This window comes from Eublepharis macularius, chromosome 9 (genome assembly GCF_028583425.1).
Source record: "Eublepharis macularius isolate TG4126 chromosome 9, MPM_Emac_v1.0, whole genome shotgun sequence".
Taxonomy (NCBI): Eukaryota; Metazoa; Chordata; class Lepidosauria; order Squamata; family Eublepharidae; genus Eublepharis; species Eublepharis macularius.
Window position 1 is genome coordinate 37298875 of NC_072798.1, and position 72089 is coordinate 37370963.

The 72089-nt window shown below is 44.2% G+C and overlaps 1 protein-coding gene across 1 annotated transcript; it reads right to left on the reverse strand.

The window, feature by feature from the left end:
* Nucleotides 1–2892: 2892 nt before the first annotated feature.
* On the reverse strand, nt 2893–47695 carry CSNK1E (casein kinase 1 epsilon). The gene is made up of 11 exons (XM_054988208.1): nt 47518–47695; nt 43471–43558; nt 25857–25967; nt 25460–25608; nt 24202–24430; nt 11495–11665; nt 9805–9953; nt 8092–8284; nt 7790–7929; nt 5969–6034; nt 2893–4367 (listed from the first exon to the last, which is right to left on the reverse strand). Exons 2-10 carry the CDS (start codon nt 43544–43546, stop codon nt 6002–6004), a joined length of 1251 nt encoding a protein of 416 aa, XP_054844183.1. The 5' UTR covers nt 43547–43558; nt 47518–47695; the 3' UTR covers nt 2893–4367; nt 5969–6001.
* Between the last annotated feature and the right edge of the window lie 24394 nt (nt 47696–72089).

Here is a 72089-nt window from a genome sequence, read left to right on the forward strand (position 1 = left end):
CATCACTGAATGCCCATCAAGCTACTAGTAGAAAAATTAGGATATGAAAACAGCACTCCAGACAAGACAACTTCATTTTGGTATATTTATACAAGCAAACAATTCTCAGGCATACAACCAATGAGACCCTTGTACCCAATGGTCATTACTCAATTCCTGCTTAATGTGTCAATTTTTAAAGGGCCAAATTTATCCTCAGGACAAGATAAACTTTTGACTCATAAAAGCGTATACCCTGAAAATCTTGTTGGTCTCTAACATGCCACTGGACTCAAATCCTGCTGTTCTGTTGCAGATCAACAGAGCTATCTACCTGAAACTGTATCACCTCATAGCTAGTTATCCTAAGACAACTGTCAACATTTTAATGAACTCAGGAAGATTCCCTTGCTTTGGTACCAGAAAAGTTAAAGGAGCACAAATGGTTACGTAAACTTTCTACTACCTATGGATGGTATTACTGCAGCAGAGTCTGTTTATATAGCCACCTAGAAGCAATACCTCCTGAGGTATTTGTGTACACAGATCCTGAATGATTACAAAACTTATAAGCAAAATATATGGTTTTATTCTATCAGCAGATGGCATTTGTAGATAAAGGCCCTAAAAAACAAAGCCAGAAAAAAACAAACAGAAGAGGATCTTACTACCACCGCATCTGTTTTGTGCAGCCTTCCAAACTGGGGGCCACCAAACAACCCTGCCACAATCAGATCCACAAACCTGCCACTCACTGTTACCTCGGACCCAAAATACAAGCTGTTGACATCTATTTGGCCTACCTGGAAATAAGAAAGCAACCCCCAAAGTATGTGTGTCAAGGAAAATGAAACTTTTATATGTGGACATAAATCGGTATGCAGATTTAGCAGTTCTCCCTCAGCTCAGAGTCCTGTTGTGACAGAGCTCTTTAAGCTATTTTGAACATGCTATGAAGGGAACACACACAACCTATATTTTTGTTGTTGTTAAAGCCCTCTGAATATTTTGCTAGTACTTACTGAAAAGCTTTAATATTCAGCTTCGATAAGGTTGTGGGCAATAAAATCAGGGTGTGATCATTCCTCTCTCATTTTCTAGTTTGCCAGAAATAACATGAATGGAAGTTTATTAAGTACTCAGTGTAGTCCTGGGTGCTGTAAAATGAATTCAGGGGACTTATCCTACCAAAACCGTATGACCTAGTAACAGAAGGCACAAGAAACAGGACAGGGCAGGGAGAGAACACATTGGTTTGTACTGTGCTAGCCAAGTAGAACTACCTTTAACTCTGCCTCGTCTGGAGACAACCTGTCCAAGGCTACCAGATTCAGGTAAGGGAGAAGGCAGCCATACAGAAGAGATAACTTTCAGCTAGTGTTGCTTCAATCATAGTACCGTAGTGATGGAAAAATAATACCTGCTGAAAATCCCTCTCCTGTACATTGCCTAGTTACTGGAGTTCTCTCCCATACTGAACCTGGCAACTCAGCTAGCGTCTTTCTCCAAGTAGATTGACAGGAGCAATTACAAGCTAGCAACAACTTAACAGCATTCTCACCAATACTCTTTTAAGTAGCACACGGTGCTTTCTTTTATTAACAAGGTGACATCTTCAGACGCACAATCCAAAAATCTAAATTCGTTTGCTAGCCAGAGAGAGCACTCCATCTAAGACACTGCACTCAGCTGTCAGCTGCTCCCATTAAGTGCATTTTCCATCCAGGCACTGCAAGACTGCGGGCCCCCAGCTGAGCAGCATTCACAATGTATTTTCAACACGGCTTCTGAGGCTGAAGAAGATCCCTGCTGGGTCCATCATTTCTACAGCACGTCTCAGTACACAAAGGCCTGTAGAATTCTCCTCTCTCTATACTTTTCACAGCTATGTATAGGAACTCTCTCAAGGCTACCCAAAAAGATTCAAGCTTTGAGAATTAGAATTCCAATCAATTATCCAAAGAGTCACACTTTCTCATCACAGAAAATTCTCTTTGGTGGGAGAAAAAGAGAATGGATCATCGCAGAAGGGACTCATGCCCCCGTAAAGGAACAGTGCAACATACCTGCTGCCAGTGATTTTTTAAAAGTTTATTTCAGACTTATGTCAGCTTTAAGAGTCTAATCCATACAAAGGTGCCCAAAATTGAAGACAGTAGGAAACACATCAGAGGGAGTCTTACAGATAGTTCCCCTTACTCCCAACACATCCAATTCCTTCCTTCTCCTGTTCCTCTATTCATTCTCTTTTATGCTGTTTTTTGCCCTCAATGCCTGTGCATGCTCAGCTTCTCGGCAAGTTTTCATACGTTTCTGCAAACCTGGAGACTGACTACCCAGGTTTTATCCCAGGTTTGCAGTAAAAAATGCTTGCCGATTCCTTCTGGTATGGGTATTTTTTAATCTGTATGGAAGGGCAAATTACTGTCTTTAGGTTTTAATGGAATAATAAATTTTTTAGAAAAAATGTTACATTATTAAACACCATAAAGTCAATGAGAGTCTAATAAAATCTGTTCCTGCTGTCTACTGGCCTAAATATCAACTCCAAACCTAGGAAGCAACATAAAGTTGAGACCTCTACAAAAACTGGAAATTCATATATGCCCACCCCCATTCTTTTCTGGAATGCAAACTACAGGCTGCACGTTTTGAAGGATGTTGCCTTTCTTCCCATGCCCCCTCAGTTATCATACTAACATCAATCATGAATCCGAAGGCCAGATCAGCTTTATTTTTAGGCGTTCAAGTGGCGTACATTCTCTTCCCAGTCCATCTTTTTCCTGGAACCTGGAACGGAGTAAGGCTGCATGTCTGTGTGCCAGATGATACTTCCTGTCTAATATGACATCACTGAAGCCAGGTCAGCAGCAAGGGGGGGATGTGGGGGAAAAAAAGACAACAGATGCTTCCAACACTTTATCATTTTCTACTTTATTACTTCAAATTAACAACCACGATAAAGCTCAAAAAAGTCCAATATTTACACAGGAAAAAAGTACAAAATCCCCCCCTCCCAAAGTTCAAGGTTTTTTTTTCTGTTTTTTTAAAATTACAAAGTAATAAAAAGTTTTTTTTACTTTAATTAAAAAAAAGGAGAGTGAGAGACACAGTAAGTGGGGTAAATAAATTAGGGGGAAAATAAAGAAGAGCCGCATGTTAAATAAAAAGATTAAGAACCGAAATGCCACGTTTCCCACCTTCCCCTCCAATGGTTCCACACTGTCCAAGGTCAAAAGTGGGCCAAGGTATGGAGGCTGGAGGGCACTGCGATGACAGCTGCAATTCAAGCCCAAGAGGGGTCGGTTCTCTTGAGTCAAGCCTAAAAATTCATGAAGAACAGGGCAAAAAAGGAAGGTGGGAGAGGCCTTTGACTGGGAGGAGGCCGTCTGTCTAAGCTGGGTAGTCCTTTTCCTATGCGGTGGAGGGAGCAACCTCTACAACAAAGCCAGCTTTACTCCCCTCTCCACTTCACTTTCACAACCCCCTCCCCTTTTCTTCAATACCCTCCCTATCTTCTGGGCAAGTAAAAACAATTAAAAAGAAATAACTAAACACACGCAAACAGATTTTAAAAAAAAAGACCCCCACTGCCTGCGTGAGAAGTGGGTCACATTTCTACATCCTTCACATTTGCTCATGCCTCACAATCTCCAGCCATGTGCACATCCTTCAACACACAGTTGCTGCCGTGCCGGTATTGTCTGCCTTACTGGTATACCTGTTGCATCTCCTGTTGCCCATCAACGCAAAGAGGGACAGTGGTGTCCCCCCCAGGGAAAGGACGCCTGAATGCAAAACAGCAGGTTTCTCTTGATTTCTGTCCCCTAAAAATGCAGTGCCAGCTTGCCACAGCAGTTCATTTTGAAATGAACATTAAAAGCCACCTACTGGCACCACCCAGGGCTAGAATTTTAAATCTCCTGCAAATGTCCTGCCCACCTCTTCCTACAAGAAAATCCCAAAGGAATTTTAGAATTCATGTTGGAAACCATCTCGATTTACACAAACCAAACTGTTTTTTTTAAAAAAGTAGTCCAGGAAGTTTTTTTTGTTTTAAAGATACCAACAGATTGAGAAGAAAAGAGTGGATAGCCTGCGATGGCTGGGCATGGCCTGCTGGCACGAGATGGGGGTGAGGCCTGGGGAGATCAAGCTGGGCGGTAGCAGCAGAGACGCTTCTGCAAGGCTCCTGCGTCGGCGACTTGTCAAAGGCAAATTGGGCTTGGGAACGCAGGTGGTGATCTCAGAAAGAAAGGACATGAATGCCAGCACAGGGCAGTTCCTCTCCTCCTTGCTGGCAAAGAAAGGTAGGGTTTTTTCGGCTTTTTTTTTCCTTTTTAAATTTTTGTTATTTTGTTTTTTAAAAGAAAAATACAGTGAAGACACTGTAAAGAAAAGAAAGAAAGAAAGGTTATATTTCCCCTACCAACAGCTTTCAATGTCAGCAGTAGTCTGTCTCCAACACTCATATGCCCTTTCCATTTGTTTTAAGCAGGGAAGAATGGAGGAAATTATTAGTGGACTGTGCCATTATTAAAATTTAGAATGGCGCACAGTATGTACTTCCCGATATTCCTTTGATTCTGCAAAATACACAAATACTGTTCCAATTTAATGTGTCAGAAAATATCCAAAAGTCTGCATTACAATGGAAAGGTAGCCCAGAGTTATATGCTACTCCCCTTCCCACCTCCCCGCCAATAGTTCATCTTTTCTTCATACACAGAATTAATCAGATTTTTTTCTCTTTGTAAAATTTCTTCTGGAAATCAAAGGGGAAGCTACAAATGTCTTTGACAGTCCCTCCTCCCTCACCTCCACAAAGGTGAGTGATTTCACCAATTTCCTAGAAGTTATCCTGTACTTGTTAGGATCTTAAGCAGACTTAAGTTTTTAAAAACAAGCAAATACATGAGAGAGTCCCAGGATGCTGAATTCTGCATTCAGCCACTGAAGTGGTGTAGTGATCTGCAGAGCTCTACCGATAATAAGTATACAAACTGTAGCTGTCATACAGTGCAATACAAAACAGTTTATAGTGTTCTAAGCCCACAGAAGTGAATGGGCTTAGAAGGGCAGAACTTTGTTTAGAATTAGTTAGGAACATAGAGAGATGCGTGTCTCAATATCATACCCAAATCTTTTGATACCAAAGACTTGCCCTTTTATGCATTTTATAGTGTGTCTGCCCACAGGATTTTCTTTTAAATGCAAAAAATGTAACAGCAGTAGATTTATGGCTGAGAAAAATACTTTACTGCATAAATTCAAACAGGTCATCCATGTTATCTGAGCTATGAACCAAAGCCAATAATGCAACAACTACAGAATCAATACATTTTTAAATACAGCAGCCATTCACTCCTGAATTGACATTTGGAGCAGAATGTTTTACTTGCACGCTGTTAAGAGAGGGAACTAAGCTACTGCTCTTTCCCTTTGTTATGCTACCCCCACAGACAAGTCATCACAACCTTCATGTATTAACTAAGGGACAATGGAGGATGCTGCTTTCAGAGAAAGGACTAGTCAAACTGCCCACACTCGAAAGGACAAAAGCAGTCCCGTCTACCGGAGAATCATCCACATTGCCTCATTCAAGAATCTATGTTAAAACAGCGGTGAATTACTGCTGGTCAAAAGCAAGACCAACAATGACTTGGGCAAATCCAGTGGTAGCTCCTATGGGAATACATCCCTTGGCAAGATCATCTTAACATGTCCAAAGTTGCATGTTTTGGATGGCTCTAAGTTGTATCCTTTGTTGTTTGATGCATTAACCAAAGCAGGGACAATCAAATCCCTAGACAGAAAAAGCACATATGAATATAGGGGAAGTGGCCATGTGGTATTGGGCAAGCTTACTGCCACTAACCGCAGCCTCAAAGCATAGTGCTGGGATGAAAAGGAGCAAGAAAGGGTGCGGACCCATGAAGATCCACTTTTTCAATCAACAGCAATCCTGGAGAGGTCAGAAGACACTCACCTAAGCAAACACTGGTCCGGTGGCATCCTCTCTTCACTTCCCCAGGTGATCAAATGGCACACTTGTCTAGGAAGAAAAACATCCAAGGAAGTTAGGAGGTGCCAGAAGAGGGCAGGAGGGAAGAGAAGAGACGGTGAGCAGGTGCAGAACTGGCACCAGCCAAGTACTTCTTCCCACCATTCTCTCAACTGATTGGCTTTCCCTTCAGTCCTCCATTGTCCACCTCTGCATAAAACCCCTCTTCAAACAGATTTTTACCCAGAACTGGTAACTGAGGATTTTCAAAGGAAGTAAGTATCTCACGTTTACAGCAGAACCTCTACTATGACACAATTGGAATAAGTGAATTCATTCCAGCAAACAGAAAGTAAAATACTTTTTAAATTAAACCTAAATTTTACTTTTTCAGCAGATTTGAGAACAGTTATTTCTGTTGTGAACCAGAAACAGAAGAAATGGCAGGGATGGAGATCAGCTTTTTCACTTGTGTGGGGAGGTCATATACTTCCAGTGTGTTTCTCCCAACCCTTGGAAGCTCGTAACAGCCACAAGCCATGGCCAAGAGCACTTTCCTACTGTTGTATCAACATTGTTCTTTTCTGTTAACAATCAGTCATGTTTTTTGTAACATCAAGAACAATTTACAGCACTTCATGGAGCTACTTTGAAAGTTACCTGGAAATTCCCATTAATACAACATTCAACAGCCTGCCTTCTATAGTAGTATGCTAACAGGAATACAGAAAACACACTGCAACAAAGGCACTGGCTACCTATCAGCTCCCATGTGAAAAACAAGGCGCCAGTATCAACCTACAAAGTTCTCAAGGGCGTGAGCACTGCGATCTCCACCCAGAATCCGCCTGTTCACCCAAGACTACTGGAGGAACTTTCCATGCACCATCAACAAATGTTGCAGTAGACATAACCAAAATATGAAATGGATCCTTTTCTACTCTAGCCCCAATTCCATGACCTCCCTCCTCCGGAAGATCTCCCATCCATACAGGCTTTTAGGAAATACTGTGCTGTTCAGAAAGGCCTCTTTGTGACTTACTTGGGAATTAATAGATAGGATAGTGGTCTTTGTAATTGGATTTGTTAAGTATTTTGGAACTGCCACAAGCCAATTTTCTGCCCGCCCTCCCTCCCAAAAAGGACCAACAGAGTTGTGTTTCTGAACACACACAATTCCCACACAAGCATCATGTTAACTGCCAGGGCAGTTTTATGTGTAGGCCTTGTACTGTTCTGAAGTCACCTACTCTCCTGGCCAGGTTTCCTGCCGCTCAGAAAATGATAGCTGTCAGCTCCTCACACAGCAGGAAGCTCACACATGAGAATTCAGACAAATGCATTCTTCTTATTCTGGCACCTAAACAGTATTGCAGCACAAGCATCACTATTCTACTTGTCATGCTGGGCTGACAGAATTTTAAAGTTCTCCACAGCTGGAGTTTGGTAACTGTTTCCCCTACTGCATGAAAAAACAACATCCAGGAAGAGAAAGAAAACAAAGGTGCAGTGGGTGAACTTATTTCATTTGTGACTGTAGATCCCTATGCATTTTGCACACAGCTTCATCAGGGGATCTGATCAAAAACAAAAAACAAAAAACAAAAAATGATATCAAGAATTTTAGAAGATAGAAACAGTTCTAACAAAACAAATTCTAGGACTAAAGATGCTTCCCCACCCCCTTTTATGGGCTTCATACAGGTTTTTTTAAATTAAATTACAACAAACATAAGGATTTCTTCTTAAGACAATAACTAAGATATAACTGTTTTTAAAGTGCCAGAGTCACCAGAAGGAACTCACCTGTGATGCTGAAATCCGCGACACCTCTTGCCGCCCTGTGAGGTCAGATGAGGAGATGTTGGCAGGGGCTCCTCGGTGTAACCTCATGCTGACTTTCCGCTCCCTGTCCACCCGTGAGATTGCTCTGGGGGATGTATTTCCTGATTCATTGTGGGGTGAGAGAAGGAATTAATGATAACTGAAGATTTACATAGCAATATTAATATTTTGGTTGAGAACGAGGCTAGGAGGTGTGAAATTCCTGTGGCAGACCTTGCCCTCACTGCTGTTTAGAGAAATGGGTATGATCACCCTCTACTCACCAGACTGCTGGATGCGGGAGGTGGGCGTGGAGGCCATAGGCTCAGCAACATTACGGAGGCGGTTTGCAGCGGCTCCAGCAGGAGGGCCAGGGGGCAGTGCCCGCGTAGCAGAACCTCTGAGCTGCCCCATCCTCTCTTCTCGCTCATGTTCTCGCCTCTCCCGATCCATGTCCTCAGGATTCCGGGCTGCCCCCTGAAACACCAAGCATCCCACAACACACTCAGACTATAGTACCGGAAGGACAGTTGCTACCCATACTGACCTGCTTGGGTTTTGGAGGTCAACAGGCAAGCCCTTCCTGCTAGCTGAGATTCAGTTGGCTGAGACCTGTGGGAGAGCCTTTTCAGCTGCTGCCTCTGTGTTAGTCAACTCCCTGCCTCCTCAGAAGACGGTAACTCAACACCATCTTTAAAAGGACTTTTGGCTCAAGCTGAAGAAGCGCTTAGCCCCGAAGGCCTTTGAATGAAGCTGTTCTCTTGTGTAGTTTCAATATTTTGGAGAACTGGATCTCATAGCTTAACAGTACCGTCTATATTTTTATTACTGGCTGCCTTGAGCATTTTTTAAAACTAAAATAAGGAAGACTTCAAGAGCAGGCAAAAGGCACAGCCACTTTCCTCGCACCTCCCCATGGCACTAACTGCAATGAGCTGGTGTAACGCTGATCTGAAAGAGCAAAGTTCTGATTCATTCAGCAAGCAGATTAAACAATTTCCATACATCAATATGTTGCGCAGAGCGAACTATGTTTCTTGCTAGAAACCACAGGATTAATGTGGATGTAGGGACAGCCCAGGACACTTCCTTAATGAACAGCTTTCGTTTTTAAAAAGTGAAACTAGTCTTTTACACTTTAACTGTGCTAAGAGGGAAAGCAAGCAGGTAGTATTCTACACAACTGCCTAGTACAGAGTTTCTCTCTCTCTCCTGGTCTTCTACAATTTTGGCTGATGAGTGCCAAAGCACTAAGATAACTGATATGCATTTGACATTTTAACAGAACAGAAGTACGTTGCATTAAAGCATAAGTAAGTTTCAAGCATGAAAGGTTTTAGAGTTTCTGCACTTCTGCATTGAATGAGGCTTGATTTAAGCATGCTGTTGGAGAGGCAACACACACACCCTCCACACTCAGACTGTGGGAGTCTGTACAACAGCTGTGCAAGTACAAAATGGGCTGCTTCCTGCGCAAAGTCACTATGTAGTGGGTTCATCCTTTGCACAGGTAGCATCAGCTCAGGTTAAATGAGAGGCTATGTGAGTGCAAAGGCCCAAAGGGTACTTTTGCCTTGCTGGCACTATGGTTAAAATCCAGCTTTTCAATACACCCTTTCAGTGCACCTTTTGGTCCCTTTCACCACAATGTTACTGGCTATGGACTGGTAAGAAGCTACGCACAACACGGAGGCCTTATTCGTCTCCACATTGCCTTCCAAGACATCCCCAGGCTCTCTCATGGTTCTCGAGTTTACTTCCACAGCCAGTATGACTAGACACTAGCTTTTAAAATCTAAAAGTCAAAATTCTCAAGACCTAGCACCCAATGACGTATTAATATTTTCACATATGCACAGTGTGACTGCAGAAGTGTGAACAAACATCATCTGGGACTATGCTGACTGTAGCAACTGTGACTGTCCCTACCCCATGACTACCCCCTACTGTGCTTGCGGCTCACTAGCATGCAGACCCTCAAAGCTAGAATTACTCACAAATTTGAGCATGTTCCAGTCAAACACATAGTCATAGGAGAAGCCCTGACGGTGGAAGAGGTTGCGGAACAGCTGTCTCAGGTAAGAGTAGTCTGGTTTGTCGTCAAACCGCAACGAACGGCAGAAGTTGAGGTATGTAGAAAACTCAGCTGGAGAGGGAAGGAAAGGCAGTCATTACTTCTTGAGCACAAGTCCACCCTGGTGAGGCGCTTCTATTTTCCGTAAGTCACTCTTCATCTCACATTTTGGCTACTTTTCCAAACAGGAAGCAGCACGTCACAAAAGACAGAGCAGAAAGAATAACGGCCTATTACCTTGAATGTACATACAGGGCTGAGTGAAGAGAGGCAGCATTTCACACCAAAAACCCATACAGAAGAGTTTTGGAACAGAAGGATAAATTAAGCCAACCCCGATATCAGCATCCCACCCCAACCAGAGAATCTCACAAGCCCAGAAAATCCCCCCAGCCGCCACCACTCTCTGAAAAGCAAGGCAATGCAAATGGAAATGCCACCACTTCAGGATGCAAATGGAAATTCCACCCATCTGCTCAGAAGCCTCCCATGCAACGATAGCTGATACATGACTCTTCCCAATTCTCCTTCTTCTAGTCCAACACAACGAAACCTGGAACGTAGGTCTCACAACCCTCCCCATCCCACCATCCTGCTCAAGTTACAGCAAAAGTCTTGCAGGCATGCATACGTGCTGCCCCTCCAACAGCAATTCCCCAACTCCCATTTTTACTGAAAACTCCAGCCTCAACTCTAGCTTAGCTCTCCCTTTCTCTTAAGAACATAACAGAAGCCATGTTGGATCAGGCCAATGGCCCATCCAGTCCAACACTCTGTGTCACACAGTGGCCAAAAACCAGGTGTCCTCAGGAGGTCTGCCAGTGGGGACACTAGAAGCCCTCCCACTGATTGCCCCCCCCCCAAACACCAAGAATACAGAGCATCACTGCCCTAGACAGAGAGTTCCATCTATACCTTGTGGCACATATAGTTCAATAGACTTCTTATACTGGCCTGTGTGGGGCTCTAGCATTGATGCTGAAGGGCAAAACATATTTTTTCTGTAAAGCATCTGCCCATTACTAGTGAAGATAAGCATCTAGATAAGCACCATGGCTTGATAATATTCTTAGGTATATGCATACTTTAGGTTGTTTTCGGCTGATAAAAATGCCTTTATCAAAAGACACAATCTGAAGCTTCCCCCTCCACTACAGACCCCTTCATTCAGCCCCTCACATCCTGTTTGCACAGGCCCCCTGGTCCCCAGAAGCAGAATTTCAGCGGGGCATAGCAGGTTGCTGGGGGAAGTGGGAGAAGTCCCCGTTGAGCTTTTCACTGCTTGCAGTTCACTGGATACAAAGTCAGGTTTTCCATTATAGAGCATACAGACTTAAGAGTGTCTACCGTATGCACATGGGGGACCCTAAAATCAAGTGGCTTTGCCTCACTTATTTCTATAAACTGCTTCGCCAAGTCGGATAATTCTGCCAACTGCCCCTTGTTGAATTCCTGATTGTTCACCATTTTATTTGCATTCACAGAAAGGACAACATTCTTCTGACTTCTAGCCAGTAGCTGAGTATCACAATGATATTGGAGATTATGTCTGTGCAAGCTAAGCATGCTTATACACACACACACAACCCCCCCCCCCAATATAAAGAACTTACAAGGGTACCCTTTGCAGAGCACCTCAATAGGCGTTGACATCTTCTTCTCACTGATGCGCTCATATTTCTGGCGCTTTGTGGCAGCCTTCAGGCCTTGCCATGGCAACGAGCCGAGATTGAAGTACATCAGCACGTAGCCCAAGCTCTCCAAGTCATCACGGCGACTTTGCTCTGGAAAGAGTTGCACACATGAGTATGAGCAGAGTTGTTCCAGCAACAGCTTATACAATGTCAGGAAAACAAGATGGTGAAACTAGGGGATCTTCAGGGCTTACAATGAGGCTGAACCCAACACAAAATACTTGGCAGAACCTGTCAAATGCCAAGAATCCATGTATCCACATGTGTCTTAACACACACACACACACACACACACACACACACACAGATGCTTTTAGCTCTTATGGGAGGACAACAGGAAGACCCTGTTTAGTTCTCCTCTGGCTACAGTGGTTTCAGCAGATGTTGCCGCCCACACATTCATGAAGGCAGCATCTGCTGAAACCACTGTAGCCAGAGGAGAACAGGACTTCCTGTTGTCAAAGAAAGGGATGGAATGCGTTGATTTAGCATTGTAGCTCTTCCCCAGCCCTCTCTGTCTCCTCCACTGGTTCTCCTTTGCAACTACTCCAGTCTTTTTTTCCCACTTGATGACAGAATAGCAGAATTCTGTTGTAGAGGATGTCCTAATTTGGAACAAGAAGTCCTTAATATTTAAGCATGAGCCTGAAAAAAGAAAAGTAAATGCAGCATGGCTAAGCACACTTAAACCCAATTCCATCGGGCTTCAGCATGCTTAACCCTACTCGTGTGTGGCCCTAGTATTTGGCTTCTACCACCCCATCTTTGCAGTGGCTGACTTTCTATCCATTGGCTTGGATCCTGCCTATAATTCCCATGGATGAAAGGAAGGATAGCTGTCTGTGGAATTTCTTTGCCTTCCCCTCTCCAACTGCAGCCCCAAATTACCCCAGGAATGCTGCTCCTGAGAGACAGGGGGCCCCTAAGAAAAGAGGAAATTGGAGTTCTGTCACAGGAAGAAGGAATCAGTGCAAATCACACACACACACAGTGTGTGTGTGTGCTGGCAAATCCCGAGCTTTATGTCTACCATTTTCTTAGTGGGATCACATTATCAGGAAATGTTAGAAACCTCTCAAAACTTTAGACCAAGACTTGGGCTTCTTTACACGGAGGAAGGGCCTCCAGCCTGGGGGTAAGGGATGCCTGGTTCATCCTGCTTAAGCAATACTCATCCCTGCCAGTTTAAAAAGGAACACATGCACACATTCACACCCTGATGGAAGATGCCAGGAATTGAACCTGGGACATTCTGCAAGCCAAGCAGATGTTCTACCACTGTGGGCCAAACTACCACTGTGGGCCAAACATCATCATCATGTCTGCCACAAGCAGGCTGCAGCCATTTCAAAGTGATTTAGAAATGCTGAGAGGGACCAGACTTTATTGACCTCTTGCCCTCCACCCACCCCCCATGCCTTTTCCAGTGCTGAAACAGCCATGGACCAGCAGGAGGGGTTGCAGCTGAGAGAAGCAGAAGGATTAGAATTCAGAACGCTTCTCTCTCCCCGACCCTGTTTCTGTGCTGGAAATGGTCTCAGCACTTCACCACTGTTTGACAGTGATTTCATTTCCAAAGGCAGGCTGTTGTCATCAAATGTCAACACACCCATGTTCCCGTGCATGCCCCATTTCCCCCTAACATTTCGTGGGATGAGGCAAGGCAAGAAACAAAGGACAAAGAGATAACTCGTCACCAACATTTTTATTTACTTATTTCATTTATACACCCCACCCTTTCTCTCCCAAGAGGGATCCAAAACAGCTTACAACATTCTCCACTCACAACAACCATGTGAAGTAGACTGGGCTGCAAATGTGTGACTGGTGCAAAGTCACCCAGCAACCTTCCCTAGCAGAGTGGAGATTTTAATCTGGGTCTCCCAGACCTAGTCTGACACTCTAACCACACCATACTAATCAAAGGTAACAGCCGAATTCTGGGATTGTGCCGGCACTACCACTTTAAATTGTTTTGGTAGCTTTTAAAAAGAAGGGAGAGATTGGTGGTGTGTGTGTGTGTGTGTGTGGGGGATCACTATGTGTGTTTCTTATTTCAGCGTTCAGAGAGTCAATTTTGACTCCTGCTTGGAAGCAGAAAACTTTTACCTATACCGGAAATTAACACTACACCTACAGCTAGTTAAACCGAGCCATGCTGAATTTTACATTTCTTTCCCCCCACCCCCTTGCATTTAGTTATTACGAGGCATTCAACTTCATTCCGAGAGTGACCAATGCCTTTATTGTGGCATGAAATCTACTACTGGTACTACAGAGTAAAAGGATTAGGGACCCCGCTGTGTGCTTCCAGACAGTTTGGGGTCAAGGAATCACTTGCAAGCATGGGAGGAGGAATTGCTAGTATATATTTATGCCCTCCTCCAGCATTCAGACAGAATCTGTTACAGGCCCACTCTTGAACCCCTGGGGTATCTATTTCAGATCTCTCCAGGGTGCAGGATATGCTGGAAGTCATCTTTCGAGCATGTGAAAACTGTATGGAATGCATGAATCAAGGGGCTGCTTCTCCTCCCAGGGACCCCTTCCACAGGGTCCAGCTGAAGGGCCCCTCCCAGACTTCCTTTCATCTCCTCCCTGGCTTCTTTCATTTCAGGTTTGACTGAATACACATCCTGTATTTCCTCTAGACACGAACCCTTGCAATACATATTCAAATTGAAGGCTCTTCTGATTCAGGATACCGCAGTCAAATGCATTCAAAACCATGTTGCTCTTCTCCTCCTCGTCTCTAAAATTAAAGGCAAGAACTAAACAATGTAAGCCCAGACAGAAAACTGACTAACAAGGGATTAATTAATGTGAGAGTTAAAACTGGACAACTCAAGTGAAGCCAGCCAGCCAGCCAGGAGACCTGGGGGTTTCCTGATTGCAGAATGTGATATTTTAAGCACAGAACTCCAGACTCTGAATAATTGCAAACTTTTGTCAGCCAGCCAATTACAGGCTCTCATAGCTCTCCAGCTTCTAATTACAGCTCTTGCCTTGACTCCTCACCAGACAGTGGACGATCCACTTAGGCCTTGCCTACACCAAGCTGCTCAAACTATTTTTCTTTAAAAGGTTCCAGCAGTACAGGGTTGATGTCGAGAGCCTACAGTGCTAACTACCAGCCAACAATAGATGACTGGCCAGGGTTAAAAGCATGGTAAGTCTGTCCCAGGTGTTTTCCACTCAAAGACAGGCTTGTGAGGTTTCCCTGTTGCTGCTGCCAACACAGAGCAATGGCAATAGGGCTTCCGCATGGCAGGTTTCCCCACATTTCCCCTGCCTCAGTCTCCCTGCAGTGACCACCCCGCCCCCGCCACTGATACTTTTTCAGTTGGTTTGTTTTTTAAATCAGCAACTGAATACTGTAAAGCAATCTGTGTTATCAGGCTCTCTGAATTCTCAGTTCTCATTTAAAAAAAAACAGTAAAAGTGGGAGTTTAGTGACCCTGACACACAGATTTCTATAACCTTATAATGCCACTGCATTGCTGATTTTTTAAATGCAAAAGTCCTCTGGTGGCAGGGGGAAATGGCTGCTGCAGTGGACCAGGATTGGGAAAATGCTGCCAATGTGGGCAGGACTTTTCCATGCACATGGGTGTCACCAGAGCTTTCCTGCCATCCTTCCTTTTTTTTTTTGTATAACAATTTTTTATTGGGTAGGTCAACATATATATACATTAATACATTCCAATTTTTTCGTTCCTTTAAATATTTGTTATATGTCCCCACCCCCCTCCCCTTTCTTATATCGACTTCCAACAGCGCTAGAACCATTCTATTTCTTATCATTAACTCTAATTGTACTTCTCATCCCTATCATCAAAGGTAAAGTCTCTACATATCTATCTTTTTAAACAAATTATCAAAAATCAGCAATTTTCCTTTTACATCCAATTTATTTTCTAAATAATCTTTCAATTTCTGCCAGTCTTCTTGAAATTCTTTTAAGTTTTGCTCTCTCAATCCTGCCATCCTTCCTAAAACACTGCAGCAAAGCAGGCTTGGGAAATATCACAGAAAAGATGAGTACACAAGTGAACGCACAATACAGTAACCATGTGTCTTCCTACATCAGATGTGAAATTCTGATCATGAAGTTAAGATAATTCCCTTAAAAAGAAGAAGGAACACTTTAATTGTGTGTTAGTAGTTTTTAAATATCTGAGTGGGGAAAAGTGGCCAACAGTGAATGCTATTGTTTCATTGTATCTCACCTTTAACCACAAGGAGCCCATCAAGTAGTCCACATCACCATAAAATCAAGTCAAAGTACATTTCCAAATGTGGTATAGTTTGCATAATTTATTCAGTTTAGAGAATGAGCTGGCGTAATCTGACTTTCCTCATCACGGAAGTGTGTATGTGTAAACAATAAAAAGAATCAGGGCTTCTATCCGGTTAATCTTTAAGCATCTAGACAACCTCATCAGGTTTATAGCATTTGAGATTGCTCTGGGAAGAGCGATTGATGTCTAAACATCAATTACAACAGACAAGCCTCACTGCTGAAACTCAGCATCTGTCAATCAACATGCAAACGAACACCTGAGCTGCTTATTTGGCAAGCCCATAAGGTCCACTTAGTCACAAGCAGCATTGGGATTTATGCACAGATTGTACATGCCCAATTGGTATGGCTGAAGGAACCTTGACTAAGGGTCATTTCATCTGTAAGGAAATGCACTGAAGGAAGCAACACACAGCTTCTGAGATATCTGTGAATCCATTGCATTCCAACTGTCATGTGAAGATTCACATGCATTTGCTAAATCCAGAGATCAACTAGAGGACAGTTTACACTAACCACAGTTCACAATCCAAACCATGGTTTGGAACTTCCAAGCATGCAGGCAAGCCATGGTTTACAACTGCTAACATTTTCTGTATGCTCAGCACTCCTTTTTTTGGTGCAGATGAAGCAGTGACTAGACATGGGCATTAATCAAAACACGAATCAAATTTTATGATGAATTGTGCCGATTCATGTATAGCAAAAACGTTTAGTGGGGGTGCGTTTTTCACAAAATCCACGATATTGGGGGCCATTTGTTTGATTCCTGAATGCTTTGTGATGCCAGACAGGCTGATGCCAATCCATTGATTCCCTAGGCAACATAGGCCCAGAATGTCTGCAGACCTTTTGTTACCATGGAAACCTCAATCTTAGCCCACATAACTTTGATAGGCAGCTCTCCCTGACAACCTGAGAGCTCCTATTCTGTACTATGAGAGCAATGAGCAGAGGGGAGATAGACCTTCTGTAGCCATGGGAACACCAATCTCATCCCTCCAAACCCTGTTAGGCAGGTCTGTCTGTCAATCAGAGAGTTCCTATTCTGCTCTATGTGAGTGTTTCTTATATAAGGCACAGCTCTGTGCCTCCTGCTTTCAGTTCCAGTAGACAGGGAAAGGGAGGAACTGTTGCTGGGATTTGGAGTGAGAGAGAGTGGATTTGGGAGCTTCTGGCTGCTGCTTCAAAAGAGACTGAAAAGTCTCTTTCTTATTTTCTGCTCTTGTCCTTGCTGGGAAGGTTGTTGGGTGAAGGTGCCTTTTTTCCTCCACCCCACTCCAGTCTCAGGGCATTGCCTGGCTCTGGGGCCTGGCTTGACAGAGGCCACCCCCCACCCCCGTGGCACCCAGGGGGACAGAAGGGAGGAGGTCTCCTGGTCGTGATTCGTCAGATCTCCCCCGGGATCTGACGAATCACAAACCTAATGAATCGTTGGTTGTTGTGAGTTCTTTTGCATATGGATTGGTACTTGATGTGCTAATCTTCTCTGCAGGGCTATTGTCGGGGATAGAATGTTTTGTTAGCCTGGTGTTTTTCAGAACTGGAAACCATGCTCTGTTCATTCTTAAGGTTTCTTCTTTCCTTTTGAAGTTTTGCTTATGCTTGTGAATTTCAATGGCTTCCCTGTGCAGTCTGACAAAGTAGTTGGAAGTATTGTCCAGTATTTTGGTGTCCTGGAATAAGATACTGTGCCCTGTTTGAGTTAGGCTATGTTCAGCCACTGCTGATTTTTCAGGTTGTCCAAGTCTGCAGTGTCTTTCATGTTCTTTTATTCTTGTTTGGATGCTACGCTTTGTGGTCCCGATGTAAACTTGTCCACAGCTGCAGGGTATACGGTATACTCCTGCAGAGGTGAGGGGGTCTCTACTGTCTTTTGCTGATCGTAGCATCTGTTGTATTTTTCGGGTGGGTCTGAACACTGCTTGAAGGTTATGCTTTTTCATAAGCTTTCCCATCTGATCAGTAATTCCTTTGATCAGATGGGAAAGCTGATCAGATGGGAAAGCTAACAAAACATTCTATCCCCGACAATAGCCCTGCAGAGAAGATTAGCACATCAAGTACCAATCCATATGCAAAAGAACCTCCTCAGGATACAGTGAAGCCTCCCGCCATTAGCATTCCACACCCTGGGAAACCCTTACAGGATGACTCAGCTCAACCCCACCCCTCCTGAGTAGATACAAATGACCTACATCTTTTCCACATTGTGACACTGAGAGATCTCTGTCTTTTGGTGCTACACCTCTGAAGATGCCAGCCACAGCTGCTGGCAAAACGTCAGGAACTACAATGCCAAGACCACGGCAATACAGCCCGGAAAACCCACAACAACCATCGTTCTCCGGCCGTGAAAGCCTTCGACAATACATCTAATGAATCGTTTCGCGAAACGGAACAATTTTGTGAAAATATGTGGTTTGTGGAACACAACGAACCACAAAACTCAGGGTTTTTTCCCCCGTTTCGTGCCCATCTCTAGTAGTTACTGTAACTATGGTCACTGAACGTAAAAATAGCTGTGCTTGATCAGACAGGCGCTAAAGTGGCTTGTCTCCTTTCTCCACAGTTGGGGACAAAGGGTGGCACTTGCAGAGAAGTTAATCAGCACACCACCCGTTGGTGTGCAGCATCCTGTAAAAGGCAATACTCTCCCCTGTGTTGTGTATGTACCCCCTCGCCCAGCTGGTACAAAGTCTTGGACTGGGTTGTCACCATTATGCGGATGATACCCAGTTGTATCTGTTGATGGGCCGACAGCCTGACTCTGCATCAGATGTCCTAGTTAGAGCTTTGGAGGCCGTGTCTGGATGGGTGAAGCGGAATCAACTGAAGTTGAATCCCATGAAGACAGAGATTCTGTACTTAGGCCATGGGCCACTGGGTTCAGGGATCTGGCTCCCGACCTTCGATGGGGCATCATTTGTGCCTGTTTCATTGGTCAGGAGTCTAGGGGTGATGTTGGATGCCTCCTGATCAATGGAGGCCCAGGTCGTGGCAGTTGCCAGGTCTGCTTTTTTCCATCTTCAGCAGGTCAGGCAGCTTGCCCCATGACCTAACGACAGTGATCCAATCAATGGTCACCTCCAGCTTGGACTACTGTAACTCGCTCTACTCAGGGCTTCCCTTGGATCTGACCCAGAAATTACAGTAGGTCCAGAACGCTGCTGCGCATGTGCTTACGGGTATACTATACTGGGCACAAATTACTCCCATCTTGCAGCAGCTACACTGGCTCCCTGTGGAGTTCTGGATCAGGTTCAAGGTGTTGGTTTTGACCTATAAAGCCCTTAACGAACTGGGACCAGCATACCTGTGGGACTGCCTCTCGCCATACATACCCTGGAGAGTGCTTAAATCAGCAGATAAACGTCTACTCGTGGTCCCTTGCCCCAGGGAGGCTTGACTGGCTTCGGCCAGGGCCAGAGCCTTCTCAGTCCTGGCCCCAACCTGATGGAACTCTGTCTGTAGATACCTGGGCTCGCCAATATCTTCCTGGCGGGCTGGCAAGACAGATGTTCCACCAGGCATATGGTTGAGGCCAGTCTCACATCCTTCTCATAAGCCTCCCTACCAGTCTCTTGTTGGGGGGAGGCTGTATAGTCATCTTGCCCCTCCCCACACAAGAAGTTACAGTGTGACCAGAAAAGCTGTGACCCCACTGTTGCCTCCTGGCACTGATATTCAGAAGTTCACTGCCTTTGAATGTGGATGTTCCATTTAAGCACCATGGCTAGTAGCCACTGACAGGCCTATCCTTCATGAATTTGTCTAATCTCCTTTTAAAGCTATGCCTGTACTTCATTGTGTAAAGTAGTATTTCCTTTTGTCCATCCAGAATCTATTGCCCATCAACTTCATTGAATGACCTTGAGTTCTAGTATTTTGGGACGGAGAGAAAAAGTTCTTTATTTTCTCTCCCCTGCACGTAATTTTATAAAGCTGTATCTTATCCCCTCTTTGTCCCAGATGCTTCAGTCTCTCCTTGCAGGAAACGTGCTCCAATTCCCTAATCATCTTGATTGCCCTCTTCTGTACTTTCTCCAGCTCTGCAATGTCCATCTTGAGATACAGTAACCAGAACTGCACACAGTACTCCAAATGAGGCTGCAACATAGAGCTATATAGAGGAACTATAACACGATTTTATCTTTCAATTATTTTCATAATAATCCCCAGTATAGAGTTTGCATTTTCACTGCTGTGGCACACCAGGTTGACACTTTCATTAAGCATCCACTAACTCAATGACTTAATGGCTTGTTATCATTTATAATCTTTCCTACAGGGAGCACTGAAATCAGTCAGGGATGTACTCTTCCAACAGACCTGATTGGCACCATATGCAAACTGGTTTGGCACCTATAAATTTTATTTAGAGGTTCCTTGAGAAACAGATGGCAGAAAGACAAGAGGTTTAAGAATCACCAACTTAACCCACATGGGGAAAATGGATGAGAAAGAAAGATGGGTTTTAAAAGACATTTAAGAAAGATACTAGGCGAGTTTGTGAAACTAGGTAATAAGCTATGAAAAAGAGACTACATGCATAGCTAGCCTTAGAGGTGGTTGTTTGTCTCAAACAAGAACTATGAGCAAAACAGCTCATGGAAAGGACTTTCCTGTCTTCTGTCTGGCTATAAGCTCAGCACTGCTCCCAACTGTCCTTTGGTTCTCTGAACATCACTTGGAAACAGTGTTGGGACTTGTAGTGATGGGGGACAGAAGGAACAGGAAAAGTTGCCTATGCCCTGCTGGTAGGAGAGAACCATAAGACAAGCTGTGGTGGCCTAGCTACCTCTGTTCAACTGAGGAGCGTATGATAAAAACCACAACTAAAATTTCTGCAGACTGTAGTAGTAGTCAGCTTGCACAATTCAAGCAAGTAATCCCAAAGTGTTTTTTCCAACGCTTCCACATTTTTCCAATTTGTCAAGGAACAAACAAGATTCTACTTATGCTGTTGCTACAGAAAACCAGTCAGGCAGCTGCTAACCTGTTCAGGATTAGGTCAGCTTGGCTCTGTTGGTAGTTTTGTCAACAAAAACAACAAGAATATAATTATTCAAGGGCAAGAATGTGAAGTTTATCCTCCTCCTAACCCTTAAAAAAAAAGAGGCTCACTAAGGAAGAGAAAGAGGAAGAAGTATTTAGCAAGCTTCAAAATGCAGAACATGTGAGAACACCTCCTTTCTGTTGACTTAGGTGCAATACAGACCATGTCTACAGCATTAGGCTAAAAGAGATCTTTCAGTCTTCCATGCAGCAATACAATTGCTTTAACAGTTACAACAGCAAAAATGTCAGCCAAGATCTTCCTTGTAGCCTGGAGCTGCACAAATGATTTGCATGTAGCAAAGTCACAGGAGGCTATAACAGATACCTTGAGCCAGCTCATGCTTTTACAAAGGCACAGCTGAGAAGATGGAGTGGCCATTTTATGGAGTCATGACAGTCCCTCCTGACAGCCCACTAAGTATAAAAGGTTTGTGGAGCAAGAACATCAAAATAATTTGCTGCTCAAGATACCAATCATCCATTCAAAAGCTTAAGCTGGTGAAGGACCCTAAAAGCATTCCTTCAGATTCTGGCACGGGATCCTCATGACCTTCAGTTCAAAACAGTCTGGGTCCAACCTTGAGAGCAGCTCCAGCACATGGTGCATCCTGCTCTCAAAACCAAAGTCTTAAAATATTTTCCAGTAAGAGTCAGCTTATCCCATGCCATGTTTGGACAGTAAGGGCAGGCAAACGATGGTGCTGGAAGATTGCCAACTCCCTTGAGAATGTAGAAATTGTCTTACTGGGTCAAAACCCAAACCCAAGAGCCATTCTGCTCTGTGTCTTCAACAGCCATCACCCCTGTACCCTTGAGAATGGGACATAATGTTAAGAAGCCATCCGTTATTTGTTCCCAGCACCTGATTCCACTGTGTGTCCAATCCTTATAAAAGCCATGAAGGCAATGAATCTGAACAAGGTTAATTAGGCATTGATCTGCGTCCTTGTTTGTCCTGACCCTCTGGTCAGTCGATGCAATTGGAGGACCTAGAGTTTAGTATCTGAAAATACTGATCTTTTCCACACAATTTAAGATTCTATAAATCTTCAATGTCTTCCTTACTATTTTCGCTTCTAAACTAACGTATCATGGTTTTGAGCTTCTCTTTGTAGGCCAGGTCATTATTTTGATTCTCCACTCCTATGTGGTGGCAGAAAGTGCCATCAAGTCATACCCGACTTATGGCAACCCCTTCTGGGGTTTTCAAGGCAAAGAGATTAACTGAGGTGGTTTGCCATTGCCTGCCTCTGCATAACAGCTCTGGTCTTCTTTGGAGGTCTCCCATTCAAATACTATCCAAGACCCACCCTGGTTAGTTTCCACTTCTATACTTGCCCTACATTTCCTTTAAAGTTGGGGGTGAACATCACACGAGTCTACCTGGCTTCAAATGGCCGGGATTAAGGCTGAAAGCTTTGATTCATCAACATGATAAACAGAAAAATAATTTTAAACAGGTTAAAATTTGTCCCTAATTGGCATGACAAGTCTCCCGGGGACTCTGGAAGGGCCAGTCAACATGACCACATGATTGTCAGTTCATCCCAGGTCAAATGTGAAGGCTTAAAGATGGTGTTCCTTTCTTGTCTGGAGGAGACAATTCAACATTGCCATTTTACAGGTCAAACTGCTGTCCAAGCTCCTCAAAAAAGGCACATTTGAGGTTTTTTAATGTCACATTTAATCAATCTCTAGAAAGCCTGACAGTTAATCTACTTGAAGTTATTTAACTGTTGGGACAGTCACAACTCAAATTTGTTGTGTACAATTAATCTGGTCTGTGTTTTTGAATTTGTTTTGTAATTTTTATTAGCCAAGGATGGAGCAGGCTATGCATTCAAGTAAGTAATAAGCACCTCTTCTGTGAACACTTTTCTCCATGAAATGCTCTACACACATCTTTGAAATTTTGTAATTAGAGATGCAAGAATTCGAACTACAACTCTGAAATCTTGCATCTCTAATTACAAGAAATTTTGAAGGGGGGGATGTTTCCTGCACTTGGGAAAAAAGGAAGTTTAGGGAAACACCGAAATATAGGCAATACATTCATATCAAAACATTATACTGCTTTAACACAGAACATTTATAATTTGGCATATAAACCTCTACTTTTAATTTCAAAAAGTATACCAAAGGATAAATGTCTTATTTTTCTACAAACAAATCTGCACATATACCCAGCATTAGAGAGACAACTACAAGTTGCTGTACCCAGTGCTAGTGATGAAAATATATCTTAGTTTTAAAGGTTGCCAGAGGAAAACAAGCAGAAATCCACAAGAAAAGAGGACCCTGTGTAGTCTGGCAGCACTCTCTAGGTCCAAAAATGCATCCTGGATTTGATTGTTGTAATATGTACAGCATACTAAGGAATTATGCTCGAATGCTATAGATCATCTTGTATAAGAACGCTCAAATTACACATTATGAGCAAGCAAAACTCTCTCTTCAAAAGCATTTCACTCATTCCAAATGAGAAAATATTTCACAGGAGGTTTTTTAAAAAGTTATTTCCACAAGATTTTCAATTCTGGTAAAAGTAGGAGTTCCCATCTAGCAGCTCAGAAGAGCAAAAATGGCTTTATATACCATGTGTCCCTACCCCATGCCATTTGCTTGCTAGAGTCCTGGTTGTTAGATAACTAGTATAAAAACAACCCACAGCATCACAAAGGATTCTTTCTACCCGAAGGCAAAGGAGATGCGCCTATTGTTTGGACAGCCCTGAGCCAAAGATGAGCTTGTCTCTTCCGTGTCTCATGTCTTTGGGCACCAAACTAAGCATCAGAACTTAAACACACTTGCAGGTAATTACGAAGTCATGTAAAACCCTCAAAGGTATTCGTTCTGCCACGTTGTTTAAGCACACACTGTTAAAAAGTGTCATGACTTTGGTGCAACCAGGGCTTTTTTTTCAGCAGGAACGCGGTGGAACGGAGTTCTGGAACCTCTTGAAAATGGTCACATGGCTGGTGGCCCCGCCCTCTGATCTCCAGACAGAGGGGAGTTTAGATTGCCCTCCGCGCCACTGGCAGCGTGGAGGGCAATCCAAACTCCCCTCTGTCTGGAGATCAGGGGGCGGGGCCACCAGCCATGTGACCATTTTCTCCGAGGGCAACCTACTGAGTTCCACCACCTCTTTTCCCAGAAAAAAAAGGCCTGGGTGTAACATTTCTGAACTCGGGTTCAGGCATTAGGGCCTGAATGCAAAGTGTGTCTTTGTGAATCTATAATCATGTCCTCCCTACAAACTCACCAATTCCAAGATGGGTGTTTATAGAGGCATAGCGTGCTGTGCCGGTCAGGTTTTTGTTTTCCCGGTAGGGGATGTGTTGGTGGGTGCGGGCATCTCTGTATTTCTTGGCCAGGCCGAAGTCAATGATATACACTAGGTTGCCTTTCTTGCCGAGCCCCATAAGGAAGTTGTCCGGCTTCACATCTCGGTGGATGAAATTCTTGGAATGAATGTACTCGATACGGCTGATCTGAAAGAAGATAGGGAAGAGCAGAGAAATTAATACAAATGTTAAATCCTATTCACTGCCTATGCAACAAACTGCACAGCAAGAGGACACGCAGATAGAAGCGCTCAATAATAGTGAGAAATCAGGGAGCTAAAGCAATTATTCCAGTCCAGCTTCCTGCACTCCCAAAGCTAAAAGGCAAGGCTCATTTCACAAAGCCAATGAGATCCCAGCAGCGGAAGGAAGAGATTCTCAAGAACCACAGGGTGGGAAACGGCAAAAGCAGGATTCTCCACGGTTGCCGCTTTCCAACATGAGTATGATAAGCAGTATTCCAAGTCCTTTGAGGCCACCAGGTCACTATTTCCCAACTTTTCTTCCATGGAGGAACCCCTAAATTAATTTTTCAAATCCCGATAAGCCCTTACCTATGAAAACATTTTACAGGCCAGAAAAAGTTGATGGGTGGGGAGTGCGATTCAATTACCACTAAATTACTGCCAGTGCTCTATAACAATATGAAACAAGCACAGACACAAAGCAACTAAATAGAACAATAATCATGGTAATTTGAGGGATATTTGGAATTTTAAGATATTTCAAAATTTTTATTTTTTTATTCCACGATTTCTTGCAGAATCCTGGTTGGCAAACACTGTGCTAGATCCAAAAGTTTACAAACCATCGGCCCTCAGAAAGGAGAGCCCACTCTCCAGTCATCTTAAGAAACTTGGAATAAGATGAACTCCTTTCCTTCCCACAGCACGTTACTTAGAAACACAGAGCTGGAAAGGACACCAAGGGTCATCTAGTTCACCCCCCAAACAATGCAGGAGGGCCACAGCTCTCTCTTCCCCATCACTTCCCCCCCACTTGCTTTTTCTTCTGCACAATCATGTGCTTCTCTAGATTTTTCACACACCCTCTGGGAAGATTCCCTTTGGCCTCACTCAAACAGAGCAGCTGTGCACTATAATGCTCTAACTACTGCTGTGAAGAAGGAACACAAGGAAGTGGGGATAAGAACCAAAGCTGTTCAGGAGGACTCACCATCTGATCCGCCAGAAGCAGAACAGTCTTGAGACTGAATTTGCGGGAGCAGAAGTTGAAGAGGTCCTCCAAGCTGGGTCCCAAAAGCTCCATCACCATCACATTGTAATCTCCTTCTGCGCCACACCACTTAATGGAAGGGATGCCCACTAAAAAAAGGACAGATGGCAAGGATGGGAGAGAAACACACACACCCCTTAGGAATCAGAGAGAGACAGGCATTAGACACCGGGGCCCGACCACCCTGCTCCCCCTATTCCCAACTAGCTCTGACAAAAGGGACCACGGTGTTAAATGTAAGACAAACCACAATTACAACCCCCTACACCCAACAGCATTTAGAAACCGTTTCTGCTGTATCACTCCTCAACACAACATTGCTTTTCTATGAACCTACCTCCTCCCTGCATCATCTTGTAAAATTTGCTTTCGATATGGAGTTGCGGGTGCTTGGTTTTGACACATTCCAATTTTATGGCTACCTCTTCTCCTGTGGCAATATTGGCACCTGTGTAAGAACAGAGAACAAAAAAAAATGACATTCTTGAGTCAAGTAAGTTACCTTCTAGGAAACAAATCTTGCAAGAGCACAAGTCCCGAATTAAAAATTTTGATTTTGTAGAAATCTGAAAGTGCTGTCTTTTATAATTTCATGGAAATAAAATCACTTTGTGGATTCAAGCATGGAAACAAGAACCTTTAGCTAATGGAAGTGTTCCAGGATATTATGTTCAAAGCCACAGAGCAGCATAAAAATACACTTACCAATACACATTTGCCCAATAAAACTACTACTACTTTGCTCTCACACAGTCCCAAACTGCAAATTGCACTCAAACCACAAAAGTTACTTGGTGCAGCAAATGTTTTAGCATGTTGATTATCAGTCAAGGATCATTTGTAAGTAATTACGAGATAACAATAGGAGACATTTAAGTGCTAGTCCATGTAAAGAAGCCATTCCTAAGGATGCGTTAGAAGCCACAAGTGGAATTCAACCACATGGGTGCAGATCAATCTGCCAACGATACTCACAAGGAAAATGGAATATAAGTAACTATGTGATATATGCACTTGAACCAGGAACAACTGGGTTAAAATCCCAACATAATCATGAATTTATCAGCTACAACTGGACAAGTCAACCTCAATTTGTCATCTGTGAAAATGAAAAGTTCTCTTACAGGTTAAGGAAGCAGACTGCTACCTATATTTCACATCTTCCACTTTTCAGATGTATACCTAAGCCTTCTTAAGTATGAAAACAAAACATATGTTCAATGGACAAAATGTCTACTGAGAAGACAATCAGTAGCAACCCTAGTTGTGTGCAATGGATGGTGACCTTGGGATTGTAGCTACGCAATAGGCAAAACAGCACTTTGGAACAAGAAACCAACGTAAACACACAAGTAACTTCCATATAAGGGGGTTCAGATTTGCAATGGGACAAAAATCTTCTTTTGAGAAAGAAAATTTTAAATATTTGTAATCCATGCTCTCAATAAATATATTGAGGAAACATATATCCACCATGAAATACAGGCTAAATCTAAGAACCAGAAGAATTTTTTTAATCCATAAAATAGCAATTGAATAAAGCTCAATAAAAAAGAAATAAAAGCAGCAGTATTCCAATTTAAATCCAGCAATAAACATTGCAGAAAGAACAGCAGAGACATTAAGCAGGGTAGTAAATCACTGGGAACTACCACAGCCAGAGATTGGTTCCGGATTCTGAACACCATCCCGGAACAGTAAGGAACATGCATGCCCCCTCTCACTCCCCTTCCATGACCATGTGGCAAAAGCGTACCTGCTCTACAAATGCTATGAATCAGAATTCTACCAGCAGCAGCATCCTGCTGATTGAGCAGCTCCTATTCATGCACCTTACATATCAAGATCAAGACCGCAATGTTACTTCCAAACAATGTGGATATTGTTATGCAGTGAAATCATTCACAGACAAACAACTGCTTTTTTTTCCTTTTTGAAAGTCATACCATCTCATCTGCCCCATCTCTTTAGTGATAGTGTCTTCGAGAAGCCTTGCTCTAGATTTGTTCCTCATTGAACGGACTCAAATGGCTGCTGTTATCTTCAGTAGGGCGGCCAATCTCCAGGTGATGGCTGGAAATCACCCAGAATTACAATTGATCTCCAGGCCACAGAGATCAATTCCCCAAGAGAAAATGGCGCCTTTGGAGGGTGGACTCTGTGACATTACACTTTACTGAGGTCCCTCCCCTCCCCAAACCCCACCTTCTCTAGACTCCACCCCGCAAATCTCCAGGAATTTCCCAACCTGGAGCTAGCAACCCTAATCTTCAATGTGGCAATTATCACACTGTCCCCCAAATGGTGCAATCTTATTCCCCATGTTATTTAACCTCTACGTAAAGTCTTTAGGAGAAATCTTTTGTAGCTATGGAATTAGAAGTCTTCAATACACAGATGATACCCAGCTCTATATCTCAGTAGCCAAATCTCCTGGTGATGCAGTAGAGGTCCTGAATCGCTGCCTGACTGCTGTTGTCAAATGGCTGAAAGTGAACAAATGGAAAGTGAATCTGGACAAGATGGAAGTGATGCTGGTTTAGAAGGTGGAGATACTGAACGACATTGTGCTCCCCACTTCTGATGGGGTCCAAGTGACCCTTGCTAACTTAGTAAAGAGTCTAGACATTATACTGGATCCAACAGTGTTACTAGGGAAATTAACGCATTTGCCAATTTTTTTTTATCAATTCAGTCTAGCCCGAAAGATTGGGCCCTACCTAGATGCAGCTGATTTGGCCACCTGGACCCACATCCTGTAACATCAAGACTAGCCTACTGTAACACCCACTACAAAATTCTCCCCTCAAAATCAATTTGTAGACTCCAGTTGGTCCAGCTTGGTTATATCAAGAACTAGGCAGAATACGTATGTTACTCCCTTCTGCAGTCACTCCACTGGCTGCCCATCGGTTACTGGGCTCAATTCAAGGTATTGACTCTCTCATATAAAGCCCCTCACGGTCTTGGTCCCTCGAATTTGCAGGACTGCCTCTCCCCTTATACTCTGTCACAGCAGCTTTGCTCATCTGAACAGGTGTCACCCTAAACAGGCAAAATCAACAACTACCCTCAGTCTTGTAGCTTTCCGCACACCGTGCAAAACTGAATTATTCGAGAGGGTTTTCTTACGCAGTTAGAAAATAAAAAATATTATAAGAAAATAGTACAGACACCTGGGAAAGGGACAGGGACTGTGAACGATAGTACTGTTTACAAAGCAGTTCTGCATTGTTTAATATATTAAATTGCTTACGTTTTGTGACCTCCTATGTTGTTTAATATGTCATGTTAAATTGCTATGCTTTTTTCAACATGGTTTTTCCTGTTCTATATCTGATTCTGCTTGTATTCAAATTTCTCCAATCCATACTCTACTGCATTGTTTTTGAATGTTTGATCCTATTGACCCACACCTTGTAATCTGCTGAGTTTCAGTGAGAAATGCAAAGTGTAAATAAATAAATAAAATCAGCAGCTAAGTTGTCATTTGCAAAGAATGGAGACTTTGCAGTGGTGGCACCTTCCCAGTGGAACCCATGATTCGTTTTTGGATGGTATTTGAGAGAGTGATGGTTTTTAAAAGAAAATATTTAAAATACTTTACAAGATGAATTTTAGTTGATCGGCTGTTTAAAATGGTTTCCTGATATGGAGAGAAATTTAACTCAATATCTGGATAAAGAATTTGGGTTTGCCTGAAGCCTTACTTGGGAATTAGCGCTTGAACTCTGCCACAAAAATTGCTATGATCAGAACACTATGGATTCCGTGCAGCAAAAGTTGTTTCTACCTTGTTAGTGATTTAGACTAATGTGAAGATTTCAGTATGAGACACAGAGTGCATGTCAAGAACCTCAGGTTTCATATTCTCCCTCAGTCATGAGGGCTAGCAACTTGCTGAAAATGTGTGAGCAACGCACAGTAAAGCTCTCAGAAGTAGCACTTGTTGCGACCACAGTGGAAAGCCTCAGTGGGTCCTTACAACTCCGGAGTCATGCTTTTCATTTGTTTTGTGGCAAAACTCAGCTTTCTTGGTGACGGTCTTATTTGTAGCCAATATAGTGCATATTTTCAAATATTTAACAAAGTCAAAAATTAGGGCAGCACTGGATTACTTTGAAAGTAAGTAAGAGCTCCCAGAAGAAATTAAACACTTGTCGAAATTCTCACATCAACTTTCTTTGCTTCCCATGTGCAGCAGTTAGCAGCTTTCATTTCCTACTCCGCTGCTGCTACTTTGGAGTCTTGTTTGTTTTGATTTTTAATCCAAGCTTTCTTCTTCCCGGTGATCCTGGCCATCCAAGGATAATGTAGAAGACATGATGGGGTCACCAGCAACATAGCTGGATTTGGCTATGTAATGACAACACTGAAGGTTAAGGGAAAAAAGCCACAATGCTTTGCCTCCAATCTACACTGGTGCAAGGAGGAAAAGGTCCTTGTTGCCAAGGCAACCATGCTCACAGAGCATTGGCCCAGTTGCTTTGACAACATCTTACCCCACTCCTCTGGTGGTCTCATTACTGTGTGGCAAGATAGGAAGCACCACCTTATGTGTTGGCAGGATAAACATATGCCTCTCACTTTCCTCCAAGAGCAATTCCCCCATCAACATTACCTAAAGTAGCCTGAAAAATGCAGACCCCCGACGTCTACTGAAAGCATTCTGGTAGCCCAATTTAAAAAAAAAAAGTTCAGTACATGCATATATCCGCATGGTTTACAAGCACTTCTTCCAGTTTAAACTTCCCCTAAAGATTCTGCTAACAGTGTTTTTTACTCCCCTGGACAACATGTAATATTTGCTATTAAGTTATTTTGCAGGTTTTGTTTGCTATACTGCTGTAGCTGAGCAAACATATGGCAATCCTTGGGATCTAGCCCTTACTGCTGCATAAAAGCTAGGAAAAAGAAATATGACAAGGGCTTTCAATGACCAGGACGGACCAGGAAGGCCATTTTCCTTCTTCGCAGCCTTTCCCAGCTTCCCTACCTATTGCTCACAAGTACACCAGAAGATTCATTCATCTCCTTTCTGCTGTTCTGTTGCAAGTCAGTACAAGGTGTCAGGAGGCCAGATAGGCTATTATTTCTTCTGTAAATGCCAAGCAGAGCTGATCAGATGTGTCTGATCAGAAAACATATGCATACTTTATTTTGCTTGGGGTGGACTTGCAGCTTTCGGCTTTCCTGATTAGAGACTTTGTTTTAGTCTTGCCAAAAATGTGTCAGAGCTACATATGCTCTATGATTTTTTTAAAAAAAGTCAAAAGTGGAATTATGTAAATTGTGCATATTTGGAATAATTTATTCTGCTTCTACTAGGCATGGGAGAAGGTAAGAAGCTATAACAAATGTTAAAGCTCTACCCCTGGCCAATGAACATCTTCAGGATGTTTTGTATACATTATCTACCAATAGCCTACAGAACTACAAGTAAGCTGGGGGGGAACAGATTCTAGTGGTGATGCATAGTGTCTAGTATTATATTCCATATATGTGCAAAACCACTATGGAAAATAAACAGCCCCAGGGATCTTAAATAAGCCAATCTTTAGACAACCTTTGCCAGCCAGTATCACCATCCCCAACCTTGAATATAAAGCAGAATGTGGAGGTTATTGTTTTATGCCAATTACATTTTAAATGGTTGTATTATACACTGCTTTAGAGACCAAAAGGAAGAACATTGAATACACTCAATGTTTGAAGAACAGCTTGGTTTCAGATATTGGGAGGAGAAAAAGAATAGCAAGCAAAGAACATCCCACCAAACAAACAGCCTAACCAATCAATTCTACTCAACAATTCACACACAAAAAGGAAAGCCACAGGATGGGAAACAAGAAAACAAATGTGGCAATATTTTATTTCTTTCCCAAATCTAAAGATGAAGCGGAGTGGAATATAGAGACTATTGTGCAGTTAAGGTGCATCTTGAACTTTCCAATCAGATTATGAATTTATGGGCAGGACTGTGATCACAAGAGGATGTGTATTTCCCTACAGGGGAAAAAGCCGATCAGGATCTTCGGAAGCTCAATCCAGTCGGGAGCTAGCCACTCACCCTGGATCTACAGCTCTAAGCTATCCTGTGAAACAGACATGTGGAGACAAGCGAGGCAGCATAGCTCGGGTTGAGACCGGGTCCATTCCTTCACCCCATGTTCATTTCTGAAAGTCTAGTATGGAAATTGTCAAATAAAAAGAAACACCTCTGTGTATCTGCCACATATTCATACGAATCCAGCAGGAAACTATAGCCTACCCCACCCCACCCACCTAGGATTAGGAAGAAAGGCTTTCAGACAGGATTGAATCCCAGCACATCTCTCTTAGAAATTAATCATGGGCAAGCAAGCAAGACTCTGGTACTTATCTACACAGCTGGACTGGCTGATGAAAATGAACATCCATTGCCTCTTATACGCGTCAAGCAACAACAAAGGGCTGTAAAGAGGAACTGCAAGATGAACAAAGAAGAAGAAAAATCCCAAACTCATGCTTTAGCACCATTAGCAGTATTTTGTCTCAGGAGGAAAGAATGAACAAGACCACCAAAACAAATTGGAAATATAAAATGATCGGGCATACCAGAAAAAGAAAAAGGAAGTTTTTAAAAAGTGCTTGAAGGGAACAGATGTAGATGAAACAATCATTTGAACAGGTTTTCAAAGGACAGGAAATACACACACTCAGGCATCACCGCACTGCCCGTGAACTTTGTTAGGGCAAAGCTGTGGTATTCCATTCTAGTTGTAGCCCTCAGGGCCAGGTGTATATTCAAGACAATGACACTTCAACTCAGTACACAAAAAGAACTCCTCTTCTTGAGCAAGACAGACAGAGCATGGCCCTTACATAATGCATGTTTCGGTTATTAAATATCCAGCCATTATCTTATCATCACATCCTGCAATACTCATAGGACTGGCGTTATACAATCCACCCATCTCTCAGGCTCTTTCTGGTTTCTCTCTATCTTCTCAGTCTCTTCTTTCTCTCCAGTGCATTTCTTTCTCTGTTAGGAACCCCTTGTCCTCTTCCCCACCTCTCCCATGGGGCTGATTCTCATTCCATCTGCTAAAATGATCAGCAAACCAAAGTTAATGCTGACATTTAAGGAGTGCTGTCACTCCGCTTTAGAGCTACAACCCCAGTGAGCTTGGTTGGGAGGCAGGGAGGCTGAGAGTACACAAGAGCTGACATCTGAGTCACTCGTTCAGGTTTGTCGTCTGCAGACTCAGGAAAAACAGAATCCATTTATAACATCAGTGGCCATGTACAAGATATTTTTGTGATCAGAGGGTTTACAATCCTACAAGTGATGCAAGGACTGAAAACTATCTGCCCTTTGAGATGAAGGCCTAATACTGACAAACAGGGCTTTTTTTCTGGGAAAAGAGGTAGTGGCACTCAGTGGGTTGCCCTCGGAGAAAATGGTCACATGGCTGGTGGCCCCGCCCCCTGATCTCCAGACAGAGGGGAGTTTAGATTGCCCTCCGCGCAGCGCGGAGGTCAATCTAAACTCCCCTCTGTCTGGAGATCAGGGGGCGGGGCCACCAGCCATGTGACCATTTTCAAGAGGTTCCGGAACTCCGTTCCCCCGCATTCCCCCTGAAAAAAAGCGCTGCTGACAAAGAGGTTACTGCTCATAAAATGGCATATAAAATTCCTAGTTTGGTTCCAAGGAGACATTGGCCTCTGATTATGCAGATCTGCTTATCTTGCATACTTAAATCAGTGCACTTTTCTGAACACCTTTATTCAAGGCTTTTGTCATCTATGGAATTTTTGAGAAAGGGTCAGTGAGGTTAACAGGACAGATGAGGATAGGAGCCAGGTACTAAGGATATATGGGGTAGGAAGACGGTGGCCATCAAATCTGCAGTGGGAGATGGTTTCATTCTAACAATGCAATGCCTACAAAACCTACATACCTTGGAGGGAATGTTCCCTTTGGTCTCCTGGGCCAGGGAACAGGCAGCAGCCCCGCACGGAGCAGTAGAGAGAGACAGGCAGGCAGGCAGGCAGACCTGCCTTCCCATAACCAGACCAGAACCCTTCACGTGCATTTCAAATCATACCATATGCCCCTGTTACATGAGGTATTTGTGGCAATTGTGCTGTGGGCTGATTATGCGTGGAATATTGAAAAAAGTCTGCAGCCAGCAATGTTGGAACAAGGACCGTACCAATTTCAATCAACAATGCCAAGAGCATCTTCTCAAACAAATAGACTTAAATAAAAATGTTCATACCTTTGCCCTGCCCCCACCCCATTTATATGTCCAGGCAGCTTCTGCATTGCTTTCTCCAACTGCCAAGACTTCCTCACTATTCAGAGATGAGGGATATTATTAGTTTTCCAAGTGCAATGGAGGTTCAGATCTCCTCAGTAACACATAGTGCCTTTAAAGACTGTTCCGATGCTTCAGCTAGTGAAAAAATGAAGTGGCAAAATTGTAAGCTGGTTCATACTCTTGGGAACATCTCTCACCAATCTTGAGACTATTTGCTTCTGGGCACAATTCAAAATCCCAGTTTTGGACCAGGATACTTAAAGGACCTTTTGCTCTCATAAAAGCCGTCCCCTTAGGAACAAGATTGTGCAGAGTTCCTTCTCTGTGTGCCTCTCAGCTTCAGAGGAAAGACAAGGAGAAACAAGAGATGGAGCCCTATTTGCAGAGACACCTCGGCTTTGGAACTTCCTCGCCACAAATACTCACCTAGTATGCAGCATGGATAGTTTTAGGCATCGGAAGCCTAGTTATTCACTAAGGCTTTTTGGTGGATTATGCCGAGGAGAAAGTCTTGTTCCACACACATCCCTCCACTATTTATACTGTCTAATTTCTCTGCTGGTAAATGGCTTTTGTCAACTGAGAATGTTATAGTCAATTATTTTGCTATAACATCCTGCGCTTTTCATTGATTTTTACTGGCCATTTTAATTATGATTTAACTACTGATTGTATATAACCCACCTTAGAAGTTTTTGCACTAAGAATTTATGCAGGATATGTGTGTTTGTGTTTGTTATGTGCAGTCAAGTCACCTCCGAGCTATGGCAACCCTATGAATGAAAGACGTTCAAAACACATTATCATTAACAGACTTGTTCAGATCCTGCAAACTGGAGGATGTGGCTTCTTTTATTGAGTCAAGGCATCTCGATTTACGTCTTCCTCTTTTCCTACTGTCTTCCACTTTTACTAGCATTATTGACTTTTCCAGAGAATCTTGTCTTCTCATGCAGGATATGTAAATCTGTAAAGCATCCTTCAATCTTCCTCAACACAGTTTCTCAACTAACCCTTCCCCAAATCACTACCAAATCACTTAACTAGTTGCAATCCGCCCACTAGTTGCAATCCGCCCAATACTTTATGGATCTCTGAATTACATTTAAGGGACAAAGCACAGAATGTTCCTGTACAAGAGACACAAGGGACACATCCTGTACCCTCCCCACCCCAGACTTAAATCCTTAAGAATCCACATTTCATCACCTCATGCAGAATTAAAAGAAATAGCCTTCTCTGCAAATAAGATTATACCATAATCTTGACTCCTAGAAACAGTCTTTCTTTTTGACATTTTATAATGATGTAGAAGCTACAAGAGACCTTATGCTTCAGTGATCTGAGAGATCTGGAAATCAACAGTCCTACGCAGCATTCCTCCCCCAACTCAATGGTGTGGGCTGCAAGTTTCAGAATCAATTTGTTTCAAATTGCTCAAATGGGGAGGGGGGGGAGTTTGACATACCTATTAATGTTCACCAACTAAGTGAAAATGGCACGTTTCACAAGGGGCTCTTTTTGAAACTTAAAGCTGCATACTTTGTACACACAAACAATACCTATTCACATTCAGTAGCAGAGCAACAGCATCCCTTCTTCTTTCTCCCACCATCATTTTTGTTACCAAGTGGCAAAGGGGAGGGGGGGAGAGACTGAATTGAACAGATGGGTGAAGTCAAGCAGGAAGAGAGAGTTTACAGGCTGGGAGACAAAGAGAAGGCATCTTCCTCCCTCTAACAGCGGGGCAGGCAACCAGGAACTGCCCAAGCAGGCACCCGTTTCCCAACATGCTCTGCAAGAGCCAAGCTAGAAGTGACGAATTACACTTGAATGGCAAGTGAATAGACTCACATATATGCCTCCCTGTTCACTTGCGCTCCACTCGATCACATAGCCACTTCTATCTTGGCTCCAAGACACACAGCCTTTAGCTTGCAATTGTTTCTATCTGTATCCACTGGCCCCCACAACAATCCAAGACGTATAAATTCCAGTTTATGGTAGCTCCCGCCGCTAAACTCTTGGGTCTGCTACCACAGCTCTCCTAATCTGCAGCAGCTCCAGCGTCTCCCCCATCCCCCATTTCAGTTCAGTTAGCGTTGCTCAGCTGAGCCTTCTAAACAAAACAATTTTCACACAGAAAAGCAAAGCTGCCACATTCCAGACATGTGTTTGTAAGAGTCATTGAATCACAGGACCATAGACAGCAAAAAAAAAAAGGGGGGGGGAGACGAGGTATAGGGTGTCTGGTCCAGCGTCGTTTCAGTCTCTCTTCGCCCAATGCAGGCCTGATCTCAAGTGCTAATTTCCAGCCTCAGCTCTTGCCAAGCAACAGTGACCACTCGTAGATTAAGCCTCTCCAGCCCGATACACACAATCCAATTGGCATTCTGAGAAAACTGGTTCAATAACCACATGCAGCAAATAGCACGTACTAAGCCAGCCAACCAACTGCTTCACCCAGCACCTTCTTGCAGTAATTCTGCAGTGAAGCAGTAAATGTAAGCATTTTCCCATATATTTAAAAGAAACACAGTAAAAATGCATTTACTAGTTGGAGGAAATGAAATCAGGAATACCTAGCAAGGGACAATGGAAGGATCCAAGCAGACTAAATCACAAGAGTCATTTCCAAACATCCCGTGGTGAGACCAGGACACATCTGAGACAACAACCAGGTGAGTTCAGAGCTCGGATCTTTGGAAGGGTCTAGTATACTTCAGTTCATCCGACAATGGTTTTTTTTAAAAAGCTTGGTAAATTTGGCTAAGCAGCAAGTTGAGCATCTATAGCCTCTCTCTCTCTCTCTCTCTCTCGTACGTGTGTGTGTGTAATGCCCTCAAGTCATAGCTGACACATGGCGACCCCTGTTGGGGCTTTCACAGCAAGAGACTAATAGAGATGGTTTGTCTTCGCCTGCCTCTGCACCCCTGGTCTTTGTTGGAGGTCTCCCATTCAATTACTAACCAAGGCTGCCCCTGCTTAGCTTCTGAGATCTAACGAGATCAGGCTCACCTGGGCTATCCCGGTCAGGGTAGCCTCTCTCTTACAGCACAATTAATCCACAGAACTCAGAATAGGAAAAATTTAAACCAAGACCAAATTTTATCATGCAAAGCATGAAGCATTTAGACAATAAGGATTCATTTACCGCTTACATATCTGCAGTAAAAGTTTAAAACAAACCTGGCAAAATTATTTCACAACCAAGTACTGTGTGCAAAAGCGAGCAATGTTCAAGGCTGTGTGCGCTTCCTGCTCTGGAAATGCAGTCACCCAACATCGCGATAACTTGTGCTACCAGAGTGCAATGTCAGCTCCATACAGTCTTCTCTGCTGGTATTGCAGCAAGCCAATTAAAATTGCTGCTGCAATACCAGCAAACAGGACATTACAGAACCAACATCATCCTCCAGCAATGAGAGTGTAGCTGCCTGACCAAGCCAACGTCCCAGTGGCAGCTCCTGTGCCCTTACTCAAGGGAGAAAATCACAGAATAGACTATCCTTCACCAGCCAAGGAGAGCTAGTGGAGAACTGTCAACATTCCCAGCTTCACACCTAGGGGCTGGCTGGGCCAAGCATGCGGCTCCTAGAGCCAAGCTCTCAAGCTGGGAGATGTACCATCCGCCATGCCTAGGGTGAGCCTAACTAAAAGAGGCCAGAGTGAGACCATCCACCATGCCTAGGGTAAACCTGACTAGAGTAGGCCAGAGTGAGACCAAGCCTAGAAGACATAGCTCTGGGAGCAGAGGAAGGTTTTAAGCGGCTGGGAGAATTCAGCACGAGAGGTGCAGGAAGGAAAGGTGGAGAAAGCAAGAGGTACACAAGAGAGTGGAAAAGAGCTTGGAGTAGAGCTCGGAGGCACTGGCAGAGGAGGACGTTGGTGTGGAGTAAGGAAGCTAAAGAAAAGCAGCTGGCTAGAAAGGAGGAGAAAGGAGAGACCAGAGCACTCCAGCTCTGAAGGGGTGAGGATTGGGAGAAAGCAGACCTAGATAAAAATCTTACGCATAGTGCAGTTGTTAAAGGGTTAGACTAGGATCAAGGAGACCCAGGTTCAAATCTCCACTCTGCCATGGAAGCTGGCTGGGTAACTGTGGGCCAGTCCCAGTCACGTATTCTCAGACTTACCTACCTAAAGGGATTGTTGTGAGGATAAAATGGAGAGGGAAATGTTACAAGCCACTTTGGATCACCATTGGGGAGAAATTAGGGGTATAAATGAAGTAAATAAAAAAGTAAAAGTAAAAGGTTGCTTTGAAAAAATAAATTTACATCCCTTCTTATGATATACTAGCAACAAAGCCCGTTGTGGGGGGGAAATACAATGGGCTCTAGAAAGGGGAGGGCGGGCAGGCAGGCATTCACTCCTCCTCCATCACTGATTCCAGCTGGTGAAGGAGGGGGGTGGGCATTGTCATCTGCTCCATGCCTGATCTGCCTGATCTCAGCCATGTGAAGGAGTGGTGGGCTTTGCTACCTGCTCCATGCCTGATACATGCCATGTAAAGAGAGGGCATTGCCTCCTGTTCTGTGTCTATGTCTGCGTGAAGGGGGGCAAAGCACTGCCGCCTGCTCCGAGCCTGATCCCAGCTGGGTGAAAGGGGGGTTGGCATTGCCACCTGCTCCCCGCTGGGTGAAGGGAGGAACAGGCATTGCCTCCTGCTCTGTGCCTGATCCTGACAGGTGAAGGTGGGTGGCAGGCTTTACTATCTGCTCTACTCCTGATCCCAGGTGGATGAAGGGGGTGCAGGCATTGCCATCCTGATTCCGGCAGGCTGGGGGGGGGCAGGCATTGCTGCATGTGTGGCTCCTGACTCTGGCAGGTTGAAGGGGGGGCAGGCATTGCTGCATGCTTGGCTCCTGACTCTGGGAGGGTGAAGACAGGGTGGGCATTGCTGCCTGCTCAGTGGCTTATTCTGGTAGGCTGAAGGGGGTGCAGGCATTGCCACCTGCTCTGCTCCTGATTCCGGCAGGTTGAAGGGGGGGTGCAGGCATTGCCACTTGCTCTGCTCCTGATTCCGGCAGGTTGAGGGGGGGCAGGCATTGCCACTTGCTCTGCTCCTGATTCCGGCAGGTTGGGGGGGGCAGGCATTGCTGCATGTGTGGCTCCTGACTCCGGCAGGTTGAAGGGGGGGCAGGCATTGCTGCATGCTTGGCTCCTGACTCCGGGAGGGTGAAGACAGGGTGGGCATTGCTGCCTGCTCAGTGGCTTATTCTGGTAGGCTGAAGGGGGTGCAGGCATTGCCACTTGCTCTGCTCCCGATTCCGGCAGGTTGAGGGGGGACAGGCATTGCCACTTGCTCTGCTCCTGATTCCGGCAGGTTGAAGGGGGGGGCAGGCATTGCTGCATGTGTGGCTCCTCACTCCGGCAGGTTGAAGGGGGAGCAGGCATTGCTGCATGTGTGGCTCCTGACTCCAGGAGGACGAAGACAGGGTGGGCATTGCTGCCTGCACAGTGGCTTATTCTGGTAGGTTGAAGAGGCTGGGCATTGCCACCTGCTCTGCTCCTTATCCCAGGTGCATGAAGGGAGGAAGGGCATTGCCTCCTGCTTTGTGCCTGATCCCAGCCAGGTGAAGGCATGAGGTGGGCATTGTCACCTTCTCCACCACTAATACCAGCTGGGTTAAGGCAGGGGAGGGCATTGCCACCTGCTCCACTCCTAATACCAGCTGAGTTAAGGCGGGGGGGGGCATTGTCACCTGCTCCACTCCTGATCCCAGTCAGGTGAAGAAGGGTGGGCATTGCCAAATGCACTGCTCCTAATACCTGTTGGGCAGTGGGAGGTAAAAAAACACCTGCTCTGATTGTGATCCCAGTTGGGTGAAGGGGGGTGGGCATTGCCAAGTGCTCTGCTCCTAATAACAGCTGTGTTAAGGTGTGAGGGGAAATTCCACCTGCTCCGCTCCTAATACCCACTTGGTTAAGGTAGGGCGAGGGCATTGCCACCTGCTCCACTCCTAATACCACATGGGTTAAGGCAGAGGGTGGGCATTGCCACTTGCTCCACTCCTAATACCAGCTGTGTTAAGGTGAGGGTGGGCATTGCCACCTGCTCCACTCCTAATACCACCTGGGTGAAGGTGGGTGTGCGCATTGCCACCTGCTACACTCCTAATACCACCTGGGTGAAGACAGGGGGTGGGCATTGCCACCTGCTCCACTCCAAACATCAGCTGGGTTAAATTGGGTAGTGGGCATTGCCACCTGCCTCACTCCTAATACCAGATGGGTGAAGGCGGGAGGCAGCCATTGCCACCTGCTCCTACCCTGCTCCTGCCTGGGCTTCCCACCATAACACATTTTCTGAAAGGACATGGTGCCTTGCCTAGGCTTCCCTCCATGGCAGCGCCCTCTGGTGGTGCACCAGGGTATAAAGTGAGTTGTCTGAAACGCTTACTCAATTATATAGTAAGATATGCTAGGATGAAAGATTTCTCTAGTTGTTTGAGCCACTTCTCTTGAACCTGCCAACCTTTGCCTAGACTTACTCCCCTCCACCCAGATGCAATGGAATGGGATAGGCAGCGCTGCCACATGGGTTTCTGGAGGGAATATTGCACCCTTATTGTATTGTTAATTTTTAACAGTGCCTGTAGGACTATCAGCTTCATTCTGCAAGAGACATTGCACATGCAGTAGTTGTACTGCATATGAGCAATGACCACCTGAGCTTAAAACCTCCAAGGATGATCCTCCTTCATGAAGGGGCCCACTTACTGCTTTTATTCTAGCTCCATAGATGCACCCCAGCTCTAGATGAGCAGGAAAATATTAAATATGTAGCTTGCAGCACTGCTGTAGTTAAAAAGCATCAGCAAATCATCCCACTCCTTTAAATCACTGCTGGCCATGGCTTGAATCCTAGATGGCATTTCATTGGGCCAATGGCAGCTCTTCCAATAGAACAGCATTTACAGAGAAAGGGGAGTTTTGCTGCCTCCTTTTTTCTGCTACACCATGGCCCACACACTGTTCCTGAGGGCCCACTGACTACAGAAACACAATTTCAGTGGGCAAAGAAGGTGTGTGTGTGTGGGGGGGGGGGTAGTTGCCTTCTTCAAGCATGGCTCTATGGATCTAAGCCAATATATACAACCAAACACTTTAGCAACAGTACCCTAAGTGCAGCAGGCAACAGACAGCATATCCTAAGGGTTATCAAAGTAAAATACATGGACAAAGAGAACAGGAATTTATGGAGAAATGGCATAAGGTAGCTGAAAAAGGCTAGAAAGAAAAGACAGACACAGTGTGGAGGAAAGATGGAACAGAACCAAGTGCACTGAACTAATTCTTGAGAACTGACAGAAACAAATCCTGTTTGGTACAGTGGACAGAAGATGAGACCAAGATGACACCTGCATTCAAATGTGCATTTACTTCAACATTTATATCCACTTTTAGAGCCCCAAGATGACCTTTAAGAAATTTACACCAATCAATACAAAATTACAATAAAACGTGTAAAGCAAAAGCAATACCACTACCTAAAACTGTACAGGTAAAGTTACTCCAGAAAAAACTAAAAATCCATCTCTCAGTAATTTCTTGGAAGCTCATTAAAGAGTCGGTTAGGTGGGTGTTTATGGAAATCAAACAACAAAAGGATTATAGATAATAATTGGGACATTGTCCGATTGTGAATACTGATATTAGGCATTGGTTAAATAATTGTTAGAGAGCTTGGAATATTATTAAGAGCTATAATATTTATTGGGATTTTTTGCACTTTGCACTTTCACTGACATTAAATTTATACTTTATGTACAGTGGTCTCTTAGGACTGTGTCTTTGAATGGGGTCCTCCATGTATACTTGCTGGGTTTCTTTGGAAAGCCTGTTCCAACGTAAGTGGGCAGCCGCTGAGAAGGACTCATTTCTGTTCAGCCACTAAGATCACATGGGTGGGGGCAATCACTCTCAGCCTACCCCACATAGTTGCTTGAGGACAAAATAGGATAATCTCACCTAAAACTGCCATGAATATCTGAAATGCAGGAGAGATACAAATCTAAGTGCAGATGGGGAAGGAGGAGGATAAAAAAAGGTGAAATATCATGCAAGCTTGTGAGACACTATAAGGACCTGATTTGTAGAGAATCACATACTAGAAGCTTGGAGATGGGAGAACAAAAGGAAAATAGTGGCTTAAGAAGAAGAAAATGGAGGCATGTATGAGTTATGATTGCTACAAAAGATACATCCATATTAAATGCTGTATCCATGGTGCTAGAGAGAGAAAATCTAGATTTAGCTGCCTTGGGTAAGGAAAATATGAACTTGATAAACCCTCATCAGAAAGTAAAGATTTTGTATTGAACTGCTAAGGTAGGACAGCAAGGAAATAACATCTCTGTGCTCCAGAAGAAGAATCTGGGAAACAGTGAAATTGCCAAATCTTGTAGCAATGCCAGGCTGAGAACTGGAGACATCTGCAATGTGATCCAGGGCTGGATGCTGGGGAAAGCCAGCTACATGGGAGGGAGGCAGTGTATGCAGAGGCATCAGGTTACAGAACACTCAGAGGGTAGCCCTTTTCAATGCAGCACCGGATAGACAGGCCACACCTAGAAGACTTTATTTGCTTCTGGGCACATCTTTAAGTGGACAACATAGAAGTGAGACAAAAAAATGGAGATGAATTAGGAGGAACAAAGTTATAGGTTACGCAAGGAAGATGCACATAGTGCCAGATTTTTTAAAAAAAAAATGGGAGTCAAGCCTCTACAGAGTATAAGGGCGCTTCCCAAGAGGCAGTGCTCCTCTGATTCTTCCCCAATTTGCATTCTGATTGGCCCTGAAGGCTCGCAATAACCAGATTCCCTCTTCCCAATCAGTGCAATACAGAAGGCATGCTTTACAGCTATGAACATTTCCAATGCACCTAACCGTAAACATGTCCAACCAGAGGTCCAATATCAAATTTCCTTTTCAACAGACAGACAGATTTTCACATAAAGTCTTTCCTGTCCTGGCAACATGGCAAGGATGAGCAAGAGACAGCCTTTCACAGCCAGCAATTTACACAAGCTTCTCAGTAACAGGATTTATGTACTTCAGTGCTTGCATACAAATATGTACTTTAACTACAGCAGGATTTGAGTCCAGTGGCACCTTAGAGACCAACAAGATTTTCAGGGTATAAGCTTTTAAGTCAAAGGTCCATTCTTCAGATAACTTTAACTCTGAAAAACTTACATCCTAAAAATCTTGTTGGCCTCTAAGGTGCCACTGAACTCAAATCCTGCTGTAGTATTGCAGACCAACACAGCTGCCTACCAGAGTACTTTAACTACATCATTCAAAAGATTCAACATTGCAGTAAATATTCTCACCATTTGAAACCGTTTTTCATTAAAATTAAAGGTGTCAGCAAACCCCACCATCCTACTACCATTTTAAGAAAAAACTGCTGGTCCCAGCAGGGATCAGTCAGTACCATTCTATGAAGACTCTTCAATTCAGAACTAATGGGAAAAGTTGCTTTGCCCCCACCAAGTCTAGTCAAGACTCTTCGGACCCCTATGGCTCAGAGGAGAATGCACAGTTGATGGAATAATGAATTCACCATTCCCAAACTACTAACTTGCAATGATGCAGAAGTTAGAAGACATGCGCTTACAGCTAAGAGAAACTCACCCAAATAAATGTCTCCAAAGGAACCGCTACCAATTTTTCGTCCCAGCCGATATTTGTTCCCTACTCGAAGCTCCATGGTTCTGTTGCTCTGAGGGATGAAACAGAGGACAAGCAGTTAGAAATTGTAAACTAAACCAATGCAATCAGCTACCAAATAGAGATGTCAAGATCTATCCCCTAGACTCCCCTTACACTGAGAAGTTTTTCAGATCCAGACATAGTGCTTGTTCTTTGATTTCCAGCTACCACGGTACAAAATCGGGGCTCCATCCTTAGTCTTAGAGCCTACAAGATAACCAAATCTTTGGGTTTAGCATACTGTACTCTGATATGTTTTTCAATCATGTGGTTAGAAAAAAAATGGGAGAAATGACCCAAAAAAGCAAATCAAATTAGTCCTACCATAAGGAGCCATAACTCCAAAATCTTCTAGCACAAGATAATAGGCATGCTTACCCAGAAGTGACTCTCACTAAAACCAGTGGGACTTTTATAACTAAGCAAGCTTAAGAACAGGATGCTGGAAATACAAAATCAGAGAACCTTACAGTGGAAGAAACCAATCTATTCCAGAAGCTGCTCAAGAAATCTACACCTGGTGTGATTTTGTCAACCAACTGTAGAAAGACTTTACCACAACCGTTTCCACAGGCCAAAAGAGAAACATGAAGAGAACTAAGAATCACAAAAACAGATCTGAACAAGAACATACAATCCATTACATTGCTAATCTATTACTTGCTGTGCTACTTCATACAGTATCGAGTATCTCCAATCACATTTTCCACATTGTTCATTGTAATTGCTCAGGCTGTAACAGCGCAGACTTTAAGTTCTAAGTCTATTGACTTCAATGGACCCAGAAGGGTGTGATTCTACTTAAGGCTGTACTGTAAGTCACTTACTTGTGGGCTTCTATAATTTTGACACTAGGCTTACCATCTCCCCCGATACACACAATATGCACTTATTCTCATGAAAGATCCATCCAAACCAGAGCCTTATCACCTTTGCTGTGCACAGCCAGAGCAATCTTTTTGCATATGCCTTCATCAATTGGAGTTCTGGAGGTTTCCCAACAATATCCCCTGGGTGGTCATCACCTTAGGCTTTCACTTCCCTATTCAAAGGAGGGGAGGAGAGACTGTGGCTCCTCTGAGAGGATGCTGCTGTATGGTTCAATATACATAATGCATATTTATTAAAGCGCTGTATGCAGGCTCTGGTCCCAAGAAGGTGGGCTTTCTGGAAGAATGGATAAGGATTAAGTAGACAAGAAGGTGCTTTTGTTTATGAGGGTACATTACAGGGGAAGCAAGGCTAAGTTCTGGTCACACCCCAAATCCATATTTGCTACTAATCTCCAAACTGCAAAAAGAGGAGCAGGTGCAGTCACACACTGAGATGTTCCCTGAATGGTTCGAAAGAATTATCACAAGCCTGACAACACACAGCTACAGACATCCAAAATACACTGAAAGAGGTCATATTTACGACTTGCAAGTTAAATTGTAAGACACCACAAAATGATCCCCCCCCCCCATTTTCAAAACTCAAGTGAATCTCACAAAGGAAGAACCAGCCTAGAAACCAAACCAGAACAAAACAGTACTGAGAAAACAAGGCCATCAGTCAGAGGGAAGAAGGACTCATATGTATTGTAGCCTAATCCAACACACAAACCAATGCTGTATATTCCTTCAGACTATATCATCAGTGATACAAAAGCTGGCTATAGCCAGCATTTTTCAGAAGTTACTCTACAGATACGAACTTCCTAAAGGTCAGGAGTTTCCTCAGTTTCTCTGCCAGCGCTGCTCAACAGATTGACCAACAGCAAGAGAAGGCCCTGAACATCTACTAACCCAATCAATGCGAGAGATCCCGGCTCAGCCTCCAGGGACGCAGCTGTCCATAGAGGGATTTTTTCCTCCAACTAGTAAGTGACCTTTCAGTTCCTGCACAAGAACCAAGGATGGGTTCTGAGGTATCTTGTACAGCTTTGCAACAACCCCTCCAGTCAACTGCCCCCCAACTCTTTTTAAAAGTGCAGGTGTTGCTCAGACTACAAAGTAAGTGAGAGAACAATGGAAGATTGGAGTAAAACAGGAAGGAGTAGAAACTAGAGACACACACCCCTGCTTTAAACATAGTGTACAAATGAAGCACAATCCTAAGAACAACAAGTCCAATGGGGCATACTTCCTAGTAAGCACGGATAGGATGGAACATTAATAATGCAAGCAAAGCCTTGGGTATACAGATGGATACACAGAAGGCAGCGGCATGACCAGCTCACCGCAAAGAGAAGAAAATAGCCAACAAGCCAGTCCCCTCAGGAACTGCTTCCAAGTCAGAGGGGAAACTAGCTTACTCCCCACATCCACACACACACTCCAGCCTCAGGCCTTAAAGGCCTCTCCCACCAGAAGACAGAAAGAAGACAAAATAACTTGTTATATTCCCCAAGCCAGAGCACCAGCCCAAGGGTGTGAAGACAGCAACCAACATCTCCCTTTTTTCCAGAAAGGATTCCCACACATCAACCTAGTGCATACCCTTTGCATGAGTGGATGCTTATAATAAATTAATATCCCCTTTACACACACTAGAAAGCTGTAACTCAGTCAACTCCATATGCATGCACACACACCCAAGACCTACTATACATTATATAAATATGTACAATACCATTATATATACATGTATACAAACAGTAACCACACAGCAGAATTTCAGCACAGACTGGACAGGACAGGCAACTAACTAACCCATCCCTCCCCCCAAACAATTAGTGTAAGAGGACTTTGCTCGTCTTACTTGATCTGCTAGGAACCAAGAATGTACATAGGGCTGCTGTAGGCCAGACTGCATGAGAGCTGACCAGCTATATAATAGATGCTGCTGGGTAGCAGGAATGGGGGTGGGGGGAGAGAGGATATTTAATTCTAGCTTCCCTATCTGCTGGGAAGGGGAGAGAGATAAGGGCTTTTAAAATAATTTTAAAAGCAGCATGCAAGATCAGATTTGTTTCCTCTCTCTCCGTTTTCCTCTTTGACCATTTACACTCCAAAACATAGGAGTTAAAGGCACACAACAAACGCAGACATTAGGAGACAGAGATCAAAACTGAGGTCATTTTAATCACTCAGCCACAAATATCACTTAAAATTAAACAACCCTCAGCCAAAAGCTGGAAATGTCTCTGGAAAAAAAATATATTGTTCTATATTGCAGGAGGAATTAACCATGGATCCATTAGAAATGGCACGAAACTTCTATTTCCTATTCTCCTTACAAAGCTCCGGGCTCTGACTAGGAAACAACGTCTTAGAACAAATGATAAAATAAAATAGCCCCCCTCCCTCATCCCCCACAACAATACCCCAACCTTCCCCGAGCACAAAAGGAGACAAGAGATTTACAATAACATCCCCTCCCTCCACTAACGCACACCCTGTTTGTCAGAAGCGACACTTTCAGAAATACACATCCAAGGAGGACTATTACGCACTCCCCCCAATAAACAGTTTGGGGGTGAAAATAAGAAGGGGGGGCGCATCGGTTACTCCCTGCTGATTGTTTGAAAATTACACAGAGATGTTAAGTAAGGAAAGCGGAAGAAGGAGGGGGAGGGGAAAAGCCCAGTGGACCCCCCCCAAAACAGGGACGTTATAGAAATGCTCCCCCATAAGAAAGCCCACTGAAGCCCTTTCAACACATAAGATAGCAAAGCTGCCACAGGCGAGGGAGGGAAGGGGGGGCTCCCCTCAAGTGTCCTCCTGAAATTTAGGCTGCGGCGGGAGCCTTTGTCTTCCGCACCTTTTTTGCTTTTACGCACAAATTCTTTTGTCCTCCCTTCCCGGGGTGCCCCCGAGTCGCCTGTCACCCCATTTCCCTTGCTCTGCAAGCCAGGGCGCCCCCTCCCCTCGCCCCGCCGCCGCCTCCTCCTCCTTCGCCAGCAAAGGAAAACACAAAGAGGCGGAGGGGCCGCCTTTCCCCCCGGATTTGCCCCCCAAGACCTGCCCAGACCCCGCTAATACTCACCCCGCCTGGAAGGCGCCTCTCTCCCGCGTCTGCTCCTGGGGCTGTCAGGGGGGAAAGAGGCCGGCTGGGGAAGGATGAAGGAGGATTGGGACGGGGTTGCGGCGGCCGTCCCCAGCGCCGAGCGCTCCGCTTCCTCCTTCTCTGCTCAACTGCCTCCCTCCTTCCTCGTCAGGCTCGCAGTGTGCGTGTGTGTGTGTGTGTACAGCCCAGGCTCTCGCTCATTGAGTTTCCATTGAGTGTCAGGGCCAAACCCACTGATGTCATCCACAAAGCCCTGGGCCCTCCCTCTGAGCTTTAAAGGGACAGCACTTTGTTATTTTCTCCTCTCCTCCTGCTATTTCTCCATATCCACACTCGCCAAAACAAGCGGGTAAACATGCACTGGAGACCCTCCACCCCCTCCAAAAGTCTGCCAACACAGTACTGTAAACACAAGTGCTTTCTAGCGCCACATATGCACTGCAGCAGTGCGCAACGGACACACACAGAGTCCAGAACGGTCAGGAAATGGCTTTGTGAAAGATGGGTCACGCATATCGGTAATGTTCCCATTGTTCAGAGAAAGGCAGTAAAAGCTGCGATCCTGTGCATGCTTCCCCAGGAATAAGCACTGCTGAACTCAGTACTACTTATATCGTGGAAGCATGTCTAGGTTGGAACTGCAAAGCTCAGGGCGGTTAAATAAATCCCGTACACATTGATGTTTTTTGTTGTTAAAAATATTATTTGTACTCTATTTTTGCAGATGAAATGAAATGTGGATATTAAGTACTTCCACATCAGAAAAGTAACATTTTACCCCTTTGGACAAACAGGGTAGAATAGTGGAGGTTTACATTCCTCACACTGGCCCTATATGTGGTGCCATCCTAAGTGTGTGCATCAATTTATTAACAGATTCTATACACATTTTCTCATGAGCAAATTCCACTGAACACAACGAAGACTTACTGCCAAGGAACTATTATTTTTATTTCATTTTATTTTATTTACGTTATTGCTTTTCTCACTGGGACTCAAGGTGGAATACACAAAATCAATACAATCAACAGGATGGGGCAAACATCCAATAAACAGTGCTATAGGATTTGCGTTATAGAAATTTGGAACCAACCAGAAATATGAAAACAGAATTGAAGCAAAGCAGAAGTATCAACATGATGGTTTAAACAATGTAAAACAACGTAGGATCTAATTTACAGCAACAGGCAGCACAGACTATACACAGTAGTAGACACCACAGTCCTTAAACCATTCACACAGTGCAATCCTATTACCTGTGTAGAAAAGCCCTCTTGAATAATTCAGTTTTGTATATTTTGCAGAATGCCTGCAGAGTGGGAACCCTCCTCACCTCATCAGGCAGGCCATTCCATAAGGAGGGGGCCACAACAGAGACTGTGCATGTATGGGCAGTTGTTGATTTTGCCCATTTACAGGTTGCCACTTGCAGAAGGCGCTGTTCACATGAGCCATCATGGCAGAACATGGGGAAAGACAGCACGGCAGATGTGAGGGACCAAGGCCATGAAGGGCTTTGTATGTGACAACCAATTTCTTTAACTGAGCCCAGTAACTGATGGGCAGTTGTATCAAATTGTATGAAGTTGTCTCAAGAGGCAAGTCTCCTGCTAACAATATCAAATCTCAAGTCTGGCTTAAAATTGCACGTGTTTCTCAGTCTTTACAATTGAAAACATTATACAAATTATATACTTAAGGCAACAATTCTTTGTTTTTATTTTCTTCTCACATCTTATTCTCAATTTTTTTTCTCTGCAGTCTTTGGGGCTGGGCACATATCCAGAGCAAAATGAGAGTTACGTTGATCACTTTGATGTTACAAGTCAAATACATGTAATGAAGGCCGCAATCCTAAGCATGCTTACTTATGAATAAGCCTATTAAAATCAATAAGATCCTGTTTATTAGACCAGTTTTGGAGCCCATGCACCATTTTGCCCATTATATTACATTATAAATGTATCATTGGAGATGTCCTCCATTTCTCCACTTTGACATACACACTATTTCTTCACATGGGATTTCACAAACCATTCATGTATTATTTCATTATATGATTTTGTATTTTAAACCTCCTGCATATCATATTGCAGCATATTTAGCTGAAAGCAAACCCCACTGATATCACTGGGATTTATAAAGAAGCATGCTTAGGACTGGGTCTTATGATTGTCAAGAAGGTCTACCCAATGTCAAACCCAAAATCTAAACTATAACCATTTGGATCATTCACATGGATACTTGTAGCTTTACAGTGCAATTCTAAGCAGAGTTACTCTAGTCTAAACCCATTTATTTCAATGTTTGTGTTCTAAAATCAGGGCTTTTTTTCAGCTGGAACGCAGTGGAAAGGAGTCCGGCACCTCTTGAAAATGGTCACATGGCTAGTGGCCCCACCCCCTGATCCCCAGGCAGAGGGGAATTTAGATTGCCCTCCGCGCTGCTGGAGCAGCGTGGAGGGCGCTCTAAACTCCCCTCTGCTGGAGATCAGGGGGCGGGGCTGCCAGCCATATGACCATTTTCGCCAAGGGCCATTTAAACTTTTAAAAACTCTCCCCTTGTTCCAGCTGACCCAAAATGACTTCATTGTGTGGTCCTGGGAGCATGCGCACACTTCGCGCACGTGCATGTGGTACCAGGGGCACTACCTCCTGCCAAGAGTTGCCCCCTGTGCTGGCAACACACTGAATTCCACCACCTCTTTTCCCAGAAAAAAAGCCCTGTCTAAAATAGTTCCAGGGTCTCCCAGAACATAGTCTGACACTCTAAACACTAACCTAAGCAGAGTTACATCCTTCTAAGTCCATTAAAGTCAATGGATAAGAACGAAGGATGTAACTTTGCTTATGCCACTGAGTCTGGCCGCCATCTCTGGTATGGACATCCTTTGAAATCAACAGAAAGGTGTGCATGTGTGTGCGTGCGTACACATGGGTTATCTGTTTCTGTTGAGATGCCCAGACCTTTTCTGAGGGTATTGGGAGCAGCTGCAACCTTTGAAGGCCAGAAGAAGATTCCTACAGATCCACTAAAAACACAAAGCTAGGCCTCTATACAATAAGCCCTGTGGCCAAGGGCCAACTTGGTGAAAAAAGCCACGCAGGGTCTCTCATCTGAGTGCATATGCTGAGGGCAGTGTTGTTCCTGGAATTCTGCAGGCACAAACCATGTGGCAAAATCCACAAAGAATGAGATGGCCAAGACAGGAATATTTGGGTTGCCCTAACTGATCTGCAATAAACTTACAGGCAGCGCTTTGTAGCAGCATTCTGTGCCACGCCCTTGAAACTGAGACGACTGTGTGTTGTGTATTGACAAAACTCTAAGAATCCTCTTGGATTTCCTTTTCATGGCTTAGCTGTTATTTAAGTATGGAAAGAAAGACTCTTGAGGAATTCTAAGGTATTAACTAGAAAGCTCTGTTATCGGCACACAGAACCACTCACAGTTCGGCTCACAGGAAGGCTCAACCAGCTGCAGACAAAATTAATTATAACAACCACACTTACAGACAAGACGTGTTGATACAATGTACCTTGCCACCACCTAGTGTCCCCAAAGCACCTCTTGCCCAAGGGAGGACAGCAGTACACATAAAGTCCCCGCTCATTTGTTATTAATTTATACAACACACTTATCTAACATGTTGTGTTCATAGAACAGTGTGGATGAGCCAGGATTACACTTGCATGAGGTTTAAAGTGTGCTGATTAGGCTTCAGATTAAGAGTGCCCATTGACATGGCTAGAATGGCAAAGCTGCACTCTAGAAGAATTTGACTGGGACAGAGAGAAGAACGGGCGGCTTATAGAGAAAATAAATGGAGAGATTTCCCCCTATATTTCTCCTTTTAAAATTTGGGGACACCTAGTGAAACTGATTAGCAGTAGATTCAGGCCAGGGCCCCTCCCCACCACTACTTCACACAATACATAATGTATATTTATTTATAATTTATTACTACCAGCTTCGCGTAGTGGTTAGTGTTGGACAAGGTTCAGGGAGACCCAGGTTCAAATCTCCACTCTGCCAGGCAAGCTCGCTAGGTGATCTTGAGCCAGTCACACTCTCTCAGTCTAACCTACCTCACAGGGTTGTTGTGAGGATAAAACAAGAGGATAGGAAAATGATATACCTAAGCTGCTTTGGGTCCCCACTGGGAAGAAAGGCAGGGCATAAAGTGAGTAAGCAAATAAATAACTGATACAATTTATTTATAAATAAATGATACAATTTATACAAAGCTGATGATGGACTTTTATGGATTCACCACGGCTCTTCTTATGTTCTTAGGAACGAGGCTGACGGGCTTCCAGCTGTATATCTTGGAAATGTTTTCATCATACTTTAAAGCCACAATTTTCAGGATGCAGACTCTCAGGGGAGAGTTCACACTTCATCCCAGGATCTAGATGAGCAATAGGCAGAAGTCCTTTTTATTGTCATGATCCCTGCTCTTCCTCTATAATCATCTGAGCATTTTTCTTAGTGTAAATTAGTTTTTCTCCTCTGCAATTAGAAATCTAACTTTGTCTGCAAACTCCTTTTAGCAGATGCCAAACCTGGCTACTTTATTGTCTTGTCTTACAGTATCTTCTTCCCTCTCTGCTTTTTCTTTTTGCAAATTTATTGACGAGTGCATGGGAGCCATTGTGCAAATCCAGTCTTTATTCAGAAAACTGGGGTGGGGGGGAGGGAGGATCCTGTGCCTGCATTTCTGGGGGGAGGAAATCCATGTATAAGAGAAGTGATCAAAGAATTATTCTGAGATAACGAGGACCAAAACTGAAATGCAATGAAATAGGATGGAAGAGCTAATATGGAAATACTGTTAAACAGGGTTCATTTTGTAGAAAAAGAGCTGGAGGAACTCATTAGCATAACTCATTAGCATATGCCACACCCCTTGCCATCACCAGAAGTGTGTTATTTGCATAACTGGTTTGCATATGCCACACCCCATGACATCACCTATCCTGGCTGTTTTGGACCCAATCCTGGCCATTCAGGGCCGAAACTGGGCACAAAATGGCAAAAGGGGGCTGAAATGGCTGGAGAGGGGCCCCAAATGATCAGGATCGGGCCGCTGCTGAGTGGGAGAGTGATCCACTGCCCGTCAGAGGCCCAACCCAGGCCATTTCAGCCCCAATCCAGGCTGAAACGGGCCCCAAAATGGCAGAGAGTAAGGTGGGCGGGGCCACCTGACATGTGACCTCTTTGGGGAACTGCCGGAAATGCATTCCTGCGCATTCCCCCTCGAAATGAGCCCTGCTGTTAAAACTTGTAGTACAGCAACCCTTGCAATCTACACCAGAAGTGTCAATGTACACACTTCCTTGGGAAGAAAATGTGGTGTTTGAAGCAATCCTGTATTTCTACTGGAAGTTATTTACAGTGCAATATGAAGCAAAGTTACTCTATTTAGGATTGCACTGTTAGAATGCCCAAGAATCTTATACTACTACAGCATTAGAAAGACAGGTTTCATCATTCATACATAAATGGAGAGATGATTTGACTTAAGTCTCAACACATGAATTCGTTTGATACTAAAGACTAAATACACAAACTATTTGGACAAAGGAATTTATGTATGTAAAACCTAATGGTTTATCTGTCAGGAAGACTCAGGGCCCAACTAAATGTGATGTTGGGGATCCGTGATCAGGTCTCCCAATATGTAATGCATCCTTAAAAAGAAGCACAGGGGATAGGGATCAAGACCCCAATATAATATGTCATTTGGATCTTACTGGTCCTAAACTGCAAAGCTCCTTCCTCCTTGAAGATTTGTCTCCTCCCTCCTTGAAGTTTAACTGCACCAAAACCATCCCCCTACAATCCCTTTCTTCATCCTTTCCCCAAAATTACTCAGGTGAGTTGTGTAACCATAAATATTCTTTTAAAAAGAAAAATTGCTAGAAATAACAAATAAGACAAAGAATGTCAGAGAAAATAGGTCTTGCTTACAGGCCCATCCATCATAATGCCAAGAGAAGAGTTAAACGTTTTGTTATATCTGCTATACATTCCCACAAGGAGCTTATTATTTTGGTTACAGAAGAAAAGGTCTAGCATCGTGATCCTAAGCTGATGCGATGGTAGTTAGTTACAGTGATGTCAGCAAGATTCGCTTCCGTAAGACATAGCAGGACGCTTTGGGACGAGCCCATGAATTATAAACATTGTCGTCAGGGCTTTTTTTCAGCTGGAACGCAGTGGAACTGAGTTCCGGAACCTCTTGAAAATGGTCACATGGCCAGTGGCCCCGCCCTCTGATCTCCAGACAGACGGGAGTTTAGATTGCCCTCCGTGCCCGTGGCACGGAAGGCAATCTCAACTCCCCTCTGTCTGGAGATCAGGGGGCGGGGCCACCGGCCATGTGACCATTTTCTCCGAGGGCAACCCACTGAGTTCCACCACCTTTTTCCCCAGAAAAAAAGCCCTGATTATCGTATTCATGCCTATCAGTGACTATTAGCTGGTAGCTCAATGGAATCACTGTGAAGGCAGGGTGTCAGGTGCTGGGGACAGGGCAAGCCTTTATGTCCCAGTTCTGGGCTTGCCGCAAGTGTCTGGGTGGCCACTGTTGAAAAAAAAAGATGTTGGAAAATTCAGGCCACTGGTTTGATCCTTCAGAGCTCTTCTTACTTCAGGGGTTGCTGGTTGTATCTTCCTTCTAAACTCTAGTTGGGCTACTAACAGTGCAATCCTAAGGAGAGTTACTCCAGTCTAAGCCTATTGATTTCAATAGACTGGAGAAACTCTTCTTAGACTTGCACTGTAAATCCTCTTATTTTGTGCCTTAATTGTAGCCCAGCCATGAAAGGGCCTTAGGGGAAACATCTGACCACAAAGACAGGCCTTTCCCCAACTGAGGAAATAATTCCCTTCTCTCCATACTATGGTATTCCCAATTATTATGTATGGATGTGAAAGCTGGACAATGAAAAAAGCTTACAGGAAGATCGATTCATTCAAAATGCGTTGTTGGAGGAGTTTTACAGTGCACCTTGGACCACCAAAAAGACAAATAAGCGGGCTCTAGATCAAATGAAGACTGAATATTCCCTAGAAGGTAAAATGACTAAACTGAAGCTATCATACTTTAGCCACATCATGAGAAGAAAAGGCTCACTGGAAAAGACAAAAATGCTATAAAAAGTTGAAGGCAGTAGGAAAAGAAGATCCAACATGAGATGGATTGGCTCAATAAAGGACTGTTCCCCTGCCTGCCCCCCCGCCCCCACCGGCCAAGTGAGCAGTGGCAGGGGGGGTAGAGGGTGGGAACAGGGTATCCCCTGCCCCCACTGGGGGACCTGGCAACCATAGTACTAACATAGCTGTTTTAGTTCTACAGTTGCTGTTCCATCTGCATTATGCCATCCGTCAGTCTGAAGGAGAGGCAACCTGCCTAGAGCCTTTTTGTGGATTGCAGTGGTCATTTGGGGCATTTGACACTTGGCAGCCCTTCTGTTTGGAAGCACTCGGATCCAATAAACATGCGAACTCATATAAAGATCTGAGAAGTGGAAAAACTTGATTACAGCATCAGGGGAAAGTTGGACTGATTTTAGCAGACACCTAAAAAGCATCAGTGGAGAGCAGCATGCATGGGGACATGGGGGTGGCAGGGAGACTTCCATAAAAGGGCAAAGATCCTCAGTGATGTTTAAAAGTGCCTTTGAGATATATTGAAGATGAAATTGCAAAACAGCAGATTTTAAGAACATTTGTTCTTGTTACGTTGCTTATTTCATAACAGCAATAGCAATGTCATCAATGCAAGCCCAACTGTTATACTCACGTAAAACGACATTGTTCAGCAGGGTGCTTTTATAAAAGGAAGAGGATTGCAGATTATTGCACTGTTTAGGCCCTGTTTTTCATTGCATTGTTTTCTAATTTTGTAAACTAGTTTTATTGCATTGTTTTTAAATTTTGTAATCCATCTTGAGACTCAGTGAAAAAGGCAAACTATAAATAAGGCAAATAAATAAATAATTTGCTTAGGCATGCATTATAATTGTTTATAGCAATCAGGCCAGAGATACAAATACTCCTGATAAATAATTACATGATGCTGGAAACCTGGCCAAGGATGCCACCTGCCCTCTCTAGACAGTGCCTATGAACAGGTGCTAGGCCAGGCAGAAAGAGGTTACGTTGTCCAGCTACCAAAAGATGACCTTATCTAACTATCAGATGCAAAGTTCCTAGTCACCAGACAAGTTCCACACAATGCAACTAGGGTTGCCAGGTCCCCTCAACCTCCTGGTGGGAAGTTGGAGGCCTGGCACTTACCTTGTGAGTTCCTCTTCGCGCATGCACACAGCGCACAAGTGCTCCCAGCCTGTGCAATGATGTCACTTTCAGGAAGTGATGTCTTGGTGCAAGCCACGTGCCACCCTGGGAGCGCTCCCGTGCTCCGCAGGGGGTTGAATTGCGTGGGATTTGGACCCGAATCCAGCTGCTGTGGAGCATGGGAGCATGCCACACCACCTGGGAGCACTCCCCAGGAGGCGCATTCCCCCTCGCCAGCCAGGTAAGCAGGGGCAGCAGGTAGGGGATCCCCCACTGCCAGAGGGAACTGGCAACCCTAAATGCAACTAAACATTCCATCTCTATACTAAGTGCAATTAGTTCATGAAAGATTTGTTTTATTTATCAAAATTATTTGCTAATATATTTTGTTCAACCTGAGGGGTTTTTTTGTTTGAGACTAACAGTTAAAAATAAATTTCAACAATTGTAGCTGTTGCAGGTATGATTTCCATAGTAGCAGCCTAACCATTGCCTCTTACTTGGCATTTTGGATGGCTTCCTTTTGCAAGGAAGCATATATAACTTTCCAGAACCAGTCGGTCAGTAGTACCCTTTGGCTAGATGTAATCACTCAAGGAGGGCAAGGATCAGATGGACAGGAGGTAGTGGACTATCTCAACTATCCAAGATCAGTGACCTCTTGCCCTCAGAATCTTTCCATTTTAACCATGGGTTGTTATACCTTTACTCCAGCCTTTTTGTCTTCTGTAAAGAGGGTGATGGTATTCAGCAGTATTTCACGTAGTCCTCAAAGGCCAGGGGAAATCCATGCAGACCAAAACAAGCCAACAGTGAATATGGTCCACGTCAAAAAAGTGGTGTCATAAAAACTCATTGTGCTGCTTCATCAGGCTCTTAGGCCTCTGGCAGTTGACAACATTGCTTTTCCTTTGTGAGGAATTGGTGAGGTGATCTCATTTCTAAAGATCTGTGCTTTTCCATCATACAAAAGGCCAAACCAGGACTGCGACACTCTTGCTTCAAGGTTTCTTTGTGAGAGCAAAGGTTTCTAGGCTTCTCATAACAAGAACTGTCTCTTTCAGACAGAGCTCCTAGACCGCCCCCTCCCCTCCCTGTTCCTTCCCACTCAGGCTCAAAGTCACAATCACACAATCTCTATGGCAACTGTGTTACTTGGTGAATTTGTACACACATCAGTTAAACAACACTCAATAGACTTGCCCAAAGTCCCCCCACCCATGACCTGTTTGCCTTATACCTCACACTTCCTCTGCCATATCTTCCTGTTTGGATTCTAATTCTTCCAGATTTTTGTTTAAGAAGATACATCTTTTATGTTTCTGTTCTCCAAAATGTCATTGATGAATCGTGCCACTTTAGATACGGTTAGCGATGAACTGTTTTCCTTATAACCTGGGCCCCAAACATTTCTCAAAGCAGAGCCATAAATAAAATTTCCATTATCCTCACAGAGAATTCAGTCTCCTTTAGATCATGTCTCAAAAACCCAAGTGTCAGCAGCCTAACAATCCATCTCAGGGCTACAGAATTAGAAGGTGACCATCCCTGGTGGGTCATCTATCATTTGACCTGCTGTTGTTAGAGTTGCCAGGTCCAGGCTGGGAAATTCCTGGAGATTTGGGGAGTGGAGCCTGGAGAGGGTGGAATTTGAGGAGGTGAGGGGCCCCAGTGAGGTATACTGCCATAGAGTGCACCCTCCAAAGCAGCCATTTTCTCCAGGGGAACAGATCTTTGTCACCTAGAGCTCAGTTGTAATTCCAGGAGATCTACAGCTACCATCTGGAGGCTGGCAACCCTAGCTGTTCTTAATTGCAAAATGTCTGCTTCCACATCATTAGCATCCAAAGAAACTTCCTTTCTAGGTGTCTTGAAGATATTGTGAGGCAAGCTCAGCTGTGAATTATCTGGTACCCTTAGCACACATCAAGAACTTCTGGTCTCATATAAAGGGAAGAATGAGGTAGCAATAGGAAGGATCCAGACTGGAGGTGGAAAGCAGCAGGCAGGGCTCACCAGACATGGGAAGGAACCTGCCCTGGTTTTAAAGAGATGGAGTAAGATGTGTATTTTCTTCTATGTAAACTCCCTAACTTGATACAATGAGGTATTTCCTGTACAGAAACTCCTTCACTTCATTAAGCTGCTAGCAACTTACGGTTTGGAGCAAACTGAAAACTGCAGAAGCCAGATCAGTGATAAAGCTAATGCTTGTTTTCCATCCCCTTCTTCTTGGGGATCTAGTCTATTTCCCTCTTAACTGAGGCTGCATTGTACCAGATGTCTCTTTCTTCTAGTGCTGTTAAGTTTGGGGATGATCATGGCCGTCGTCACACGGGCTTAAAATTAGCGCGAAAATTGCACAATCTACCGCAAAATTCCCACCTTATTCTGGCACTGTTGCGAGTCTGAGATTTCTCCTCTGGTCTCAATTTTCGCGCTATAATCTGCTTCCGTGTGACCATCCGGCATCGATTTCTATCCCATAATGACGGAATTTTCCCTTTCTTATCTTGACCCGTTATCCCAGACGCCCTTTCGCGCTCTCCTGCAGCGAGCTCCTTTTTTTTTTTTTTAAACGTCCTTATATCGCTATAACGTCATAGTATTATAAAAATACAAAGCAATGAAAGAGTGTTCTTTCTATGCTGCTCGAGCAGCATAGACCGAAAAAGTCTTTCCGCTGCCCTTCGCCTCCGATGGAGGGATCGCAGGTGTGCATGGCACAGAGTGAACGTGCTCTGAACCATCAAAACAACCAGTTGGGCCACCAGAACTACAAGTTCACTCGGTGGAGCCATGGTTGAGTCTTCGGCGATGGGGATCACGTCAGACAGGGGTTTTTCTCAGAACAAGAGTATATTTATGGATGTTCAAATTAGGAAGAAAAACAATCTTAGCCAATGTTCAAGCTGCTTCCAGGGCGGGAAAACTTGGCCAACCTATCCTGCTCTTTTGGGGTTGGGCTAACGTTTGGTTATAACGATGTAATGTCGTTATAACGCAATAAAGCGGAAAAAAAAATTTAAAAAGGGGGGAGGAGTTTTTTCTGTGCCCGTTCAAAATGACGGCACAGAGCGCTACGGTGTGAACAACTCAAAGCGGGAGGAGACGGTATTTGACAAAAGATTGCATCATGGCGCCGATAGGAACAATAGCGCCACATAATGGAAATTTGACGGAATAAACGCCCGTGTGACAACGGCCCATGTTTCCACTTCCGGATTACTCAAAGGGAGCTAATTGGGCATTTCTGTCATCCTAAACAATCTACTAAAAATTGGCTTACCATCCCCCTGCCTGGGGCAGGGGATCCCCTGCTCCCACCTCCTCCCCCCCGACCCCACTTACGTGGTCAGTGGGGGAATGACCCCCAGTGGTGCAGCGTGCCCCTGCACCCCGCAACAGGCCTGTTTTGGGCCAAATCGGACCCGGGGGGGGCAATTCAGCCCTTTGGTGAGTGCAGGAGCACACGCCAGGCTGCCCTTTGACCCACGTGATGTCACTTCCTAGAAGTGATGTCATCACGCATGCCAGGAGCGCACATGCACACTATGCATGCTAGGGTTGCCATCCCCCACCTGGGGCAGGGGATCCCCTGATCCCTCCCTTTTCCCCTGTGACCACTCACTTGGGCGGCTGGGGGGCGCACTCCCGCGCCATGAGAGTGGGTGGTGGCAGTGGCAGAGAGAGAGAAGGCGGCAGTGGCAAGAGCAGGCCGCTCTCACCACTGCGGCTGCTGCAACCCGCTCCCTCACTGTGACTGCTGCCGCTGCCTCCACCACCCCTGTGCAGCTCACACCAGTAGGACAAGGGGCGCAGCAGTGGCGAGCTGCTGCGGCCATGGCCTGCTGTCTTGCTGCAGCCGCCGCTGCCCCTGTGCAGCCTGCACCGGCAGGGACAAGGGGCACGGCGGCAACAAGCTGTGGTGGTCAGGGCCCACTCTCTCACTGTGGCTGCCACTGCCCCTGTGCAGCCTGCACCAGCAAGGACAAAGGGCGCGGCAGCTGCGAGAGAGCGAGCTGCCTGCTCTCTCTGTCCCTTACCAGAGTGCATAACATTGTCACGCAAGGCGCCCTTTGACCCTGTGTGATGACGTCACTCCTGGAAGTGATGTTGTCACGCACACCAGGAACGCGCGCACACTGCACGTGCATGTGGACAGACCCTCTGGAGCAGCCATAGGGTAAGAGCCAGCGTCCCAGTCTTCCACCAGAAGACTTGAGGGACCTGGCAACCCTAATGTACACACACGAGGAGAACCACAGAAGACTGCAGAGGGTAAATGCCAGGCTCCCAATCCCCTGCCAGGGGACTCAAGGGACCAGACAACCATAACTAAAAAGCAGTGCATAAAAAAATGGTTAAATTGGCCCATCACCATCATGTCTACTTATAATTATCTTTTCAATTTCTAAATTGTGTTATGATGTAAGCCCCACTCACTCTCCCACTGTGAGGCAGATTTCCCCCCCAAAACAATCAAGATTGCTTGCTGGGGCTGGACCGCTTCTGGTAGTGTGTGACTGGGTATAATTTAAAGGTCTTTTTGTCCCACACTTTAAGCTTATATATTTTGGTTTATATCCCAGCCCAAATATATGGTGGATGAGAAGCATGAGCCCATGTCTTCTTTAACTGAAATGACACTAGAGGCTGAGTAAAATTCAAAAGGAAACAGCAGGTTTATTAAACAGGCAGGGTTGGTGTATAAGTAGGCAAGGAAAGAAAAGCTGGGGTAAATTTTAATTGTAGAACAGAATACTTCACAAGCAATTGGCACAATAACCTTCTTAAAGCTTAGTTTCAGTAGTTACAGATTTTAAAAGTGAGAGCATGGTAGTTTCAGACTTAGGTTACAGCAACAAGGTTTCTTCATAGATTTCACTTCACAGCTTAGGTGTTGTGAGTTGTGACTTCAGTACAGCACTCTTTCCCCTTTCCACTAGACCCAGGGTCCTCCTCAGAGCCAAAACCCCTTTTTTAGACACTGGGCAGGAATTATTCTTCTCCAAAATACATAACCCTGATCACATGGCTGAAGGGGAGTCTCCTTTCACTACCCACTTCCTCTGCCAACAACATACTCCCAGTTCTATCTTGTCTGTGTAAATTAGTGCCAGCTTCCACCATTTAGTTTCTTAACTAAAGGTTCTCTTTAAACCTAAAGCTGTCCCAGTTAGGGCAAACTTTTCCTTTTTTTCCTCACACAGAGGTTTACTGGTCTGATCCTCCTTTTCAGACTCCAAAATTTCAACTCCTTCAACTATTCTGCCAGAACTTATTATTACCTTCTCACTGGCCAATCACAGAGAGAAGAGAGCAGCTTGTCAATCGTTCTCCTTTCAGGCAGTTTTTTTAACCTTTTCCCTACCACTCTCTGGGTACTGCACTTAGAAAACCTTTAATTTAAAAGCCCATTCCATCACACATGTCCCATCATAAAAGTATCAGGACTCTATGTATTGTCGAAGGCTTTCACGGCCGGAGAATGATGGTTGTTGTGGGTTTTCCGGGCTGTATTGCCGTGGTCTTGGCATTGTAGTTCCTGACGTTTCGCCAGCAGCTGTGGCTGGCATCTTCAGAGGTGTAGCACCAAAAGACAGAGATCTCTCAGAGATCTCACTGAGAGATCTCTGTCTTTTGGTGCTACACCTCTGAAGATGCCAGCCACAGCTGCTGGCGAAACATCAGGAACTACAATGCCAAGACCACGGCAATACAGCCCGGAAAACCCACAACAACCTATCAGGACTCATCTGATGAGTTTGCCCAATCTGCCTAGGGGGAGGAGAAAGTGAATCTCATGAATTTGCCTTTTGAAATGAAGTGTAGACAAGGATAAGGAGGAGAAAGGAGAGAAACAATCTCTAGACATCTGCACCACTCACAAACAATGTCTGGCAGTGGGGAGTTCCACAAGCATGCATTTTTGTAACCATTAGCTGAAATAAGAAATACACAATATGTTAACTGTAGCCTCATTCTACATCTTGCCTTCATTCATTCCTTACTGTTTTCAACTGCTGGAATAAGTTATATCAGATTATCTTTGGCCTATAGAAAAAAATTGCTCTAGAAGTATAATGTAGGAGCAGGGTTGCCAACATACCTGGAGAAAAGGGTCCTCTTCCTTCAATAGAGGTTTAATGTGTGGTAATAAGCAGTTGAAGCTTTTCTTGACATGGAGGCAGGGGTCATTTCATAGAAAAAGAGCTGCAGGAACTCATTAGCATAAATCTTTAGCATAACTCATTAGCATATGCCATACCCCTTGCCATCACCGGAAGTGTGTCATTAGTATAACTGATTTGCATATGGCACACCCCCTGACATCACCTATCCTGGCTGTTTTGGACCCAATCCTGGCCATTCAGGGCTGAAATTGGGCCCAAAATGGCAAAAGGGGGCTGAAAATGGCTGAAAAGGGCCCCAGCATGGTCAGGATTGGGCCACTGCTGAGTGGGAGAGTGATCCACCACCAGTCAGAGGCCCAATCCGGGCCATTTCGGCCCCAATCCAGGCTGAAACGGGCCCAAAATGGCCAAGAGTCAGGTGGGCGGGACCACCTGACATGTGACCTCTTTGGGGAACTGCTGGAACTGCGTTCCTGTGCATTCCCCCTCGAAATGAGCCCTGCATGGAGGTAATATCATTTGGGAAATAACATCCTATGAAGCCTCTATTAAAATACAGGACATTTTTTTCTCCAGCCTTTTGGCAACCCTGGTTGAGAGTACAACTCTATCAATGTTGAAGTTTTTTTTAATTGGGAGAAAATGAAATTTTAAGTGGAATCCCAGCACCTCCAAGTTTAACTGCTTCTCCATAGAAAAATTCTTCCTCATAGCAAATTTGGGAGAAAGTTTCTAGAAAATTGTTATCACAAAAGTTCTAGTTTTCTGTGGAGGGCAGGCCTGTAGTGAGAAACGGGGGTGTATGCGTGTTAAAGATTCACTGGGAGCCATTTTGACTATTACAAAACAGCGAAGCCTTAATATAATTAAAATGATGTATTAAATAATGTGTGCAAAATTAAGCTACATTTTAATACAGTTAAAACAATAACTCTCATGCATTCAGGTGTCTGTCTTTGCATTCATTGTCCAGAACATGAGATGTCACAAGAAGGCTTAGTGAGAAACTGAGAAGTGTTATTGCCTACATGTTTTCCATTATATCACAATAAATAAACAGAATGGAAAATTAGTGTTATGTCATATGTTAGGCTGGAAAACCATGATTAAAACTCATGTACTGTAGCTTTAAAAAGCTGCTATGAGGAGTTGTACAATTTGCATCAGAGATAAAGTATTGGGATACAGGGATTAACCTATTCCCCCAAACCATTTAACCAATAGAAATCATCCCCTTCATCGGCTGTTAGACCCAGCTGGCAAAAACACAGGTACAATACAGGTGGGTGTGGTTTTGCTCTCTCACTGCTAATGATTGGTCAGGAGGGAAGGCAATTTCCATTAAAGAATTGTTATACCAGAAATGTTACAGTTCCACCCCAAATCTGCCTGATACTGGTCTTTACCATTAATCTGCTCTTTGGGAGACCCTTTCATGGATGCCTAATGCAAGTTCGTTTGACCTTCAATCTTTTAAAGACTGAAAAATTTAGAGAAGGATCCTGAAATATTCCAAAGGGGTCCTGGCTCCTACACACCCCTCCACGGATTAAAGCCCGGATGCAGGAAAATTTTTAGATGAAGAGCCATTAAAAATGTGAGTTACTATCTGCATTCTGAAGCAGTACAATTCACAAATCTTTGCTGATGGTGTAGACAGGCTGACAGGGTAGAGCTATAAAGTACTTGTTTTTTCCAAGGATACTTTTTACATTTAACAACGATGACAAACAAAAAAACTGTTTGTTGCCTTGTAGACATTGCCTTACATAATAAAAACAGCAGCTGTTAAAATGTAGTGCCCAGATCCATTGGCTGGATTCTCAAGAAGATTCTCCAAGTTTAATATTCTTACAAACACTGAAAATTGTCTGTTCTCCCAGTTTGATATTTTTAACAATCCAATCAGGAATACCATTGGAATGAAGGAGTTTAAAACAACCAAAAGAAGGTAAACAAGTGTTACATTTGGCAAGCCAATACTGTATTGCCTGGAAACATATCAGCAACATTGACTAAAAAAACTTTAGAAAAAGAATTCCCCCCCCCAATCAAATTTCAAAAGTGAAATCTGATGATGGTTAACATTTAACAAGTTGAATTCAGTTTCTGAACTGTTGCCTGATTCTGAACATTGTGTAACATTGGGTTTTAATCCTGATGTGGGTGAATCCTAGTTTACACCCACAGCCTTCCATACCTCCTAAAGAGGCCTAAGCTCCTATGGTCCTCCAAGGACAACAAGATCTAAGAGGGCAGCCCATTAGCCAAGGTCTCTGAAATTTTGCTGTCTCAAAGCATATTTATGGTCTATTTGAGCCTGGTAATAATAGTAGTCAATCGTAATGGAGCATGCAGATCACAAATATATTTGTTCTCCTGCTCAAGGAACCATTTTGTTTAGTACAGAGTGCTTAGAATCATCAATATATCCAATTTTCAATGTGGCCAAATCTGTGAATACTTGAATTGAGAGAGTGGAGCCATAAACAGACAGGACAACTCTTTCTACAAACCTGAGAAAAGACTCAGGTTTGCAGAAAAATCTGAAATCTTTTTAAAAAATGCATTGGGGGTGTAAACCAGCCCCAAATAACAGAAGCAGTGACTGTAGCTTTAAGAAACTCAGCAGTCATTGTGGGGGTTATTAAGCAACCACAACAGTATTGCCAGCTTTCAACCCTTGGTTTCTGTCAGTAAAAGGCAGGGGGGAGTGGGTGCAATCCCCATGAGCTAGTTGGTTTAGCCAAGTAGGGTGAAGTCAGTATCTGGAAGCAGGCAGCTGAAGAAGAGGCTGATCGCTGGGGAGCTTGATGAAATTGTATGTGCTCTTATCACCTTGAATAAGGTAATTGGAAATATATTGTATGTGAAGAGTAGTGACTAAAAGTGGAGGTGTACGTGTGTTATATTTAGTTTGGTATTATTACTGGAATCATACTATTATTGCAGGGCTCTAATTCACAAGCTGAAGACAGAAGACTGAGTTTCAGTTTGTTCCATAATGAAGAGGGCTGTAGCAAAGGACTCTGCCAAAAAGTTTGACCTTGCTTAGCGCCTCAAGTGCTGTCCCCTCGCAACTGAGCCTGGCCTAGTGGCTGGCACTGCACAAGTGGGCCTGGCTCAGGCCCTGGCACCAGAGTGTTTTCCAAAGGAGAGGTGGCGGCAGGGGGGAGCTGAATCCAGGGGGGGCATATAAAGGTAGGTTGACTGATAGGTGGGAAGGAGAGAATGAGGGAGGAAAAGGAGAGAGGCTATAGTGGCTTTCAGGAAGGAACAGGAAACAATGGGGGGAAAGGCAACCTAAAATTTATCATAAGGGAGAAAACAAAAGGAGACAAGGTAAGTAGAGGTGAGGATAAAGAGGGGGAATAATGAGTTACCCTTGCTCAGGCAGAGGTTCATTAGGGAAGTAGGCTGAAGTGGCTGCAGCAAAAGTTTTCTAGAAAAGGTCAGTTGTTGTGAGGAAGGATGGGAAATAAGAGAAACAGAGAGGGGTGAGGAAGAGACGTCACATGAGTTATCACCGCAACCTTGTTATTTTCTCACAAACCTTTTTGAAACATTACATCTACACATGTACCCAGAGCCCAGCGACTCTGCATATTAGGAGTGCATCCTAATATCATTGTTCCCAACAGGGCTTTTTTTCAGGGGGAACGTGGGGGAACGGAGTTCCGGAACCTCTTGAAAATGGTCAGCGGCATGGAGGTCAATCTCAACTCCCCTCTGTCTGGAGATCAGGGGGCGGGGCCACCAGCCATGTGACCATTTTCTCTGAGGGCAACCCACTGAGTTCCACTACCTCTTTTCCCAGAAAAAAAGCCCTGGTTCCCAATATGTGCGGTTACCATGCTGTCAGCACTGGGACACCACAGATACTATGCATGTACATATAGTTTTGATGTATGCACAAGCCAAAATCCTGGAAAATCCAGTGGCCAGTTCGTGAGTACCAAAGATGTACATGAAAGCAAAATATTTGCCTTACCTCAGGCAATATGATGACCATGTGTATGAAAAGGATGTACACATAGTTGCTGGGCTCCTGGTGTATTCACTTGCAGTATGTAATCTGCTTTATCTCAGTGGGAAAGACAGACTAGGAATAATAACAGTAACAAATTATTTGAGGGTGCTTGTGTGTGGTAAAAACACACTGTCATGACTGAAATCACAAAAGAGGTTGGAAAGTGTCTTTTACATACAGGTAAGCGAAGTGTCGGTTCATATCACCCAAGCCAGCACATGCAGACAAACATCCTCAGGATCATTCATGCCTGCCTGCAGTTTTCACTCTGGTCTTCCTCTTCCCCACCTCTCCTTTCCCTTTGCCCTTAGTGGGGGCCAAGATGATTAAGGCACTAACTCCATCAGTTTAAGCCTTGATCCACCAGGCTGCGTGCTATCAGAGACTAGAAATAGCAGCCAGCCCAGCTGTACCAGTGAGCAGGGGGATTTCAAGTGTTTCACTGTAAACATACATGGCAAATCCTTTTATTATACTAGAATGAGAAGACCAAATATGTAACAGGATGCCAGTTTCTCAAACATGCAGAGCTGCACTACATCGGCTCCCCCACAAAAATAACCTTGGAGTATCCTCCACCGAAGCACTTGATTCTGATAACATTGAAGGGCATTAAAATTCACTAACACAGTATTTTTGCTTCAGAGTTCATTGAAGTAATTTCAACTTTTTGCTTTTATAATGCACTGGGACCCCAACTACTTTTTAGAGAGGCCCATTCATTTTGTCCATTTTTTTCCTGCCCTTCCTTCAAGAATCTCAGAGCTGTATACATGGCTCTCTCTATCCCATTTTATTCTCACAATAGCCCTGTGAGGTAGGCTAAGAGTGATTGACTGTCTGACCCAAGGTTACCCAGCAAGCTTCCATGGCAGAGTGGGGATATGCTGGGTTTCCCAGATCCTAGACCAACACTACACTATACTGGCTCTATAGTCCACCCAGTCAATAAGTTAACCTTGATCTGAGCAAAACTGCATGCCAGAGAATTTTTTGAAAAATATAAATCTTGGACAGGTCTTTCTCATGTTTTTAAAAACTATCTAATGAGTGTTCCTTTTATAGCTTTCTTCTGCATTTGTTCTCCTTTTTTCTTTTTTCTTGTTCAAACAAAAAAAATAAAAAGAACAAAATCAGTGTAATTAACACTAAACATTGTGCATGCAAGCTTTTGGGCTCACCAGAATTCTTCATCATGCTGGATATTACAACATTTTAAAAGACAGAGGGGTGGGAAGCAGATTTCAGGCCTGATTTGATCTAGTACCTACTTATTTGTCTTTTCGGTTGTCCATAGTATCCGCAGAACTCTCCTCCAGCACCACATTTCAAACGAATAAATTTTCTTCCTGTCAGCTTTCTTTACTTTTCAACTTTCACATCCATACATCATAATGGAGAATATCATTGTTTTGATGATCTTGATCTTGGTCCCCAGAGAGACATCTTTATCTTTAAGGATCTTATCTAGCTCCCTCACGGCTGCTCTTCCAAGTCTCAATCTCCTTCTGATTTCCTCGTTGCAGTCTCTCTGTTGGTACACTTCATGTAAAGCCATACCTCCCTCTAGCCCATTCATACCATAGATAGCTGCCATGCATTCTTCACATTGACTCACTGTACTGGTACAAGATTAAAAGGATATACTTCTTCAGGCAACAATTTCCCACATTTCTGGTCTATGATGACTAATAAGATATGTGCATATGCAGCAGAGTAATGGGACTTTAAACAATTTTTATTAGTGTCTTCCTACGTCAAGCTTCTAAACTGCTGCTTAAACTCACATGAGTTTAAAAGAGCCTGACATAACTTTATAAATACTGCCAATGGAGAAAATGCCTCCAGTATTTGCATACAGCCCTCCCCACCCACCCCAAGTATATCCTTATGGGCAGTTCTCATGCCAAATGCCCAATCTGTTTTTCAAACTCAAAGAATGTAAGCAGCAGTTTGGGAGATCTGCTGATAGAGAAAACACTCTACAGTTACTCTAATGAGCCATGCATATGGGCTCTTGGATTGTGCCCCAGTTAGGCACACTGTATGAAAATGGCATCTTTGTGATGAACACACACAGTTAACTTGCAAGGACCGCACACGTCATGCTACCAAATGCCAAATTTAGTACCAGGCAATTGTTGCAGATTTTCAGTGAGTATGCCTTCCCTTTGATGCAAATGTGCCATGCATACATCATGAACAGTGCTGTCTGTGCAACAAGCAGAGGATGTGCATTTTTACAATGACTGCCTTGCGCCATATGAACATGTGGACTCTCTGAGTAATGAGCAGCAGCACATATGTACATCATGCGTGGGTGTGCAAAGATGTGCAGTGCTTCAGGGTGGCTTGTTTTCCTAGGCAGAGAGGAGGCCACTATGCCTGAAAATCTCCAATGCGCTGCCTGCCCCCATGTGGACTGGAAGGAGCAGCACATGATGTTATGAAATCAGCTTCCATGGTGAGGATAATTCACATACTTCAGGGGGAAGAGCAGCAGTAATAATAACACATGGAGTGAGAGGAGAGGGTGAGGAATGGCTTTAAAATGCAGCTTCCCAGCATGCTTTAGTGGATTAGTTCATCATCTCAACCCTGCTTAGCTTTAATTCTTATGCAAGGGACAGCTTGTCTGAGACAGCCAAACAAATGCTGGGAGGGGGGGACTGATGAACAAAGGCCCTCACACAGCATAGCCCTGTTATGCATCAGAAGTGGGAGAGGGCAGGAAATTATTTTCTGCAGAAGGGTTTTTCCACATCTCAAAAAGGAAATGAGAATTGCATTCAAACCAGCATGAGGCCTATGCTTCTCCCACTGTCTTCATGGGCCAGGACAGGGCCCTCTAAAGGGAACTAGCTTCATCTAGTGCTCAGTGTGTTTGTGTGGCAGTATTCCATATTAGGAACTCTTCCATCTAAGGACTTCCTGTTTGAAAGGCAGTGTGTGACAGGGAACCTGCTTATCTGGATCCATGTGAGGCAGGTCTTTCTAGTTTATGCACATTTGTTTTGTATGTTTCTGACAATTAGCCACTGATGGCTAGGAGGGATGGCCACGCACCCTACTGAAACCATGGAAAGCTGAACCTGCTGTCAATCATGATGCAAACAAGGGATGCCTTATGTTTTATCTTAAGTGCATTTACCAGCAGCATACTTTATATGGTAGCTTTATAGCAGTGTGGCAGTGCCTTGATTCAGCTATAGATGTTTTTCATCTAAAGGACATGGGGAAAGTGGCCCAAATTGGGTCAATAGAGCAGTGTACAAGGCAGGAGTGTTTAAACCTCCCCGCTCTGTACTGTCATCCTGTTCCAGTCCAAATGACTGGGGGTGGGACTTACTGGAAGCAGGGTATGCTCATTGGATGCTGTCATTGGCAATGCAGTTGCCAGCACCTGCTGGAACTGTTCTGTCATTTGAGCAAAAACTCTGTGTCCAAATATCAGGGCTTCACCCAGTGATGTGATGTCATTTCTGGGTGTACTGGAAATTATGTCAGCACATCACTGGTGACATCATTACATCACCAGCAAGCACACCCTGCAGCTAGTAAAGTCCCTTCATTTCCTACTATTTTGTCCACTGCCGGCCAGTTGAGTAGTGGCCGGGGGGACAGCCTGGGGATGAGCAATTCCCCTGCCCCCAGTGGGGGGCTGGTAACTGTAACTTTGGGTGCTCTGTCTTATAGATTAGGCGAGCAGCAAGCCAGGAGAGAGCCTTCTCTCTCATGGCACCAAATCTCTGGCTCTCTCCAGTGAAAGATTCACCTGCCCCCTTCTGTTGCCATCTTCCACCAGGAGGTGAGAACTTTTGTGTTTTATCTGACATGGGCCGTTTTCACACTGCTTACCGGCCACGGAACATCGCACTGAGCTCCCAGAATGACAGCGTCTTCCTGGTGCGATTTCACGTGAGAACTTCTCGTGTGAAATCGCGCCAAGAAGACGCTGTCGTTCCAGAAGCTCAGCGCAATGTTCCATGGCCAGTAAGCAGTGTGAAAACGGCCATTCTCCCATAATCACTCCTTCCTCGCTTATGTTTTAATTGTTTTTAGGTTTCTGTATGTGTACTTTAGCTAGGTTTTAATTGTTTTAATGAAATGGTTTTGTTTTGTTTTTAATGTTTTTAAAGACATGTTTTAATTATATATGTTTTTAATCTATTGGCCACCTTGATGGCCCTGATAAATGCAGAAAGGCAGAGTATGAACTTTGTTAGTAAATGAATAATTAATAAATAATAATAATAATATATCCCATGTCACATCTAGTTTGAAGCTTGGTCCTCTCTTTTCTTTCTAAACTAAGAAGCCCCAAATGCTTTAGCTTTCACTTGTAGGAAGCATAGCCTTAACCCACCTGGATCATTTTTGTTGCTATACTTCTCAGGGAAGAAAAAAGCACAAGCTCTAGATATTTGCAGGAACCAGGTCCCAATTATGATTAGAGGAAGGAGTAGGGTTTTCAGCTTTTTATATAAGCCTTTAAGTCTAACCAACTTTACTGTAGCATAAGCTTTCGAGAACCACACCTCTCTTTGTCAGATGCAACCTGACGAAGAGAACTGTGGTTCTCGAAAGCTTATGTTACAGTAAAGTTGGTTAGTCTTAAAGGTGCTACTGGACTCTTTACTATTTTGCTACTACAGACTAACACGGCTAACTCCTCTGGATCTATATAAGCCTGTGTGAGACTGGTTAAATGGCTCTCTAGTCCAGCTAGTGTTAGACCTGGATTCCAGTGCTTACACTAAGGAGATGCTGCACCCTGGTCTGCTTTCAGTTGCCCATGGACCTTGTGCCCTTCCCCCCTGCTTGTCCAGGTATAGAATGGGACAAATACACTCCACAAATGGTGTTGCTAGAAGCCTTTGTAGGCCCTGTTGGCCATTATACCCGATGAGGTCCACCAGCCCAGTTCTTTGCAACAAATAAAGGTGTAACTGTAGCTGGACACCTTCTAGTCATGGCCAACCTTGTTTCTGTTTGCTCAGTGACAGTTTTAATAGGCATGGTCACACAAACTATTCCAGAAGAACAGTCATTTCAGTGCCAGAACTTTTCCCCCACCCAGAAGCCTTTCAAATATCTTAGAAAAGGGACTGTGGCCCATAAATACAGCACAGTCTCTGGCCTTCCCTGTTAGAGGATGTCAGATAACAGGTGCTGGGAAAGACTTTTTAAATGTAAGACTTTTCATGTGTACAGAAATTCCTTTAGAATGGTGGACTTTTAATCTTTCCAGAGCTGGTACTCAGCTTTAACACCCAAGTGACAGCCTGGGGCTGCCTAAGATGCAAGTATGTGATATCACAGTCACATGACAGGACAAAGGGAAGGCAAAGTTATAATAACCTCATCAGTGTCAATGGTTTGCAGACCATGGGTTGCAAACCAAGACACCCATGGACAAGAAACACAAACCAAGCACGGAGTGGTGTACCATAGTGAGGAACAAGGCAAGGGTCTCACGGCCAGGCAACAAGTGACGAATGACACAGGTTGGACACTTGTCAGCTTCCCTCAAGGTTTGATGGGAAATGTAGGCAGCTTGGTGGAATGTTGGACAAGTGACAGTTGAAAAGTTTATTGGACAGCAGTCGGAGAGCCAAGCTGTAAAACCAGGACACCTACATTTCCCATCAATACTTGAGGGAAGCTGACAAGTGTCCAACCTGTGCCATTTGTCACTTGTAGCCTGGCCCTATATAGTCATCGAAGAATCCCCTCCACAGTGACCTCAATTTGTCTTACTACTCCTCTCAATGTGCATGCAAACGGAGACAAGAGACACAGCACCCTTTGACTCAAAAATGTGCACACAAGCATCAAGTCCCTCCAAAAAGCAGCTCCCCTGCCCCAAAGCTGCTCTGCCAGGGCCCATGATTTAGAAGGCAGGGCTCCCGCTGCTTTAGAAAAGCAGTTGTTAGCATTATCTATTGTATTCTACATTAATGTGCCCTGTTACCCTTTGGTCTCTAGGTGGTGCTATTATAACAATCAATGAGGCCAAGTCCTCTCTGTTAACAAAATGTTAAGCAGAAAACATCACTGTTAGTTTTTGTTAAGTG

Coding starts and splice junctions, on each gene's coding strand:
- CSNK1E (XM_054988208.1), bottom strand. CDS start 43,546: ATGGAGCTTCGAGTAGGGAACAAATATCGGCTGGGACGAAAAATTGGT. Junction 25,968..43,470: donor CTTTGGAGACATTTATTTGG/GTGAGTTTCTCT, acceptor GTTCTTACACAG/GTGCCAATATTGCCACAGGA. Junction 11,666..24,201: donor AAACACCCATCTTGGAATTG/GTGAGTTTGTAG, acceptor AACTCTTTCCAG/AGCAAAGTCGCCGTGATGAC.